At 37.4% G+C, this 72,089-nt stretch overlaps 4 protein-coding genes, 1 non-coding gene and 1 pseudogene across 5 annotated transcripts; 4 read left to right on the top strand and 2 right to left on the bottom strand.

Moving 5' to 3' along the window:
* The first annotated feature begins 19,075 nt into the window (after window positions 1-19,075).
* Window positions 19,076-19,672, top strand: LOC114386025. Its single transcript, XM_028346037.1, has one exon. It carries the CDS (start codon window positions 19,076-19,078, stop codon window positions 19,670-19,672), a length of 597 nt encoding a protein of 198 aa, XP_028201838.1.
* Window positions 19,673-31,489: 11,817 nt separating this feature from the next.
* On the top strand, window positions 31,490-31,596 carry LOC114388854. Its single transcript, XR_003661644.1, has one exon. It is a non-coding gene; the product is annotated as a small nucleolar RNA R71 (small nucleolar RNA).
* Window positions 31,597-49,542: 17,946 nt separating this feature from the next.
* On the bottom strand, window positions 49,543-54,049 carry LOC114387406. Its single transcript, XM_028347594.1, has 6 exons — window positions 53,827-54,049; window positions 53,572-53,739; window positions 53,393-53,497; window positions 53,222-53,294; window positions 53,037-53,132; window positions 49,543-52,940 (listed from the first exon to the last, which is right to left on the bottom strand). Exons 2-6 carry the CDS (start codon window positions 53,733-53,735, stop codon window positions 52,863-52,865), a joined length of 516 nt encoding a protein of 171 aa, XP_028203395.1. The 5' UTR covers window positions 53,736-53,739; window positions 53,827-54,049; the 3' UTR covers window positions 49,543-52,862.
* LOC114386024 (transcription factor VOZ1-like) lies at window positions 49,685-50,823 on the top strand. The gene is made up of 2 exons (XM_028346036.1): window positions 49,685-50,120; window positions 50,333-50,823. The coding sequence occupies exons 1-2, from the start codon at window positions 49,685-49,687 to the stop codon at window positions 50,821-50,823; spliced, it is 927 nt and encodes a 308-aa protein (XP_028201837.1).
* Window positions 54,050-61,681: 7,632 nt separating the features above from the next.
* Window positions 61,682-63,609, top strand: LOC114386699 (annotated as a pseudogene).
* Window positions 63,610-67,806: 4,197 nt separating this feature from the next.
* LOC114386698 (cytochrome P450 82A2-like) lies at window positions 67,807-70,879 on the bottom strand. Its single transcript, XM_028346736.1, has 2 exons — window positions 69,921-70,879; window positions 67,807-68,617 (listed from the first exon to the last, which is right to left on the bottom strand). The coding sequence occupies exons 1-2, from the start codon at window positions 70,854-70,856 to the stop codon at window positions 67,988-67,990; spliced, it is 1,566 nt and encodes a 521-aa protein (XP_028202537.1). The 5' UTR covers window positions 70,857-70,879; the 3' UTR covers window positions 67,807-67,987.
* Between the last annotated feature and the right edge of the window lie 1,210 nt (window positions 70,880-72,089).

The raw sequence follows: 72,089 nt of genomic DNA, 5'->3' as shown, positions 1-72,089 counted from the left end.
AAGTCCAACAGGGTCCTGAGGTTTCCAGCTCTGATTATGAGCCTTCGTCAGTTCTACAGAGTGCTCGTCGCCCCCAGCAGGGTCATTAGGCCTCTATTAACAGGGCTTTCATTGAGAAGTATTGTGCCCCTAGGCAGGCGCAGGGTGAGGCATCACAGTAGCGAGCAACAGACGCACCGCCACCACCTCCAGAGTTCACCTCAGCTCATCCACAAAAAGGCTGGAGCATTGCCTACGACACATGGCCGACCAGCAAGCGACCAAGTCCAAAGCCAAAGGTAAGCAAAAATACTAGGCCCATGACCGATAAGTCATCACGCGCCTGGCTCAAGACGTTAAAGAAGCGCTACTAGGAGGAAACCTAGAATTGGCTACGAAGAAGCTCCTTGCGAAGTGGTCCAGGAAGGGCACCATTGAAGAGGATTCCAGTGTGGCCCCACAAGCTGACACAGGCTTTGACAAACACCGATTTCAGAGTGTGGAACATCAATAGCATTTCGAGGCCATCAAAGGACGGTCATTCCTCAGACAGAGACAGGGGCAGCTGAGGGATGATGAATTTTTGCACTTCCTTGGAGGAGGCGGAGCCATACAACTGGGATCGCCAAACTTGTGATTTATCCTTCATTATTTCTTTCAGTTCTTCTATTATTTTGTTATTTCCCTTGTGATCTGACATTATCTGCTTCCAATTATTATGTCCATTGTGATTAAATTGAACATGCAGTTATCTGCCGCATTGCGAGTAATTTATCGCTTTGGGCATATGGTCGTACTTACTTTACGATGATTTGTCTGAAACACAAAAAAAAAGTGTAGGTCTTGTGCACTTTCGTTTGCACACCTTTTTCAAAAAGATGTGATCTTGTGCATCAGTCGTGCCCAGGTTACAAGTTGTTTTTAATCTTTTGAAAAAAAAAAATCAAAAACAAACAAGAACAAAAAATATATCTTTCGGCTAAAAAGTCAACACGCTTTTGAAAAGAAATAACTTCCATCTTTTCTTTGAAAAAGATTCACCGATCAAAACAAAGGGTTTTGTTGAAAAAATGTGTATACATCTAAAGGGTGAATGCTGTGAAAATTTTTCCCGAACACCCAAAATGGACTCTGATGAATGCATGAATTGATAAAAGAACATGTGTTGGAAACACTGGGTTGACTTAAATAGGGAAAATGAATCTTGAGCCCTAGTGTCACATGACCATAAAAAATTGATGCTTGAGTGTCGGGTGCATGCATGACTAGTTTTGCATAAAATTTCCTAATCATCATTGTTGCATGTGTGTCATGGAAATAATGTGGGACATCCCCTTTATCCCTGAACCGCTGGTCAAACCAACACCTTGACATACATCGTGTCCAGCCGTTCTACAAGCCTTGGGCCAAAATCCCAACTCACCATAAACCTTTACCCGGGGTAAGAAAGTCCATCCTCGCCCTCGGAAGAAAACAAAAAAATAACAAAAGAAAAAGAGAAAAAAGAAAGTTCCCAGTCAAAGATCGGAAGAAAACAAAGAAAAAAGAAAATCCCCGATCAAAGATCGGAAGAAAATGAAAGAATTATACATAAGGGTCTTCGAACCAAACAATATCTGAACAATACAAAATTATCATAAGCAAACAAGAAAAGAAAGGAAACCACGACTTGAAGTGGTCCTTTCCCTTTGATTACCAACCAATATCCTGTGAGCTGGTGACTTTCTCGCTCCGCACTAAACAAAAACAGAAAAAGGGAAAGGTCAAAACACTCGGATCCAAATTTCCCACCAAAAACACCATTCCCGAAATAGTCCTATTGATCCATGATCATGCATGTAATCTTTGATTTGATAGGAAATGATTTGCAAAACAAGTCATGACATATCTATGGTTCGGAATTAGGATAAAACACTTACCTATGTGAGACTGATACACTTTGAGTGATTTTCTTCTATTTTGTTGGACCTAGTGTTTCCTCTAAATGGTTGTTTAGAAACGAAACACTAACATCCAAAATCTCATTTATGGTTATGAGAAAATTTCATCAGCATACTCTCCTTCCCCAATAGACACATTGTTTTTCACCAAAAATTATATGTTGCTTTGATCAGTTGGAGGTTCTGTTTCTTTACTAAAGCATGTTCACATTTTAGTGAAAGAACACCGAGACTATTTTAGTCTCATAGTTATCAAGAACTACGTAGGTTTGAGTTCCTCATCACAAATTGAGGATACGTAGGAGCAAAAGCCCCACTTTTGTTGACCACCCCACCTTTTGTTATCGTGACCTGTGAGTCCGGTGGCACGCGGAGACTCCCGATGGTTATCCGTGCACACTTTTTGCTATCGTGACCTGTGAGTGCTGTGGCACATGGAGACACCTGATGGTTATCCGCGCACACTTTTTGCTATCCTGTGACCCAAGAGTCCGATGGCACGCAGACACACCTTATGGTTATCCGCACCTTTTGTCAGCTAGAGGCAAGCGAGTCCGTTGACACGCAGAGACCAATGTGGTCATCTGCACCCTTCCCGGACATGTCAGCGTCTGCCGGCCGAGACCATGAAAAAGTCTCATTTCTACCGTCAGACTCAAGGGTCCGGTAGCACGTAGAGACTAACGTCGTCATCTGCACCTTTCCCGGAGATGTCGGCGTCTTCCGACCGAGACCGCAAAAAAGTCTCATTTTCTACCGTCAGACTCAAGGGCCGGTAGCACGCAGAGACTAACGTCGTCATCTGCACCTTTCCCGGAGATGTCAGCGTCTTCCGACCGAGACCGCGAAAATGTCTAATTTTCTACCGTCAGACTCAAGGGTCCTGTAGCACGTAGAGACTAACGTCGTCATCTGCACCTTTCCCGGAGATGTCAACGTCTTCTGGCCTAGACCGCGAAAAAGTCTCATTTCTACCGTCAGACTCAAGGGTCCGATAGCATGCAGAGACCAACGTGGTCATCTGCACCTTTCCCGGAGATGTCACCGTCTTCCAGCCGAGACCGCAAAAAAGTCCTTTTTCTACCGTCAGACTCAAGGGTCTATAGATACCTCGTGGTTATCTGCACCTTCGTCGGCTAGAGGTGAACAAGTCCGATAATATCGGGATGATGATGGTCGTCCAATTTTGATTATTTTGAAGATTTTTGCAGGTTTTACCTTTGTCATCTAGAGACATGCAAGTTTGACGACGTGCAAGACTCTTCTCTGCTAAACAGAGACGATCAAGTTCGATAGCATGAGGAAACACCATGGCTATCCAGTTTTATCACTTTCAAGGAACTGAGGTTTTTACTGGTGCTCCTAATTCCTTTTCTGCTCTTTTTGATTAATAGGTTCCGCTGGTTGCGCTATTGATCGGTCGAGTGAGGTTTAGCTCAAATGAAATTTTATTGCCCTTTTATCTCCAACAAAAGATAAGTAAAGAGAGACAACTTTCATACCCTAATTTTGTCCAGGGACACTTGCGATCGGCTTTCGAACCTTGTTTGTTCCCTTCGGGACCCTCAAAACAAGCATTGTTGCGTAATCCGTAAAGTTTTGCAACATTCTGGAAGTCAAAACAAGCATTGTTGTGTAATGCGTAAAGTTTTGAAACATTACGAAAGGAAAAGCCCATCATCGTGGAACCCGTAAAGTTTCAGGAGGTTTCGGAAAGAAATCGGCAGAAAAACACAAAAGGATGTGTATTTAGTAAAATGGGGGTGCAAATAGCAATTTTCAAATCTGGGCCCATCTAAAGGATTCTGGACCTTTTCTTTCTTCCTGGCTAAGCAAATCCACGTTTTGTTGAAAAATGGTTTTCAGAGCTTCTAGGACTTTCGTAATGCTTCCGTAAAATTCCCGAAAACCTTGGGTAAACATATTTCACTTAATATTGGTGAAAGGGAAGAGAAAAAAAGAGGAAAATCAAGTCCTATATGCTTCTGTAAGACTTTTGGGACTTCCGTAATGCTTTTGTAAAATTTTTGAAAACCTTGGGTAAGCATATTCCACTTAATATTGGTGAAAAGGAAGAGAAAAAAGAGGAAAATCAAGTCCTATATGCTTCCGTAAGGTTTCCTTACCTTTTCTGTAAATTATGAAAAATGGGGGTGAACTTATCAAGATGGGGTGCAAATAGAAATTTTCAAATTTTCAAATCTAGGCCCTTCAAGACCAATTTGAAAGCTGAGTTGCTTTAGGAGGAAGCAACCTAGCTCACGTTGCCGAGCTGAGCTGGCCTGGGCGAGCTGGGTGGCAACCTCCTCCCCCTTTTCCTATAAATAGGCAAAGGGGGGTTGTTCGAAAGGGTCCCTAACCTCCTTGGCTATGCATGTCAGCTATTTTTGGTGAAAAACATGTTTTCCGTGAAGAAAATCCAAGACGAGGTACTTCCATAACACTTCTGAGACGTTTCCGTGAGCAATTTCATGAAGATTTTCTGCCGTTCTTCGTGCGTTCTTTGTTCTTCAACTGGTAAGTTTTCGAATCTTAGACTTTCAATTCATTTCTTGTTTTGTTGTCTTTCATCTTCATTTCCTTCACTTTCGATTTTCTTTTCTTCTATTTTTAACGAGCTAATCATTTAAGCCGTTATCTCGCCTAATAAATGATAAAATGAATTTTAACCAATCATTTGCATTGTAATCTCGTTTAATCACTGTTAAAGTAAAATTTAACTGATCGTTCACACTGTAACCTTGGTTAAACCAAGAAAAAGTAAAATAATAATAAAATAATCAAAATATCTTGGAAAAAAATAATAATAAAATAATAAAAAAAAATCAATAGGAGATTTTTCTTTGAAAGTTTCCTTGAATAAATTGACTAATAACCAAAGTGAAACTAAGGCTAAAATCAACTCACAAACCAAGCTTTGTCTGTAAAAACTCACTTAAAACCGTTTTAAGGTCCAACGCCTTAACCGATTCTCTTTACTTTTATCGGATAACACGGACCGTTCAAAAGCATAAAATCAAGACATAACTTTACCGCTTTTGTAAGAACTACGTAGGAGCAAAAGCCCCACTTTTGTCGACCACCCCAAGAGATCGTTAATGGTCCAATGCCTTAACTTTTCTCTCCTTTCAAAAACCAAGAGATCGTTAATGGTCCAACGCCTTAACGTTTCTCTCCTTTCAAAAACCAAGAAATCATTAATGATCCAACGTCTTAACATTTCTCTCCTTTCAAAATCAAAAGATCGTTTAAAGGTCCAATGCCTTAAATAACTTTTGTTCGGTTAAAATACATCTTGCGAAAAAAGATAAAAACAACTTAACCAGCGTTTAGTTCTGAAAGAACTACGTAGGTATGATTTTCTCATCACAATTGAGGAATACGTAGGAGCGAGGGAAACACCCTTGTCGACCACAAAAAGATAAAAAATACAAAAAGGCCCATAAAAAGCTAAAAAAACATAAAAAAGGGAAAAATACATAATTTTGAAGTCATATTTGCACACTTGATTGAAGGCTGTCGTCCCTTGTGATGGACGCGTGGGGTGCTAATATCTTCCCCGTGCGTAAAAACAACTCCCGAACCTTTCACGATTAAAGTTCGTAGACCACACATTTTGGTTTTTCTGACGTTTTTCTCGAATAAATGTTGGTGGAAACTCCGCGCGCCTTTCTCCCTTGGAAGACGCACCCATGAGCCCTCGCATCGCCCTCCTGCCGAAGGGTTGGTTGTGACACCTGGATGTAGGTGAATTAGAAGATGATGACTCAGAAAAGTGAGCCTTTTCAAGGATTGATGCTACTGTTTTGTCGTGCAAAAGCTTTCTTTTTCTCTCTACGTTGTTTCTTTTGAAGGTTGCTTCAATTTCTAAATCCAATGGAACCAATTCACCTACAGAAGATCTACGCATGCAAACACTAATAGGAAAAGCAATTAACCAATTCAAGAAGAAAATAAATTCTGAACTAAACAAATATTAACAAAAACAAAAATTAATAAATCAAAGAATAATGAATTAATGCCTTCAAACTAAACTAAACTTTCCAGATGGAAAAAGTTCCCCGGCAATGGCGCCAAAATACTTGATTCACTCTCCTGGATACTACTTGTTTGTGTGGATGTGAAATCTACCGACAAGTGCACCGGGTCGTCAAGTAAATAATTAAAACGGTGTGAACCGAGTATCGAACTCAGGAAACTTGTTCATTTGGTAAAGGTTTGTTCAATAAGCAGGCATTTGCAAACAGAAATCATGATTGTGAATGAAATTAAAAGTATGTTCTATTCTAATTATAAAGCAATAAATGTGAGCAAGTAAGTGTGAAAATAGATATCTAAAGGCATTGGGTCCTCTTACTGAGCAAATTGATGCAATTAAGGATGTTTCTCTAATCAAGGATATCTAAACACCGATGTCTCATGAGTTTAGCCTAATTCTAATTAAACTTCGTTTGCAGATGTCTCTTGTTGAACTTAGCTTAATTGAACAGCTTTATGATCACAGCATAACAAAAACTAAATTACTGCACTCCGTGTCCAGACATACGGTAACCTAATCCTGCTCTATCAAGTTCTAAGGAGACAATACATCTTTCAATGCTAAAGCCCCTAACAGTACACACATATGGGTGATCAAGCCATAAGCATGCAATAATAATAAAGTACTGATAGAAACAATGAACACATAAAACAACCTTAATTAGACGGGGAAAAAGTTTACATCAATTACTCAGCAAGAATCCCCAACTGAGGGTTTAGCCTTCCATAGCAAGGAAGCTCCTTTTACAATGAAGAAGAGGAATTAGGAGGAATTTCTTGCTTACAAAGGAGTGGGGATGTCTCCTCCACCTCTAGGAACCTCACAATCACTCAAAAACTCACAAATCTTCCTAAAAGATCAAAACTTGGATCCTTTGCTATGTTCTTTGCCTCTGTATATTTAACTCTTCAAGCTTTGACGGCTATTCATCGCTCTCTCCAAAACTCCTTTCATTCTCGCATGTTAGGCTTTAAAAAAGGGCTCACTGACCTTGGCGTCGCGCTCAGCGCCAAACTCATGCTAAGCCTGGAAGGTGACAAACGACTCACTGAGCGAGCTAATGACATGCTGAGCGCGTGCCTGTGTGACAGATTCCCTTCCAGATTCCTCCTATCCGCTAAGCGCGTTGATGCCTCGCTTAGCAGATGACACTTGCTAAGCACATTAAGCTCGCTTAGCGAGACATCAACTTTAGCACTTGTTCAAAATAACTCCTTTTTGCCTGAAATTGAAGAGAAATTGACATTAATTCCATACACAAGGCTTCTACTGAGCACAGATAAAAACAAAGAAAAATTTATTTACAATCCTACAAAAAGAACCATAAATTGGGGAAAATATATACCTTTTGTAAAAGTTTTCTATACAAAAGTTAGTCGTATAAGACGACTAACAGTATACAAGAGGAATTCATCAACAACTTCAAGCAAACTTGGTGGAGTATATTTGGAAACGTTACTGTCACAACAACAATGAAATTTGATTTTTCTTTTGCATTAATGTGTTGTATTTTTTATCATCAAATTTATGTATTTTTCATTTGTTTAACATTTAGTTATAAATAAATATTAAATTTAGGCTCATTTTCCTATTTCTTAATATTTATAAATTTTTTTCTTCCATGTTTCATTAAAATTAATTACTTAATTAATTATATTTAATTTAATAAATATTTAAAAGTGAGGTCCATTTGGGACTTACAAAAAATTATCTAGGATCCCAAAATGAAATCTATCACTAAAGAAAATAAAATAAAAGATATCTTCAATCCTACGTGGTGCACTATGGGATCCACTAAAAAGTGGTCTAAGATCACAGTTTCAGATTTACCATTAAAATTACTCTTAGGAAGCTCATTTTTAAACCAACAGTCCAAAATAACTGAGACTAATTGAGGGGTCAGAAGTTTCTACACTAAGTTAAATGTTTTGTACTAAAAAACACTTTAGCAGTCAGAAATTGAAGATGACATCTTTTAGTTTGGGTGTTTAGGCATTAAAAAGAAGCAAAACATACTATTTTGAAGCAGGAATCACGAAGCTTGCTGTAGAAAAGCTTCTGTGTTGCCCTACCAAAGGGCCTTTTGTTACTCTTTATCGGAATGATTGGGTAAAACTCACTGGAAAGTCTTTTATGCTTTGCAATGTTTGTGTATGTTAATCACTTCATTTGACTTTTCTGAAAACAGAAACATGTGAGGTACTTTCTGGCTTTTGGAACAACTTGAAGCACACACTTGGGAAAACATGGAGTTTGTTCGACGAAGAAGGAAATAGAAATATGGCATGGATAGAGATTGACAAAAACCAACCTAGGATCATTTATGGTTGGTCCTATTTGAGGAATTTTTATGGATTCACTAGTGATTAGTCTATGGTGTTTCATTACATCAGTCACCACATGTTTCAACTAACTATTTTGAACCTAGAAGATTGCACTTCTGAAGCTGCTACAACATTTAGTCGCAAAAGCATTGAGGTGAAGTTTGTCAGCACTATTGGTAGCAGTTGGCTGAAACAATGTCCAAAAGGTGGCAATGAAGACAAAATGACTTTTGAAAAGGGTGAACCCAAACAAGGTCTCCAAAAAGAGGAACATAGTGTATTCTTTGATAAATGCAAAGACATGTCATTATTGCATGAAAAAAGGTTATACATCATACAAATGCTATGTTATAAGATTTGATGTTCCAAGAGAAAAATGTATCCTAATTCCAAAAGATTTATTTGTGAAGATTAATCCGATTGGACCCAACTTAAGTTAGGTACCACCTCTCTCTAATTGATTTTGTCTTGTAGGTGTGCCTAAAAGCAAGGGACTCACTATGGTACTTGGACAATGGCTGCTTTAGGCACATGATGGGTGACAAGTCCAAACTCTTTGACTTTGTGTCAAAAGATGGAGGATACGTCACTTCTAGAGACAATAATAAAGGAAAAATAACGGGAGAAGGGAATATTGGAAATCAGTACAAAACTCAAATAAAGAATGTTCTATATTGTCATACCCTAATTTCATCTGGGGACCATTGTTGATTGCTTCAGAAGGCTTAGCACCCATCACCATGGAATCCGTAAAGTTCCGTGAGGTTTCAGAAAGAAAACAGCCAAAAAAACACAAAAATGAGGGGTGAACTTATCAAACTGGGGGTGTAAATAACCATTTTCAAATCTGGGCCCATCTAGAAGACTCTGGACTTTTTCTTGCTTCAGGTGGAAGCAACCTAGCTCGCCAAGGCGAGCTAGGCGGCAACCACCTCCCCCATTTTGTTGAAAAATAGCATCCATGGCTTCTGTAATGGTTCTGTAACATTTTTGAAACCCTGAGTAAGCATATTTCACTTAAGATTGGTGAAAGGAGAGAGAAAAAAGAAAAAAATCAAGTCCGATATGCTTTCGCAATGCTTCCATAACTTTTCCGTAAAATACGAAAAGGGGGGCGAACTTAGCAATTTGGGGGTACATTAGGAAACTTCTTGAGAAAGCCTGGGCAACCTAAGCTCGCCTGGGCGAGCTGGGCGGCAACCTCCTCCCCATTTTTTGCTATTTAAAGAGCATTGGAGGATGAGGGAAGGATCCCAACACCCTAGAAACTCAGGAATCACTTAAAATTAGTGAGGAGAAGAAGAAAAAGGAGAAAAATCCAAGCCGAAGTGCTTCCGTAATGCTTTCAAGTCATTCCCGTGAGCGATTCCATGGAAGTTCTTCACCGTTCTTCGTTCGTTCTTCGGTCTTCAACCGGTAAGTTCTCAAAATTGAATCTTTCAATTCATTCTATGCACCCTCAGTTGTCCATTCTTGTTTTGTATGCTTTAGTTTTCATTTTGCTTACTTTTCGTACCCACTTTTTCTGTTTTTAACGAGCTTTAACCGATCGTTTAAGTCGTTATCTCGCCTAATAAATGATAAAATGAATTTCAATCGATCATTTGTGTTGTAATATCGTTTAATCACTGTTAAAGCAAAATCTAACTGATTGTTCACACTGTAACCTCGGTTAAATAAAAAAAGGCAAAATAATAAAAAAATAATCAAAATATCTTGATAATAATAATAATAATAATAAAATAATCAAAATATCTTGAAAATAATAATAATAAAATAATCAAAAAATCAATCGTACATTTTTCTTTTGAAAGTTTCCTTGAATGAATTGACTAATAATCGAAGTGAAACTAAGGCTAAAATCAACTCACAAATCAAGCTTTGTCCGCAAAAGTCACTTAAAACGGTTTTAAGGTCCAACGCCTTAATACGGTCCTCATTGCTTTTATCGGTTAACATTGACCGTTCAAAAGCATAAAATCAACACATAACTTTACCGCTTTTGCAAGAACTACGTAGGTCTTAGTTCCTCACCACAAATTGAGGATACGTAGGAGCAAAAGCCCCGCTTTTGTCGACCACCCCTTTTCAAAAAAACAAGAGATTGTTAATGGTCGAATGCCTTAATGTTTCTCTTCTTTCACAACCAAGAGATCGTTAATGGTCCAATGCCTTAACATTTCTCTCCTTTCAAAAGAATCATAAGATCATTTAATGGTCCAACGCCTTAAACGACTTTTGTTCGGTTAAAATCAATCTTGCTGAAAAAGATCAAAACAACTTATCCAACATTCAGTTATTATGAAAGAACTACATAGGTCTAATTTCCTCATCGCAATTGAGGAATACGCAGGAGTGAGGGAAACACCCTTGTCGACCACAAAAAGATAAAAAATACAAAAGACCCATAAAAAGCTAAAAAACATAAAAAAGGGAAAATACATAAAAACATAAAAAAAAGGGAAAATATGTAGTTTTGAAGTCATATTTGCACACTTGATTGAAGGTTGTTGTCCCTTGTGACAGACGCGTGGGGTGTTAATACCTTCCCCGTGCGTAAAAATAACTCCCAAACCTTTCACGATTAAAGTTCGTAGACCATACATTTCGGTTTTTCTGGTGTTTTCCTCGAATAAACGTTGGTGGCGACTCCGCGTGCCTTCCTCCCTTGGAAGACACACCTATGAGCCCCGCGTTGCCCTCCCACCGATGGGTAGGTTGCAACATATATGTGGATGGACTAAAGCACAAGCTCCTAAGCATTAGTCAACTATGAGACAAAGGCTTCAAAATTGAATTCAACAAGAATTGTTGTCTTATAAGTGAAGCTATGTCTGGTGAGATTGTCCATATTGGCAAGAGAATAAGTAATATCTATATGCTAAACATTGAACATGCATCATTTCATGAGCAAAGTTGTTTGGTAAGTAAGATAAATGATTCTTGGTTGTGGCATCGTAGGGAACACATAAACATGCATCATCTTTATCATTTGGTTAGGAAAGACTTAGTAATTGGTCTCCCAAAACTCAAGTTTAAGAAAAATAAACTGTGTGAAGCTTGTAAAAAAAGGGAAGTAGGTTAAAAACTTCTTTCTAAGAAAAAACTTTGTTTCTACTTCAAAACCCCTTGAACTACTTCACATTGATTAATTTGGTCCCTCTAGAACTATGAGTTTGGCTGAGCAATAGTGGATGATTACTCAAGGTTCACATGGACTTTCTTTTAGAAAACAAAAAATGAAGCTTTTGATGATTTTTGCAAACTTGCCAAGTTGATTCAAAATGAAAAAGGTCTCAACACTGTTTCACTTAGAAGTGATCATGGAGGTGAATTTCAAAATGGGTCTTTTGAAAGCTTTTGTGAAAAAAATGGAATTCACCACAATTTTTCTGCCCTAAGAACACCTCAACTGAATGGTGTTGTGGAGAGAAAAATGAATCCCTTGAATAAGGTACAAGAACCCTTCTAAATGAAACAAGGTTGCCTAAGTACTTTTGGGCTGATGTTGTACATACTATTTGTTACACCTTAAATAGAGTACTTATTAGACCTATTTTGAGGAAAACTCCTTATGAACTATACAAAGGAAGAAAACCGAATATTCTCACCCGAGTATTTTTGGTTGCTAGTGTTTTGCTTTAAACAATGGTAAATACTTTCTTGGCAAATTTGATGCAAAGGCTGATGCAGGATTTTAGGAAAAGGATTCTGCTCTTGAAGATGACATCAAGGCTAAAGAACTTGAACAAAGAAAAGAAATCTCTACGAAAATGGATAAAGAAGTGCGAGAAGCATAATTGCAACCCGAGAGGGAATTGCGTTAAGCATGAATTATCGCGTTTAGCGCAAGAGGAATTGTGCCCAGCTCGAATTGTTGCGCTTAGCGCAAATCCCTACCCGAGAGGGGTTTTTGCATAGCGTAAAAAGTCGCCCTTAGCTCCAAAAGGGCATTCTTGCTTAGCGAGATGAGCTCACTAAGCGAGATTTTCAGATTATAATCCCTCTCAAGACTCTATCCAAACCACCCTAGAAACTCCTCCTCCACCATCCACAACCATCGGTGGCCACCACGAGCCGCCGTTGCTTACCGCTGTACCACCACACGGAGAGGAACGTTTTAATTGGAGCTGAATCCTCAATACCTCAAGGATTTGGTGGAGAACTGTTAGTCGTCTTATACGACTAACTTTTGTATAAAAAACATTTTCCAAAACATGTATAGTTCCCCAATTTATGGTTATTTCGTAGTAATTTGTAAATAAATCTTGTTTTATTGTTAAAGCTATCTCTAGAATACTTTCCATTGGAATTAATGATAAAATCTATTCAATTTCAAGTTAAATGAGGCTAAATCTTGAAGTTCTAAAAGTGGTAGTTGCGCTCAGCTCACCATTTGGGCTCAACGCGCATCCATCGCTAAGCGCAACTTCAGCGTGCTTAGCGCGACAGAAAAATCTGGCAGAGCATAAATGTCAAGGTCGCGCGCTAAGCACGAGATCCAATCGCTAAGCGCGACGTTTGTCTTTAGCCAGGCTCAGCGCACGACAGGCACTAAGCCCAAATCCACTTACTCGAGCTAAGCGCGAGGGTGGCGCTAAGCGTGACTTCACGAATTCAGAGCCTATTTAAAGCTTGTCTTGTGCAGAATTAGGGTATAAATGATTTTGAGAGAATACCAGAGCACACCACAGTGCCTATTTTGAGAAAAAAAGCTCTGGAGGCAGCAAGGGGAGCAACTTTTGCAAAGAGACCTAGGTTTTGTAATTAGAGAGAGATTAGTGGGTGACAGAGTGATTGTGAGATGCTGAGAAGAGGAGGATGGATCCCTCTTCTTGTGTAAGGTAAAATTATTCTCTACTCTTAATCTCATTTGTGTTAGGGTTTTTCTGTATGGTTGGCTAAAATCTCTTGTTTGGAATTTCTAAGGAACAACTGATGTAATTACTTCAATAACTAATTGATTGCCTTTTCTGTGTTCAATGCTTCTTTCAATGCTTAATTTCTGCATGCTCTTGGTCTGATCACCCATTTGTATGTTTAGTTAGGTGACTTTAGCATTAGGAAATATACTGTTGCCTTAGAACTTGATAGAAGCAGGATTGAAACTTAGTCTTAAATGAGGGATCTACGGATTAAGTTTTGGTTTTCTTGATATGTTGTGATGATAATGCTGTTTAATCTAAACCTAGTCCAACAAGAGGGATCTGAGGACGAAGTTGATGTAAGCTCCGTTGGAGCTTGTAGGCCTAGGATCTTCTTCATCAATGGATTCCTTTGCTTCTTGGAAGATGAATGGTAGTGGAATCGAGAAGGAAGAGAGAGAGGAGATGCCACTTCAAGGAGAAGATGAGTCTAGAAGAAGCTCACTACCATAGGAGGCCATGGATAAGAGCTTGGAGGAAGAAGGAGATGAATAAAGGGAGAGGAAAAGAAGAGCACAAAATTTTGTGCTCTAAAAGAGCTATGAAATTTGAAGTTTAATTTTCAAATGATCAAAGTTTAAAAAATGCACACACATGACCTCTATTTATAACCTAAGTGTCACACAAAATTGGAGGGAAATTTGAATTTCAATTCAAATTTCACTTGAATTTGAAATTGAATTTGTGGAGCCAAATTTTGGAGCCAAAATTTCACTAATTATGATTAGTGAATTTCAGTTATGGTTCAGCCCACTAATGCAAGATCAATTCCAAGATTCTCCACTAAGTGTGCTTAGGTGTCATGAGGCATGTAAAGTATGAAGGACATGCACAAAGTGTGACTATATGATGTGGCAATGGGGTGTAGTAAGCAAATGCTCACCTCCCCCTCAAAAGTTTAATTGGATTGGGCTTCTACCAATTCAATTAAATTTATTTCCTAGCACACACATCAAATATTCACTTAGTGCATGTGAAATTACAAAACTACCCCTAATACAAAAACTAGTCTTGGTACCCTAAAATACAAGGGCTGAAAAATCCTATATTTCTAGGGTACCCTACCTACATTATGGATCCCTAAATACAAGGACCAAATATAATTACATCATAATCTAATATGTACAAAGATAATTGGACCCAACCTTGGCCCATGGGTTCAGAAATCTACACTAAGGTTCATGAGAACCCTAGGGCCTTCTTCAGCAGCTCTAGTCCAATCCTCTTGGAGCCTCTTGCTCATGGCTCTAGTGACTGGTCCCTTCCTAGGGAGGATTGCATCAGAAGTTTAGGTTAAATTAGTCTAAACTTACGTAAGTTGTTTAAGATGAGCCTAGTCCAACAAGGGGGATCTGAGGATGAAGCTTGAGTTAAGCTAGCCTAATGAGGGATCGAGGTTTAGTACTTTAGGCTACAACATAGAACACAAAAGCATAATTGATTAGAGAAATATCCTTATATGCATCAGCTTGTTTGCTAGAAAGACCCAACACTTTTTCCTACTGCTGTCAATTTTACTTACTTGCATTTTTACTGTTTTTAGCCTAGACTTGGTTTAATTCTGTTCTAAACCATCAATTATCAATGTTTCTTTCAACAATGCCTTATTTCTGAATTTAACCCTGTTTAATACTAGTTCACTGAGTTCGATACTCGAATTCATCCGTTTTAATTTTAAATACTTGAGGATCCGGTGCGCTTTCCGGTGTTTCATTTCCCTTGAATACAATTGTTGAGAATTGGAGAAAAAGGAACCATATGGGAAAATGGACAAAGTATTTATGGCGCCGTTGCCAGGGAACTAGATTCATTAGAAGAGTTCAGTTCAGTTGTACGACATTGATTTTTATCATTCTCTTTTTGATTCATTGATTCTTTTGTGTATATTGTTGTTACTGTAAATTCATTGTTCTTTTGAACTGGATAATTGTTGTTCTGTTTTCTTGTATGCAAAGAAGATCTACTGCAGGTGATTTAATCCCCATTGATTTGGAGATTAACGCCACTTGTAGAAGGCATAATTCAGAGAGAATCATAAATTTTTTTGCAGGATTTAGAAGCAGCGGCAACTCCAGAAGAAGAACCTCAATCTTTTGAGGCATCTTCTAGTTTTCCTATTGCAGGGCATTCTCATATAGAACTTGTTGAAGACCCAATCATGGCTGAAGAGCCAAGGAGAGTAACCTTGGAGGATTATTCAAGTTCTACTGTGCCATAATTTTTCACCAATATCGCATAGCCAGAAGTTCAAGCTCAGACAATTACTTATCCTCCCTCTTTGATATAGCTGATTCAAAATAATTTGTTCCATGGTCTACCCAATGAAGACCCCTGTGCTCACTTGGCCACCTAGATAAAGATATGCAATACTATCAGGCTGGCGAGTGTGCCTACAAATGCAATCAGGTTGAGTCTGTTCTCATTTTCTTTAGCTGGAGAAGCTAAGAGATGGCTTCATTCTTTTAAAGGAAACAGTTTGAAGTCATGGGATAAAGTAGTGGAAAAGTTCTTGAAGAAGTACTTCCCTGAATCGAAGACTACAGAAGGCAAAGCTGCCATCTCTTCCTTCCACCAGTTTCCTGATGAATCGTTGAGTGAGGCACTTGAAAGATTCAAAGGTTTATTGCGGAAGACTCCCACTCATGGTTTTTTAGAACCAATAAAGCTCAACATATTCATAGATGGGTTGAGACCACAATCTAAGCAGCTCTTGGATGCTTTAGCTGGGAGTAAGATCAAAATGAAGACCCCTAAGGAAGCAATGGACTTAAATGAAAGCATGGCTGCTAGTGACATTTCCATTCTGAGAGATCGAGCCCGCATTCCTACTAAGAGGAGCTTATTGGAGCTAACCTCACAGGATGCTCTGTTGGCACAAAACAAGTTGCTATCCAAGCAACCAGAGGCATTAATAGAAACACTCAGTAAGTTGCCAACTCAGCTTCATTCTGCACAAACTTCACATTCTTCTATTTTGCAGGTTGCAGGATGTACAATTTGCGGTGGAGCTCATGAATTTTGATGTTCTATCCCTAATGAAGAGAAAATTGCACATGAGGTTAATTATATGGGGAATCAGCCCTGAGGCAATTTCAATACAAGTGGATTTCCAGGATTTCAGAACACCAGCAGTATCAACATTAGAGACAGTGGCAAAATCACCCTAGTAACCAATTCAACAGAGACCAGGGTGGTTCATCTACAAGGCCACAATAGTAGATGCCAAGTCTCTATGACCGAACCACAAAGCTGGAAGAGACTCTAGCTCAATTCATGCAAGTGTCAATGTCTAACCAAAAAAGCACGGAGTCTGCAATTAAGAATCTAGAAGTTCAGGTGGGCCAGCTTGCAAAGTAGTTAGCTAAAAGACCATCCAGCAGCTTTACAGCAAACACAGAGAAAAATCCTAAGGAAGAGTGTAAAGTTGTGATGACTAGAAGTAGAATGGCGATTCAAGATGAGGAAGGAAGAGCTAATCAAAAGGTAGAGGGATTTAAACAACAATTGGTTGATCAGTCGGCACTGGAACCAGTTGATGATTTAGTAGAACTTGAAGAAATTGTTGAGGAAGCAGAAGGTGATGAAGAAGAAGAGTCACCGATAAAAGAGAGTGAAATAGGAATAAATATGAAGGTAGAACAAGAAAAAAAACAAAAAGAAAAAGAAGAAATAGAAAAAGAAAAAAAATCAGAAAAATGAAAAACAAAAAGAGAAGGTTGTTGAGATTGAGAAGAAGAAGGGCAAGAGTGAGGCCAACATAGAAAAGAAGAAAAAGGCTACTCCTATTGAAGGTAAGGAGGTACCTTATCCATTGGTACCCTCCCGGAAAGATAAAGAGCGTCATTTGGCCAAATTTCTTGATATCTTCAAGAAATTGGAAATTACTTTGCCTTTTGGAGAAGCACTCCAACAAATGCCACTCTATGCCAAATTTTTGAAGGATATGCTAACCAAGAAGAATCGGTACATCCATAGTGACAGAATTGTTGTGGAAGGTAACTGTAGTGCTGTCATTCAATGCATTCTTCCCCCCAAGCACAAAGATCCTGGAGTTGTCACGATACCGTGTTCTATCGGTGAGGTAGTTGTAGGCAAAGCTCTCATAGATTTGGGAGCTAGTATCAGTTTAATGCCTCTCTCTATGTGCCGGCGACTTAGAGAGCTAGAAATAATGCCCACACGCATAACCCTCTAGTTAGCTGACCGCTCCATCACAAGGCCATATGGAGTCATTGAAGATGTTTTGGTGAAGGTTAAGCACCTTATATTTCCAACTGATTTCGTTGTCATAGATATAGAAGAGGATGTTGAAATTCCTCTTATTCTTGGCCGCCCACTTATGTCTACTGCGATGGGTAGTTATAGCACATTCATTGTTCTTTTGACTAACATAGTAGTTATAGCACATTCATTGTTCTTTTGAACTGGATAACTGCTATTCTGTTTTCTTGTATGCAAAGAAGATCTACTGTAGGTGATTTGATCCCCATTGATTTGGAGACTAACGCCACTTGTAGAAGGCGTAATCAAGAGAGAGTTAGAAATTTTTTGCAGGATTTAGAAGCAGCAGCAATTCCAGAGGAAGAACCTCAATCTTCTAAGGCATCTTCTAGTTTTCCTATTGCAGGACATTCTCATTTAGATCCTATCGAAGACCACATTATGGCTGAAGAGCCAAGAAGAGTCACCCTAGAAGATTATTCAAGTTCTAATGTGCCACAATTTTTCACCAGCATTGCTCAACCAGAAGTTCAAGCACAAACCATTACATATCCACCATCATTGATTCAGCTAATTCAGAATAATTTGTTTCATGGATTACCGAATGAAGACCCATATGCACACTTAGCCACCTACATAGAAATATGCAATACTATTAGGTTGGCTGGAGTGCCTGAAGATGCAATCCGATTGAGCTTGTTTTCGTTTTCTTTATCGGGAGAAGCTAAGAGGTGGCTTCATTCATTCAAAGGCAATAGTCTTAAGACATGGGATGAGGTTGTGGAGAAATTTCTCAAGAAATATTTTCCTGAGTCTAAGACTGCAGAAGGCAAAGCCGCCATCTCTTCTTTTCACCAATTTCCTGATGAATCTTTGAGTGAGGCCTTGGAAAGATTCCGTGGTTTATTGAGAAAGACTCCCACTCATGGATTCTCAGAACCGATACAGCACAAAATTTTTATAAATGGGTTAAGATTGCAGTCCAAGCAGCTATTGGATGCTTCTGCAGGTGGGAAAATCAAATTGAAGACCCCTGAATAAGCCATGGATCTCATTGAAAATATGGCTGCAAGTGACATTGCTATTTTGAGAGATAGAGCTCACATTCCTACTAAAAAGAGTTTATTGGAGCTAACCTCCCAAGATGCATTGTTTGCACAAAATAAGTTGTTGTCTAAGCAACTTGAGGCATTGACTAAAACACTAAGTAAGCTGTCAACTCAAATTCACTCTGCACATACTTCACATGCTTCTATTTTGCAGGTTGTAAGATGTACAATCGTGGGGGAGCTCATGAATCTGGATGTTGTAGATGATAAGGAAGAAGAGACACCAATAAAAGAGAAAGAAAAAGAAAGAATAAAAGAAGAAGAAAAAGAAAAAGAAAAAAAGTTGAAAAATGAAAAACAAAAAGAGAAAGTTGTTGATGATGAGATGAGGAGAGGCAAGAGTGAGGCAAACACTGAAAAGAAGAAGGATACTACTCCAAATGAAGGCAAGGAAGTACCTTATCCTTTGGTACCTTCCCAGAAAGAGAAAGAAAGACATTTGACCAGATTTCTTGATATCTTCAAGAAACTGGAAATTACTTTATCCTTTGGAGAAGCACTTCAACAAATGCACCTCTATGCCAAATTTTTAAAAGATATGCTGACAAAGAAGAACTGGTACATCCATAGTGATAGAATTGTGGTGGAAGGCAATTGCAGTGTTGTGATTCAACGCATTCTTCCACCTAAGCACAAAGATCCTGGAGTTGTCACGATACTGTGTTCCATTGGTGAGGTTGTTGTAGGAAAAGCTCCCATAGACCTGGGAGCTAATATCAACTTAATGCCTCTCTCCATATGCCGACGACTTGGAGATATAGAAATAATACCTACGCGCATGACTCTCCAGTTAGCTGATCGCTCCATCACAAGACCGTATGGAGTGATTGAAGATGTTTTGGTGAAGGTGAAGCACCTTATATTTCCAGCTGATTTTGTGGTGATAGACATAGAAGAGGATGTTGATATTCCTCTCATTCTTGGTCGCCCATTCATGTCTACTGCAAGATGTGTAGTAGATATGGGAAAGAAGATGTTGCAAATGGGCATAGAAGATCAGAAAATCAGCTTTGATCTATTTCATGAAGATAAAGAGCCACCTGACCGAAATGTCTGTTTTAAAGTTTATGTGATGGAGGAAAGAATACCTGAGAAGAAGGTCCTTGAAGTTGGAACTTTATTGGATCCTGGATAACAGGATGATGCGTCAAGCTAGTGACGTTAAAGAAGTGCTTACTGGGAGGCAACCCAGCTTTTCTTTCCCTTCTCTATCTTCATTTTTATTTCTTGCATGTAGTTAGGACATCTTGCTTGTGATTGTGATTTATTTCAGCTTGTGTAGTAATGAACAAAAAGGGTTTTTAAATTATGTATGAAGAGATAAGTAGAAAATGACTTAGAAAAATTTTCAGATTGCTTATCTGCTAAGCGCCATCGCTTCACGCGCTAAGCTAAGCTTGCTCGCGCTAAGCTCAAAGACCGTTGTTTGATTGGCTGAATGGTTCAGCTAAGCACACATCGCTGGGCTAAGCCCAACATCTTCACTGTAAGTTGCACCTTAAGCAGTGGGCTTAGCATGGATGATGCGCTAAGCGCCACTTCCTCTCTGTGAAAATTCATTATAGTTGCACTAAGCGCGTCATCCTACGCTAAGCCCCAGATTCATTCTGTAAGTTGAGCTTTCAAGCTGGGCTTAGCAGGAAAGGATGCGCTAAGTGCCAACATCGTTCTGTTTTGAAATCATTGGAAGTGCGCTTAGCACATGTAGTGGTGCTAAGCCTGAATCACTCACTGTAAGTTGAAGCTTGATGTTACGCTAAGCCTCGCATCTCAGGCTAAGCACATATTGCAGAAAGAATTTTGGTGTTGCAGAAAGCGCTAAGCGCAGCCTGCCGCGCTAAGCCCTAAATGCTTACGGGATTTTACAACTTCAAGTTGGGCTTAGCACGAGGCTAGGCTAAGCGCTAGTGTTTTAAACTCAAATGTCATATTGGCATGCTAAGAGCAGCTGCGCGCTAAGCACCTCATACATATTTCAGTTTTTAAAATTCAAAGGTAGAGGCACTTGGGTTGCTACCTTTGCACCCAAACCTCTGCATCCTCTCATCTTTGAGCATTCTTTTACTTTCTGCTATGTTTTTACTGCTTCTCTGCATCATCTTTGCTTCATTTCAAAGACAATCCAAGTAAGTTAGCACATTTCTATTTTTACTTTTCATGCTTCAAACCTTAGGATAGTTGATTTATGGTTTTCGTTACTAGTATTGTTGTTAAGTTAAGTTACTTAGTTTTAGGGTTAGGTATTTTAGGACTTTAGGTAGTTTAGAAGCCCATTAGGGGCAATATGGCTGAAAGGGGTGAAAACCCCTGTGTGTATCTCTGGGAATTTCGACGAACACGCTAAGCGCACTTGTTGCACTTAGCCTGTTCATCGTAACTGTTAAATTTTTTAGGATTTCTGATGATCGCACTAAGCGGACCATGTCGCGCTAAGCGCGTTCATCATGGCTGTTGAACCAAAACGATGCAGACGCTAAGCGCGCCTGTGCACTAAGTGTCAATAGTATACTAAGATACTCACAGTAGTTCAGGCGCTAAGCCCAGCTTGCTGAGCTAAGCGCCACTTAGGTTTTGTTTCTTTACCTTTGTAATAAGGCTAAGCGCCTTTGTGCACTAAGCCCTTGTTGCGTGTCGAGCTAAGCACCCTACTGCGCTAAGCTCAACTCCCTCATTGTCTTTTAAGTTTTTGTAGTCAGGCTAAGCGCACTTTGTGCGCTAAGCCTGAATGTCTTTATGTTGAGGTTGAGCTAAGCTCCACTCCTCTACTGTTTTGAAAATTGTAGACTTAGGCTAAGCGCAGCTGGGCGCTGCGCTAAGTGCCCAGACAAAATTTCAGTTTTATTTTTCTATTTTTGTGAAAATAACTTGTACTAATCTCGTGTCTTTTGTCTTATATTTTGCAAATGGCATCACAGAAAAAAAAGTCCCTTGCTTTTTCATCTTCTCAGATCAGATATGATAGACACAAATTTTCTTCCCCTGAAGCATGGGATCGTTACACAAACAATATCTTCGACAGAAAGATCATACCTGAAAGGAATGTGCAATTGTCGTTCAATGACTTTGAGGAATTTCAAAGGGAGTTAAACAGGAGGAACTGGCATAAGAAGATCGCAAATTTGGTAGAGGGAAATATAGATGTGGCACTTGTAAAGGAGTTTTAGGCAAAAGCTTATGATCCTGAAGCCAAGTCACCAAAATAGGTTAAAGTTAAGGGGCAATGGATTCCATTTGACTCAGCTGCCCTCAACTCTTTTTTGGAAACACCAATGGTTATAGAGTAAGGAGAAAGTCTTCCAGCATATGCAAGATTTTTTTTGCTAAGGCCAAATCAGCAAGAGTTAGCAGCCTGCTGTTAGACAAGTGGCCTCAGATATCTTAAGAAGGGGGGGTTGAATTAAGATATCCCAAACTACTTCCCCAATTAAAAATTTATTTCACTTTCTTTTCAAGTTATAGATTCCCTTAACAATGAACTTCTTAAATATTAATTCAAATAAAACAATTTGAATATGAATGTAAAGCAATAATAAACAAAGGAGATTAAGGGAAGAGAAAGTGCAAACTCAGATTTATACTGGTTCGGCCACACCCTTGTGCCTACGTCCAGTCCCCAAGCAACCCCCTTGAGAGTTCCACAATCTTGTAAATTCCTTTTACAAGTTCTAAACACACAAGGACAATCCTTCCTTTGTGTTTAGAATTCCTTTACAACAAGAGACCCACGGTCTCTTAATCCCTTAGAGAATGAGTAGAAGAAGAAGAATGAATCTCTCTAGAAAGAGATGGATTTTACAGATTGAGCGCTCAAATAATTCCTTAATGAATTGCAATTGAATTGGCCAAGGAATCTTTAAGAGGATAAAACAATTTTGCTCTTTTAGAGAATTAACACTTGTTGTTCTGAAAAACTCTGACAAAATCGTGTCTCAAGTCACACATATATAGGCCTATGATAGCCATTCAATAACCACATAAAAAGATGTGACTGTTGAGAATGTTTTCTGAAAAACTCCTCTGGTAATCGATTACAATAAGTGTGTAATCGATTACACTCTTTAAAATTTGAATTAAAACGTTCAGAAACTGCTGGTAATCGATTACCATATATGTGTAATCGATTACACAGTGCAAATTTTGAATTCAAATTTTAATAGCTGTTGTAAATCAGTTTTGGCCACTGGTAATCGATTACATCCTCTGGTAATCGATTACCAGAGAGTAAATTTGTTGATAAAGACTTTTTTTAACTTAAAATTCTTGGCCAAACCTTTTGCGATTTCAATAGGAATTCCCTTCCTATTTAATATCCTTTCTAAAACTCTATAGACTGTCTTGATTATCCATCTTGAATATCTCTAATTGCTTTGTCTTGAGTAAATCTTTGAGAAGCATATGATTCATGTAATCCTTTGGCATCATCAAAACTTTCAGCTTGATCCTTTGTCTACACCTGCTTGTGTATCCCAGGCAAGGGATTTGAATTGAATTCAAACGAACTACCTTTGAAGATTTTAAGGAAAAACTTGACTACTCTTGCTCAAACTTGGAGTGTCTTTTCTTTTTCTAACTTGGCCCCCACCTCTCATACTTTTGACATCAATTTAGATAGGGCCAAGTTAGTATATGCACTCATACAGAAGATGGATATGAATCTTGGATCCTTCATTTCTAGTCAGATTAAACTCATGGCCCAACACGACTCCTCAAGGCTCGGCTTTCCTGCCCTAATCACTGCTTTATGTAAAGCCCGGGGAGTCCACTCTGATCCCTTGACCCATGAGAGATTAAGTCCTACCATTAATTTGACATATATTAAGAAAAACTGCTGGAACCTAGATGACCTCTCAGTTACTTTCAAATGGCCCCGCAAGGCCAGGGGGAAGAGGTCTGAGGCTCCCCCATCTTCTGAGGTTCCTCATTCCTCATCTCCAACACCAATTCCATCTGTCCCATCTGCATCCACATCTGTTTTCCCAGCTCCTATATCTGTAAGACCATCAGATTTTATTTTTACACCACAGATGTTGCACTCCATGCTTAGAGCATCCACAGGGGGCAGTCCATTATCATGCAAAGCCTTCAGGGCTTGGGCTTGCCCTCCATTATGAGCATGGGGGATTTTGATGCTCAGGTGGCCTAGCCAAGAGACCAACCCTCTTCTTCTAGAGGGGGTGGGGCATCTGCAGCCCAGGAGCCTAATATTGAGGAGCCACCAGCACCAGCACCAGTAGCAGAGGGGGAGGATGAGCTCACCCCACATGAGCCCTTTTATTTTGATGCAGATACACACATGGCTCAAGAAGAGGGTACCCCCACAGATCAGATTGATCGAGGCCGTACCCGAATCAAATAAACATGAAAATGCAGTAACTAGGAAGTGATCCTAGGTCGTTTCCCAACGAGCAGTGACAAACCAAATGTTCATAATATACTTGCAGTAACAGTAACGATTGGGGGGGGTTTGGTTGTTTGGTAATTAAAGAGCAGAACAAGTAAACTGGAATACGAAACTACTAATATTAAAAACGGGTTGTTTCCTCTGATTCAGAAGCCATTCTCTTATCCTGGTTTATGGAGAATTCTTCCCTAACAGTCAACCACTTAATCCAACCCTATTTCAATTTACTAAGCGAAAATCAACTTAGGGTTTTCAATACGTGATTAGGCACCACATACACCAGTTAGCCCTTCGTCCATTAAGCATGAACGCAAGTTAGGCTCAGAGGCAATTAATCGAACATGAAGCGTGCACTGATTAATGTTCACGAAATTGGGATAACTGGTGAAGGGAAAACTGCCAGGAAACCACATTACAAGCGAAACCTCAAAGAGAGTTGGGCTTCGTCCTCAAAAGGAAACAACACCAGAAAATCTAGCCTTCCATGGATTCAAACAGAAAACGCAAATGAAACATTAAACAGAAACGTAAATGAACAGAATCGTAAATGAACAGAAACGTAAATGAAAATAGAAGAAGAAGGAAGAACGAAACTGTAATTAGAAGCAGAAAACGTAAAATTGCATTACGTGAACAGTAGCATCAAGCAGAAAAACGAAAACCCTAAAACAAAAGCTCTGAATAATGAATAGCATAACAGAATACCCTGCACGAATCCCAAGGCAGCTATTTAAAAAGAGTCACTCAAAGTCACTCGGCCCTATTACAATACTCCGGCCCAAAACGAAATAAACACTGAACAACATAAAATAAAATTGCGAAATTTCCTAATTAGAAATTAACTAAGGTAAGCGTTGCTTTATTTGCCCTCTTCAAGTCCACAACCAAAATCCGGATTAAGCCCAATGTTTCATTAATTCCTGAAATTAGATTAAAAACATCAAATTAGCTAAATGAGCCCAAATAATAAAACTGCCTAATTAATTGACAATTAAGACCAATCAATAATTAAAATGGTGCAAAAAGGGTTTAGAAAATAGAAGAAAATGATGGCACATCAAAACCCCCCATACTTAGCCTTTTGCACTCCTGGGCAAAATGAAACAAAGAACAAAATCCAAGGATATCAAAGGGAGACAAACAAAAACATTCACATATTTCTCAATGAACATCAAGGAATGAAAGGAATGGGTAACATCTAACATAAGGAGATCCAAAAAGTCAAGACATTCATGAAAATCATCCAAGCAACCCAATCATGGCAAAATAGTTAATCAGCTCAAGAATGAAAAGTGATAAAGCCTCACAAGATATACACTCTATCTCTCAAGTGTCTAGGCTACTATTTACCCTCAAAGCACCCATGAAAGCAAACACCACATAAACTTGGCAAGATTCTAAAATTGACAATCAACCCATAAACACAAGCACATGAGGATCAAAAGGTCTTTTAAGGTTGTAATGGGGCCAAGGACAAGGTATGGAAAAATATGGAATAAGTGGCTAAATCCCAAAGGGATAGAGGAGCAATGGGGAATAAGTGCATATTAAGAAAAAATAAGAAAATAAAAAGAAGATAAAATTTAAACATGAAGAGTAGAACCAAGAGTTTCATCATTCTTATGCCATTTAAGATCTTATTCACTCAACTTTATTGCTTTTCTTTTTTTTTTTCGAAATTTTATTTTTTTCGAATTTTTTTTTTTTTTACTCTATAGCCTTTGAGAAACAACATTTCATTCAGCATGTCCAACATTTAACCAATATACAATGTACATCAAGTATGGCCCAAAATACATCATGAAGCATAGCCAACAAAACAAATTGTCCAATGAAACAAAAAACCCCCACACTTATTCCCAAAACAATTCCAAAGCTCCAAAATTCCTTAAGGATATGGTGATATCATGGTTTTTCACTTAAGGCTTGTAGTGAGCTTCAAAACAAGGAAAGGGAAACAAGGCTCAAAAGGGCTATCAAAGGAATTAATTCAAGGTAAGTCCATTTGGCTAGAAGCTTATAAGAACAAAATTGCCTCAATCATTTTCAAATATGCATGTGAATTAGGACGCATCAACAAGAATCAAGCCAAGGCTATTGTGCAAGCAATCAATGGGGCAAAACACACCAAATGATTATGATGATGGATGGCTCAAATTCTCACAAAGGTAAACTCATCACTTTCAAATTGAGCTTTCAAAACTATCATGACATGTAGAGAAGAATCAAGGATTTCAAGTCACAAAATGTCAAGAACTTTTATTTTCAAAACAATTACCCATTTCTTGAACATCCTATAATTCAAAGAAAAACATGCAAATCCGTACGTGCACACAAAATTGACCCAAAATATTAAGCTAAAAATCCGACGAAACTAACAAAATTAACAAATTAACACAACTAACAAATTAACAAAACCAACAAAACTAGCAAAACCAAAGAACACTCCCCCCCCCCCATACTTAAACAACACATTGTCCTCAATGTAGCACAATTAAAAGATTAAAAACAATTAAATCATCAAAAAGAATCGGACAAGTGTAATAAAAGCAAGGAAGGAGATAGGAAAAGAAAAACTCCCTAAGTCATGGTGGAGGAAGAGTAGGGTGGAGTAAGGAAGTCTCTTCCACCACTACATCCACTAAAGAAGGGTTCGTGAGGAATGGCTTAAGTCAATGTCCGTTGACCTTGAAGCTCTTGTTTGTGGAGTCGCTTTTGATCTCAACTGTACCATAAGGAAAAACATTAGTAACAACAAAAGGACCAATCCACTTAGACCTCAACTTACCACTCATGAGTCCAAGCCTAGAATTATACAATAATACTTTTTGCCCAACCACGAAGTCTTTTTTAACTATCATGCTATCATGGAACTTCTTGGTCTTTTCTTTGTAGAACTTGGCGTTCTCGTAGGCTTCTAGGCGGATTTCATCTAACTCACTCAGTTGCAACTTTCTTTCCTCACCAGCTTGGTCCATAGAGAAGTTGCAAGTCTTCACTGCCCAGTAAGCTTTGTGCTCAATTTCCACTGGAAGATGACATGCCTTTCCAAAGACAACCTGATAAGGATACATTCCTATGGGTGCTTTGTAGGCAGTCCGATGTGCCCAGAGAGCATCATCAAGCCTGGTACTCCAATCTTTCCTGCTTGGCTACACAATCTTCTCTAAAATTCGCTTGATTTCTCGGTTAGAAATTTCTTCATGTCCATTGGTCTGGGGGTGGTATGGTGTGGATACCCTGTGTACCACCCCGTACTTTTTAAGCAGGGCATGCATTGTCCTGTTGCAAAAATGGGTTCCTTGATCACTAACAATTGCTTTAGGTACTCCAAACCTGCAAAACAGATTAGACCTGACAAAGTCTGCGACAACTTTAGCATCATTAGTTCTAGTGGGCTTGGCTTCCACCTATTTTGAAACATAGTCAACTGCAAGGAGAATGTAAACATAACCAAAAGAGACAGGAAAAGGACCCATGAAATCTATACCCCAGACATCAAACACCTCACAGAATAGCATAGGTTGCTGAGGCATTTGTTGTCGCCATGTAAGTGTATTTCCTGCTCTCTGACACTGCTCACAAGTGCTGCAGATCTTCCACGCATCTTTAAAGATGGTGGGCCAATAAAAACCACAATCAAGCACTTTGCGAGCTGTCCTTTGAACACCCAGATGACCTCCCGGTGCGGAAGAATGACAGAACTGCAGGACTGAGTCAGTCTCATGATCTGGAATGCACCGTCTAATGACCTGATCACTGCACAATTTCCACAAGTAGGGGTCATCCCAAATAAAATGCTTAGCATCACTTTTAATTTTATCCTTTTGGGCCTTAGATGCTAAGGGAGGAAAAACAGAGGCAACTAAATAATTGACAATGTTAGCAAACCAGGGAGTAGAAAGAGAGTTAGAAATACTATACAATATATACAAATGATCATCCGGGAAATCATCCCGAATAGGTGAATCTGCATCAAAGACACGTTCGATCCGACTCAGATGATCAGCAACTAGATTTTGTGCTCCACTCCTATCACGGATCTCCAAGTCAAACTCTTGGAGCCAGAGCATCCATCGGATCAACCTAGGCTTAGAATCAGCCTTCTTCAACAAGTACTTTAGAGCTGCATGGTCAGTATAAACAATAATGCGAGTACCAAGCAAATAAGATCGAAATTTTTCAAGAGCAAAAACTATGGCTATAAGCTCTTTCTCAGTAGTAGTATAATTTGCTTGGGCAGCATCTAAAGTCCTAGAAGCATAATATATCACCCTGGGCAATTTATCAATTTTCTGAGCAAGGACAGCCCCCAATGCATAATTTGATGCATCACACATAAGCTCAAAAGGGGCTGTCCAATCGGGTGCCTGGATGATGGGGGTGGTAGTCAACGCTCTTTTGAGGCAATCAAAAGCCTCTTTGCATCTGTCATTAAAGTCAAACTCCACCTCCTTTCGCAACAAGTTGGACAGTGGAAGGGCTACTTTGCTAAAATCCCTTATAAAGCGCCTGTAGAATCCTGCATGACCAAGAAAAGATCGCACCTCTCGCACACAAGAGGGGTAAGGCAATTGTGAAATAACAGAAATTTTTGCAGGATCTACTTCAATACCCTTATTGGAAATAATGTGGCCTAAAACTATACCTTGCTCAACCATAAAATGACATTTTTCAAAATTTAGAACAAGGTTAGTTTCAATGCATCTATTCAAAACTTTTTCCAAACTATTCAAACAACCATCAAAAGAGGATCCATATACAGTGAAATCATCCATAAACACCTCTATGCAATTTTCTAAAAAATCACTGAAAATACTAATCATGCACCGCTGGAAGGTACCAGGGGCATTGCACAGGCCGAAAGGCATCCTCCTATAAGCAAAAGTGCCGAAGGGGCAGGTGAATGTGGTCTTTTCCTAATCCTCAAGAGCAATAGTAATTTGCATATAACCAGAAAAACCATCAAGGAAACAGTAGTGAGATTTACCTGCCAGGCGTTCAAGCATCTGGTCAATGAATGGCAAGGGAAAATGGTCCTTTTTGGTAACCTGGTTCAGCCTCCTATAGTCAATGCAGACTCTCCAACTGTTCTGCACCCGAGTAGGAATCAGCTCCTCCTTCTTATTTCTGATCACTGTGAGGCCAGTCTTCTTCGGGACTACCTGGACGGGACTCACCCATTGGCTATCGGAGATAGGATAAATTATTCCAGCTTGCAAAAGCTTGGTTATCTCCTTCTTCACTACATCAAGAATCACCGGGTTGAGTCTTATCTGTGGTTGTCTTACTGGTTTAGCTCCATCCTCTAAATTTATTCGATGCATACATGTGGATGGGCTAATACCAGGAATGTCCGCCAGGGTCCAGCCTATAGCCTTCTTATGCTTCTTGAGAACTGACAACAACTTCTCCTCTTGCTCATCAGCAAGGGAGGAAGATATAATCACTGGAAAACTCTTGCTATCATCCAAGTAAGCGTATTTTAAATTTGATGGCAGAGGCTTCAATTCTGGTGTGGTCGGCTGGACAGTGGTAGAAGGAGATGGTTTCTCAGCCTTTACCTCATAAAGAAAGTCAGAGGTATGTGTACTTCCTGAAACATGGTTAGTCCTATCTGACTCTATAAAATCAATCTCGAGAGGTAAAACACCACCACCATACATGCAATCAATATCACTCTCAGATTCACTCTCAGCTTCAAATTCAGACATATGATCAAGTACAATTTCAGACTCAATGCATGAAGAGTGAGAGGCATGCAGATTAGAATAAAGATCAGTCATGTATTCATCAACAACATGGTCAATTATTTCAGCACGAAATACAGAAAGATCTTCAGATGGGTATTTCATAGCATCCAGAATATTAAAATGAACAGTTATGTCACCAAATTCCATAGACAGTGTGCCTGCATAAACATCTATCTTAGTTCTAGCAGTTTTCATAAAGGGTCTGCCTAGAATGATGGGAACTGATCCTTGAGAAAATCCATCTTCCATATTCAAGATATAAAAATCAACAGGGAAAATCAGTTCACCAACTCTAACTAAGACATCTTCTATGAAACCAACAGGATAGGCAACACTTCTATTAGCTAAATGAATTACCACATCAGTTGACTGCAAGGGACCTAGAGATAGAGAATTAAAAATCGACAGAGGCATAACACTAACAGAGGCTCCTAAATCTAGCATGGCATTGTCAAACTTACTATTCCCTATAATACAAGGTATGCTGAATGTACCTGGATCTTTGCATTTTTCAAGAATTTGAGGAACAGATTTACCAATCAATGCGGAGACATTTCTGCCCATGCTAATTCGTTCACTTCCTTTAAGCTTCCGCTTATTAGTGCACAGCTCCTTCAAGAATTTGGCATATCTTGGAATTTGCTTTATTGCATCCAACAGAGGTATGTTTACCTCTACTTTTCTAAACGTTTCCAAGATCTCTTTCTCTGCCTCTTCCATTTTTTTGTTGGAAACTGCTCTTGGAGGGAATGGAAGAGGAGGAATGTGCTGCTTCTGCAAATCAGAATTACCTGTGGAAGAAGATTCACCTGCACAGAAATTGTTAGGTAAATTTTTGTCATCACCTTTTTATGGAATAGAGTGAAGTTTGGCAGGTTCATTTGCAGATGAGGAAGGTGCTACGGGTTGAGGTCCTTGACATTGCTTTCCCGACCTCAATGAAATGGCACTGACATTTTTGGGATTTTGGACAGCTTGAGAAGGCAGCTTGTCAGAATTCTGGGACTGTTGTTGATTCAATTGGGTAGCCAATTGTCCCATCTGATTGGTTAAGCTCTGAATGGAGGCTCTGGTCTCTTGCTGAAACTGCATGTTCTGCATAGTCATTTGCCTCACAAGTTCTTCGAGGGAAGGTTGTGGAGGGGCCTCAACTGTTGGCTGTTTCTGGGGTTGTTGTTGTTGTTGGATTGGTGGAGGAATGTATGGTCTGCTTGGGCCAGCAGCATTTTGGAAGGAAGGAGCAGGCTGTTGTTGTTGTTGCTGAGGGCCGGACCATCTGAGGTTAGGGTGATTCCTCCATCCAGGGTTATATCTGTTGCTGGAGAGGTCATAATTGTTCTGCTGTGGTTGATTTTGCTGCTGAGGTTGAGGAGGTCTATTGTAAATATTTGCAGCATAAGCTTCAGGCTGCTCAATTGCTCCAGGTTGCTGCATGGAAGGGCAAAGGTCTGTATGGTGGTCAGCAGAGGAGCACAAACCACAAACCCTTGCGACAGGTACAGATTTCTGATTCAAGGCCAGCTGGGTTACCAAGTTAACCAATGCATCCAGTTTGCCTTCAAGTTTCTTAGTTTCAGATGATGCAGATGGGTTTGTAGCTACCTCATGCACTCCTCTAATGACTATGGCATCATTTCTGGCGCTAAACTGCTGGGAGTTGGAGGCCATCTTTTCAATTAAATTTCTGGCTTCAGCAGGAGTCATGTCTCCAAGGGCTCCACCACTGGCAGCATCTATCATACTTCTCTCCATATTACTGAGTCCTTCATAAAAATATTGGAGAAGAAGTTGTTCTGAAATCTGATGGTGGGGGCAACTGGCACATAGTTTCTTAAATCTCTCCCAGTACTCATACAGACTCTCTCCACTGAGTTGTCTAATACCTGAGATATCCTTCCTGATGGCTGTGGTCCTGGAAGCGGGGAAAAATTTTTCTAAGAATACTCTCTTAAGGTCATCCCAGCTCGTGATGGACCTTGGAGCAAGGTAATACAGCCAGTCCTTTGCCACTCCCTCTAATGAATGAGGAAAAGCCTTCAGAAATATGTGATCCTCTTGGACATCTAGGGGTTTCATGGTGGAGTAGACAATGTGAAATTCTTTCAAATGTTTGTGCGGGTCTTCACCTGCAAGGCATTGAAACTTTGGAAGCAAATGAATCAGTCCAGTTTTAAGAACATATGGGACATCCTCATCAGGGTATTGGATGCACAAGCTTTCGTAGGTGAAATCAGGTGCATCCATTTCCCTTAGAGTCCTCTCACGAGGTGGAGGTTGTGCCATGTTCTCAGAATGTGCAAAATCAGAATGCTCAGAATCAGAATGCTCAAAATTATAATGCTCAAGATCAGGATGTTCAAAATCACCAATAACAGAATGCACAGATTCACCAGTTATGGAATGCTCAGAATGATCAAAAGGTATAAAATGATGCCTAACTAATCTATGAAATGTCCTATCTATCTCAGGATCAAAGGGTTGTAAGTCAAATGGATTGCCTCTAGTCATACACTACATTCAGCATGCACACAACTAGTTGCCTTGTCATGTAAATAAAGGTGTAGGTTTGAACTACAGCTACCTGCAAATGATATCCAAATGACTTGAAATTTTGTGAGCAACCCTATAAAATGATGAGAAGATAGCACAAAAAATTTCAGACAAAAATTCAAAGTCTAACTATGAAAGCTAAAAATGGTAGGTTAAGAAAAATAAGTGAATAAAACTTGAAAAATAAAAAACTTTTGACAGAATTGCTTTTTTTTTGGATGATGGAGACCTCAGCCGGCCATAGGCCGGCTACCACGGCGTAGGAAATTTTTTTCTACCCCAAATGCATATATAATAATTGCGATTCTGATAACCGGAGCAAAAGTTATGGCCGTTTGAAGTTTTGACAAACACAATTTGCTAGTTTTTTGGAACTTTCAAATCTGACCAAACTAAAGGCTCTAGCTATTTTTCTCACAAAATATAGATTAAAAGAAGTTACCAAAAAAAAATTCAGCCAAAAATAACAACCCTAGCTACTAAAACAAAAAATCTCAAATAATTCAACATGGGTGGTCGCTAAAATCTGTCTCTAATTGATTTCTACTACTACTCTGTTTTTGCCGCAAGCACAATCTTCACAGCAAAACACCCGAGACTGAAACAGGGGAAACGCTTAATGGAAAAACTGAAACAGAATACCAGGACACTAAACAACACTAACACACATACTAACACAATACTAACAATTAAGCATAAAACACGAAAGGATTAAACACACAACACTAGCTAGCTATTATGAACCTTTGGACACTGCTCCCCGGCAACGGCGCCAAATTTGATCGAGGCCGTACCCGAATCAAATAAACATGAAAATGCAGTAACTAGGAAGTGATCCTAGGTCGTTTCCCAACGAGCAGTGACAAACCAAATGTTCATAATATACTTGCAGTAACAGTAACGATTGGGGGGGGGGTTTGGTTGTTTGGTAATTAAAGAGCAGAACAAGTAAACTGGAATACGAAACTACTAATATTAAAAACGGGTTGTTTCCTCTGATTCAGAAGCCATTCTCTTATCCTGGTTTATGGAGAATTCGTCCCTAACAGTCAACCACTTAATCCAACCCTATTTCAATTTACTAAGCGAAAATCAACTTAGGGTTTTCAATACGTGATTAGGCACCACATACACCAGTTAGCCCTTCGTCCATTAAGCATGAACGCAAGTTAGGCTCAGAGGCAATTAATCGAACATGAAGCATGCACTGATTAATGTTCACGAAATTGGGATAACTGGTGAAGGGAAAACTGCCAGGAAACCACATTACAAGCGAAACCTCAAAGAGAGTTGGGCTTCGTCCTCAAAAGGAAACAACACCAGAAAATCTAGCCTTCCATGGATTCAAACAGAAAACGCAAATGAAACATTAAACAGAAACGTAAATGAACAGAATCGTAAATGAACAGAAACGTAAATGAAAATAGAAGAAGAAGCAAGAACGAAACTGTAATTAGAAGCAGAAAACGTAAAATTGCATTACGTGAACAGTAGCATCAAGCAGAAAAACGAAAACCCTAAAACAAAAGCTCTGAATAATGAATAGCATAACAGAATACCCTGCACGAATCCCAAGGCAGCTATTTAAAAAGAGTCACTCAAAGTCACTCGGTCCTATTACAATACTCCGGCCCAAAACGAAATAAACACTGAACAACATAAAATAAAATTGCGAAATTTCCTAATTAGAAATTAACTAAGGTAAGCGCTGCTTTATTTGGCCTCTTCAAGTCCACAACCAAAATCCGGATTAAGCCCAATGTTTCATTAATTCCTGAAATTAGATTAAAAACATCAAATTAGCTAAATGAGCCCAAATAATAAAACTGCCTAATTAATTGACAATTAAGACCAATCAATAATTAAAATGGTGCAAAAAGGGTTTAAAAAATAGAAGAAAATGATGGCACATCACAGATACCTGAGCCATCCTCTACACCTGCTCTTGAGGAGACCCATCCATCTACACCAGTTGTGGAGCCTGAGTAGCCTATTCAGGATTCATCAGCAACTCCAACACTAGATTTGAATGAAGACCAGCCACAAGAGGAGCAGGACGTTTAACTTTTTGCATTCTGAACACTTTAGTTTATTTTTAGTTATTTTATGATTTATGTCATTTAAATTTCAACTTTTATGTTTCAGTTCTTTAAATTTCAGTATTTAAATTTTAGTAGTGTAGTTGTTTGTTTGCTTGTACAAAAAACTTGATTGAACAGTGAATTGGTTGAACTTTGTATGCAGTGGCTTGTTTGGTATGAAATGAGTGTTTGAAAATGATTTGATTGAGCAAATGTATGAATTGAATGGATTGGGATGATTAGATGATTATTTCGATCAAGTTTGCAGTCTTTAGAAGAGAATGGGCATGTGATTGGAAGTATGTCTAAAAATGTTAGTTGGTTGTCAGATTGATTGTGAAGGAATACATTAACTGTATCCCGGTGAGAGTGTGATCCTTAAATTTAGAGAGAAACGACTATCATTATTATTGATTTTTGCGTGAATCTCTGAAGTATGGACTGGATGCATGAATTTGAGGATGATGAAGGCCATGTTTGATTGTGAATAGCCACTTAGCCAAAAAGTTGACCATATGTTAGAATGAATTATCCCTTGCACCTAGTTTGAGCTTAATGAATTTATTGATTGATTGAACCTGGAGCCTATTCAGTTGTATCTTCTGCTACCTTATTTTAGGTTGTAGGAGAGCATCATCCACAGAAGCTGGGTTCAAAGAAAATTTGTCCCAAATTTGGGGGAGGCACTGGGTAAGAATAGAAATGGTCAAAGAAAATCGTATACACACATTGTTTATGTAAATAATGTTTTCTATGTTAAAAAAAAACTATAAGTACAAATGAAATTAATAAGTGTTTATGCTGCAAAATAATGAATGAAAGCTAAGTGCCTAAATAAAGGGCTAGTATGGGGCAGGAATGAATGAAAGAGGTGAAGGTTTATTTATGGATGAATGCTCTCCTAGAACCTAAGCTTTTGAATCCTAGAAAAACCATGATTTGTTGGAAGCCTAACCCCATTACAAGCCTAGAAAGTCCTTCGGATTCAATTTTGTGTGTTCATTGTTGTATGGTATGAGATGAAATGCAAAGGTTGGAACTTGTTTTGGTTGTTTATGATGGAATAAGCCTAAAACACTTGAGCTTAAGTGAAACAATGACTGTGAGGTTTTGGTTGAGGATCCTTCCTTGATTTCTGTCATGCTTACTAGCTTATGTTGGATCAAGTGGCCTCGGAATAATTAAGAAGGGGGGGTTGAATTATTTATTAACAAACCTTTACTAATTAAAAATCTATCCTTCTTAATATTACCAAAAGTAAAAGCAATAATTAAAGTGCACAGCGGAAATTAGAAGAGTATGGAAGAAGAAGACAAACACAAGAGATTTATACTGGTTCGGCAACAACCCGTGCCTACATCCAGTCCTCAAGCGACATGCGATCCTTGAGATTTCTTTTCAACCTTGTAAAATCCTTTACAAGCAAAGATCCACAAGGGATGTGCACTCCCTTGTTCTCTTTGAACAACCTAGTGGATGTACCCTCCACTAGAACAAATCCACAAGAGATGTACCATCTCTTGTTCTCTGTCACAACAACCCAAGTAGATGTACCCTTTACTTGTACCACAAAGGATGTACCCTCCAATGTGTTAAGACAAAGTTCTTAGGCGGTTAGTCCTTCGAAACTTTGTGAAGGGGAAAACAAAAGAATTCTCAGGCGGTTAGTCCTTTGAAATATTTTGTTTATGGGAAAGGGAAGAATCAAAAGAATTCTCAGAATGTGTCGTTTTGAATTCTTTGACAAGGAAGAAGGGAGACACAAAAGAATTCAGGCGGTTAGTCCTTCGTTCTTTTGGAAAAGGGAGAAGAGAGACACAAAAAGAATTTAGGCAGTTATTCCTTGGCAAATTCTTTTTGGCAAAGAGAGAAGGGAATGAAAACGATGAATAGCACAAGTTTTTGAACAAAGAACTTTTCTTGGAAGAAAAAGTTTTGAACAAAAACTTTTAGAAAGAAAGATGAAGAGAAGATGAAACCAGAAAGTTATGAAAGAAATGAAAGAAGATGTTGAAAGATAGATTGAAAGATAGAATGATTGAAAGAGATGATAGATATGAATTTTTTTTGTTTCATGCCAAGGTCACATATTTATAGTTTCTTGATGACTCAAGTCAAAACTTGTAACTCTTGGAAATTCCGTTAAAAACTAATCACTTAAAAAGATATGACTTTTGAAAGAATCTTCAAAAACAAGTCACTTGAAGAAATGTGACTTTTGGAAATGAATTTTTCGAAAACAGTCACTGGTAATTGATTACCATAAAGGTGTAATCGATTACACATCAACAGATGTGACTCTTCATTTTGAATTTTGAAAATCTCAACGTTTTAAAACCACTTTTAATCGATTACTATAATCTGGTAGTCGATTACCAGAGAGTAAAACTCTTTGGTAATGATTTTGTGAAAACTTCTTGTGTTACTCAATGTTTTGAAAAACTTTTTAATACTTATCTTGATTAAGTCTTGTCTTGATTCTTGAATCTTTGAGTCTTGAATCTAGATCTTGATTATTCTTGAATCTTGAATCCTGAATCTTCTTGATGAAAATTTTTCTTGAATCTTTCTCTTGATTCTTGAATTGTTCTTGACTCAATCTTGAAATCATTCTCATGGGCTTTTTGTCATCATCTTTGTTATCATCAAAACACCTTGAATCAATCTTGATTCATCATCATGAAGCAATGAAATTTGCTTCTACAATCTCCCCCTTTTTGATGATGACAACTCTAAAATCAAGAAACACAAACACACATTTTTCCTAGTCGATCACTCACTTAAATTCTCCGCCTTTTTTTTTGAGTTTATGCTTCACTTGAAATTAAGTTAATTACTTATGTGAGTTCTTGATTTAATCCCTATTTCTCTCCCTCTTTGGCATCAACAAAAAGCCAAAGTGTGTAACAAGTATAAGACAAACATATACTATTAATCATTCACAAGGCATACATTGAAGAATATAAACCAATCATGAAGCAAGAAACATGAATAGATCAAATATATAAAAACCACATAGTCATATAACATAATTCATAATTGTTCAATCAAACCATGCAAATAAAGAAATACTAAATTGTTCAAATGTCATAATAATATAGATCATTTAGATAAGTCACTAGCATCTAGTAGTCCTAATTCTCTTCTAATAGTGTAGAAAGAATCTTTGTTTAGTGGTTTTGTGATGATGTCTGCAAGTTGATTTTTTGTATCTACAAATTCTAAGACAACATCACCTTTTAAGACATGATCTCTAATAAAATGATGCCTAATTTCTATATGCTTGGTTCTAGAGTGAAGGACTGGATTTTTAGATATGTTTATGGAACTTGTGTTATCACATTTTATGGGAATGTGATCTAATACAATTCCATAATCAGATAGTTGTTGTTTCATCCATAGAACCTGTGCACAACAACTACCAGCAGAAATGTATTCTGCTTCTGTTATGGACAATGCTACACTATTTTGCTTCTTGCTATTCCAAGAAACAAGAGCAGAACCTATGAATTGACATGTTCCACTAGTGCTTTTCCTATCTGTTTTTGATCCAGCAAAATTTGAATCTGAGTAGCCTACTAAATTGCATAAAGAATTCTTAGGGTACCATAATCCTAAGTTAACTGTTCCTAATAGATATCTTATGATTCTTTTTACTGCCATTAGATGTGAGTACCTTGGATTTGATTGAAATCTTGCACACATACATACACTAAACATAATATCTGGCCTACTTGCAGATAAGTAGAGTAGAGATCCAATCATACCTCTGTATTGCTTTGCATCAACAGGTTGACCGAATTCATCTTTGTCAAGATAACAACTTGTAATCATAGGAGTAGCCAAGTGTTTTGAGTTTTCCATTCCAAATCTCTTTATGAGTTCCTTGCAATACTTTGCTTGGTTGACAAAGATCCCATCATTTGTTTGTTTCATTTGTTGTGCTAAGCCTGAACTACTCTTTGTAAGTTGAAGCTTGATTACGCGCTAAGCCTCATATCTCAGGCTAAGCGCATTTTGCAGAAAATTTTGTGTTTCAGAAAGCGCTAAGCGTAGCCTACTGCACTAATCCCCAGATCCTTTCTGCAATTTGAAACTTCAAGTTGGGCTTAGCGCGAGTTTAGGCTAAGCACTTGGGATTTTAAACTCAAACATCACGTGGGCAGGCTAAGCGCAGCTGTGCGCTAAGCGCACCATACGAATTTCAGTTTTAAAAAACAAAAGGCTGAGGCACTTTGGGTGATACCCAAAGTTACCTCTACCTCTGGTACTGCGTTTTCTTGCTTCCAAATCATACATTGCATCTGCTTGCCTCATTTCCTTGCATAGACATAATCTAAGTAAGTTCTCTTGCATTGTTCGTTTGCATTTTTTAATTCTCAAACCATAGGATAGATGATTTTGGGTTTTCTTAGTTGTAGGTTGTTAGGGTTAAGGTTTCTAGCTTTAGAGTTAGTCATTTTAGGATTTTAGGTAACTTAGAATCCCATTAAGGGCAATGTGGCTGAAAGGGGTGAAGACCCCTGTGTTTCTGTTGGAAATCGCAATGAACGCGCTAAGCGCACCTGCTGCGCATAGCCTGTTCATCACAACTGTTAAATTTTTGGATTTGCAGATGATCGCGCTAAGCAGACCATGTCGTGCTAAGGGCGTTCATCCCTGCTAATGAACGAAAATGATGAACCCGCTAAGCGCGTTTGTGCGCTAAGTGGGACTAATGTTTCAAACATTAAGATTTTTGAAATTTTTGTTCAGCACTAAGCCTGGTCTGTCAGGCTAAGCGCCACTATGCTTCTGTTAGTCAATCCTTTGAATAAGGCTAAGCGTGCCCAGTGCGCTAAGCCTGAGTGTCATTCTAGTGAGGCTGAGCTAAGCACGCCATGCTGCGCTAAGCCCAGACCCTCTTCTGTTTTGAAAAATTGTAGACTTAGGCTAAGCCCAACATGTTGCGCTAAGCCTAATCTACAAAAAAATATTTTATGTGTCTTCAGGCTAAGCGCGAGTCTGCGGCGCTTAGCCCATGAGCAAAATTTTATACGACACACTAAGCCCAGCCTTCTACGCTAAGCGCCTAGTCAAAATTTTAGTTTTATTTTTCTGTTTTTGTTGAAAATAACCTGTGACAATCTTTTGTTGTTTGATCTTATGTTTTCAAATGGCTTCCAAGAAGAGAAAGTCCTTTGCTTCTTCATCTTCTCACATCAAGATTCCATTCACAAGAAACCTAGGAAAGATATAATGATATTGTGGTACCTAGGAAGCTGCTGCCAGAGAGAAATGTGGTAGTATACCACACTGAATTTGATGAACTTAAGGAGGAACTCGAGAGAAGGAAATGGGATGAAGAGTTGACAAGCTTCACTGAAAGTAGTATTGATGTAGCTATCATCAAGGAATTCTATGCAAACCTCTACGACCCAGAAGACAAGTCACCTAAGCAGGTGAGGGTTAGAGGTCATTTGATCAAATTTGATGAAAATACTTTGAACACATTCCTGAAGACCCTTGTAATTCTGGAAGAGGGGGAGAATCTCTGTGCTTATTCCCGGTTTTCACTCCTGAGGCCTGATCCTCAGGAGTTGGCTGCTAAGCTATGCATCCTAGGAAGGGGATTCGAGTTAAATGTTGATGGTTTTCCTTTGAAGATCCTAAGAAAGAACATGACCACTCTCGCTCAGACCTAGAGCGTTCTTTCCTTCTCTAACTTGGTTCCTACCTCCCACACATCTGATGTCACACTAAACAGGGTCAAGTTAATCTATGGAATAATTATGAAGATGGACATGATTGTGGATTACCTCATCTCCCACCATATTTCTCTTATTGCCCAGCATGACTCCTCTAGGCTTGGATTTCCGGCCTTAATCACAACTTTGTGTAATGCTAGAAGAGTCACATCTGACTCCAGATCTCTTGAGAGCCTTAGCCTTGCCATTAACTTGGCGTACATTAAGAAGAATTGTTGGAATCTAGATGATCCAACAGTAACATTCAAAGGGCCTAGGAAGACCAGGGGCAAGAGATCATAGGCCCCTACTACTTCAACAGCACTAGAGACAGCCGCACCATCTTCATCCACTCCTCCAACACCTTCTTCTTCTACTCCATCTACTCAAATACAACTTCTAGCTCCTTCATCATTTGGACCCTCAGGTTTTTCGTTTACACCAGAGATGCTTCATTCTATGCTCTAGAGCTTACACAGAGGGCAGGTCATTATCATGCAGAGTCTCCAGAGCTCAAGCCTACCATCTATTATGAGCACAGATAAGTTCCTTACACGGGTGGCTTGGCCGAGAGTCCAGCCTTCTCCTTCTAGAGGGGGTGGGACCTCTATAGCCAAGAGCCTGACGCTGCAAAGGAGTAGATACCAGTGGAGGAGGATGAGCCTACTCCTCCTGAGCCCTTTGAATTTGTTTCTGACTCGGTGGTGGCTCAGGAGGAAGTACCTTCACTAGAGCCTATTCCAAAGCCATCTCTGATGCAATCCTACCCCGCAAGGGCATTGGATAGAAGACTCCAGGTAGATTGTGCCAAAGATCCAAGGGAAGGCCCTAGGATTCTCATGAGCCTTAGGGTAGATTTCAAGCCCATGGGCTAAGTATGAGCCCGCTTATCTTTATAAATATTAGAATAGGTTTTTCCTTCGTTTGGGCCTTGTATTTTGGCCATTCTAGTAGTATAAGGTTTTAGTCTTGTATTTTGAGGCATTTTGAGTAGTCTTTGTAGTAGGGATTTTTTTTTATATTTTCATGTATTTTTTCATGGGAGTGAGCTTAGCTATTATAGGGGGTGTGTAGCTAAGCTCTAGCTTCTCATCTCAAGGAAGTGAACTTAGCTATTAGAGAGGTGTGTGTAGCTAAGCTCTAGCTTCTTTAGGAATCTTCTTAAGGAAGCTTCTCAAGGAGGTGAGCTTAGTTATGAGAAGGGTGTGTGTAGCTAAGCTCTAGCTTCTCAAGGAAGTTTTCTCAAAGAAGCTTCTCAAGAAAGTTTTCTCAAGAAATCTTTTCAAGGAAGCTACCTAGTCTATAAATAGAAGCATGTGTAACACTTGTTGTAACTTTGATGAATGAGAGTCTTGTGAGACATAACTCAAAGTTCAACTTCTCTCCCTTTTTCTTCCTTCAATTTCGTGCTCCCCCCTCTCTCTTTCTCTCCCTCTTTCTTTTCCTCCATTGAAGCCTCCTCTCCAAGCTTCTTATCCAAGGCTCATCTTGGTGGTGAAGCTCCTTCTTCCATGGCTTATTCCCTAGTGGATGGCGCCTCCTCTCACCTCTTCTCCATTGTCTTCCACTGCATCTCCATGGTGGAAAACCACCATTAAAGGACCTCATTGAAGCTCAAAGATCCAGCCTCCATAGAAACCCCACAAGCAAGCTTCCATCAAGTGGTAATCAGAGCACAAGAGCTTCAAGTAGGTGCTCCTTAAACCTCCATTAATTTTTTGCTTTACCTTCTCTTCCAATGTTTTTCTTCATTTTTCTCCATGTATCTCCTCACATGTCTTGTGATAAATGTTGTTAACATGATTCTTTAGAGTTTCCACCGATTAAACTTGCTATAGAAGCTAGATTTTATTCTCTATGGTTCAAATTTCTTGTTCTTGTTCTTGAACCATGAATTGTGTTGAGTTTAGGTTCCTTTGAGTTTTGTCTTGTTATTTTTTGTGGATGAAACCTAAACCATAAAATTCTTACAAAAATATTAAAGTATAAGAAAACCTCAAAAATCTAGAGTGACTTGTTCACCTATTGTAGTTTTGTCATAGAAGTCATGTCTAGTCATGAAACTTGTCACATAAGATTTCTTATGTTGTGCTGAATTTTATTTTCTTGTTTCTTTGTCTAACTCATTTTCTCATGTGTATGAAATTATTTTAGCCTATTATTTGATTTGAGTCAAATCTTTCATGTTAATTAGTCCTTAACATGTTGATGCAAAATTCTTAGAGAGTCTTTGATTGTGAACCTTTTCTTGAACTTTTAGGTTTCCTTATGATTGTGTCTATTGTGAATTTGAGTTTTGGTGATTGAATTGCTGGCTGAAATGTTGATCCTAAGTGAATATTGAACTCCTAAAACTGTGGTAAACAATCCTGGTGAGTTCAACATACATAGGAAGGTGGAAAGTAAGCCCAAGGCAATCAATATACCATGCTTAAAAAACAAAATCGCTGGTGCTGGCAGCTTGGACATACAAACTTGTAAAAATTACTGAGAATTGGTTACTTCGAATTTTGAGCTGAAATTTTTACTGGATTTTCTAGACATCTGGAAAAAAGTTATAAAAAAATAAAAAAGTGATTTGGATAAAAGGAAAAAATACGAAAAATCACACAATTTGGCAGGAAAATCAGTATCCAGGAAAAAAATGAAAGGGAAGTGTGCTTGTTGTTTTGGCTCAAAATTTATTCTATAATTGGTGCCTATGTTATACCAATCTTAGTTCCAAAATTTCAATTGAAAATTAGTGTGAAGACAAGTGCCAAAGCTAGAGGTTTTTTGAGTCTTTTTTTTCAGTTTTTTTACTCTACTCTAGAGCCATTCTAAGTTTCTCTTTGAGTACTAGCTTGCTTCTATGTCCTTTTCATTGCTTTAATTGTTGAATAATCCTTGAAAAATTGTCTTGTTAAAACTCCATTGGTTTAGCTTTCATTTCATTTTTTTTTTGTCTTTGGTTATTGCTTGTCTCTTTGTTTCCTTGTTTGTGGGTTGCCATATAGGGAATTGGAAGGAGGATTGGTGCCATCCCTTGAAGAATTTGAGTCAAGAAGTAAGGGGCCAACCACTTTAAGAGCTATTGGACTAAGAAGTACTCCAAATTGAGTGAATAACCAAAGAGAGAACAACCACCAAAATTGAGGACATTTTGTAATTTTTTAATTTGCAATTTACTTACCTTCATTGCTTTCAAGTTTTGTATCAAAAAGGCCTTTCATTGGAAGTGTGTTGGGAGCCTCCAATAAGGTTACCAAACTTCCATTTGTGTGTAATAATTTTAGGCAATTTTTCCTTAGGATAGTGAGTGTTTTGTTGCGAACCTTGAATGTGGTCATCCAAACACTCTTAGGATTCACCTAGTTTACTTTTCTTGCTTACTTTCATAGCTTATTTCCTTTACCTTCCATTGTCAAACCGCCTAGATAGCTTGCATTTTACCAATTAGTTTTTTCCCTTATCTTTCACACCTCTTTTAGTGTTTATTTTGGCTAGTTTCAACCATAGTTTCTTTTACCTTTTGTTTTCAAACCTCCAACAAGAAAGAACCACAACTTAGGAACCAACATGAGTCATCATTCATCTAGTGTTAATGGCAAGGGTACTAGTCATAAAGACCCTTTATCTAGAATCTTAGATGAGTTGAGTTCCCTCAAGTTATGGAAAGAAAAACAAGAGACAAAAGAAAAAGGGAAAAAAAGAGTTGAAGAAATAAGTCAAGGTGAAGGAAAGAAAATAAGAGAGGAAGAAAGAAGAAAAATAATGAAAGAAATGAAAAGAGAAAAACATGCCTCCTATAGTAGTCATAACTCTTGCAAGAGCCTAAGTGAAGAACTTCGTGACTATTACAAAGGAAGGCATAGGTCACATCTTAGACCTCACTCCCATAGAAGAGAAAAGGAAAGAAAGCCTCAAGTGGCTAACATTAACCTCTCATACTTCCATGGGAAGGACAATGTAGAGGATAACTTAGATTGGAAAACAAGGGTAGAGCAACAACTTAAAAAGAAGTCTACTTCAAAATCTTATGGCTCTCACTCTTATCCAAAGAAAGACCAAGGTCAAGGCATCTTAGGGGTGACACCTTCTAAGCCCAAAGATGATAAGGGGAAGACAATAGAAAAGCAAGCCCCTAAGGCTAGTATGCAAGAGAAAACTAGCTCTATAAAGTGCTTTAAATGTCTTGGAAGAGGACACATTACTTCTCAATGCCCCACCACAAAAACCATGATTATGAGGGTGCAAGACATTTATAGTAGCCAAGATGAGGCTACTACTTCACCTTCCTCTAGTGAAAGTGAAGAAGCAAAAGGGGAAGAATCTAGTGAAGAAATCTACCCCCAAGAAGATGGACAACCATTAGTGGTTAAAGAGAAGTGTAAGGAGGTAAGTGTCTCCTCCAAGAAGTTAGCTAAGAAGGAAACTCATTTTACAATAAAGACAAACATTAAAGAAACTTTCCCTCTTAGACAACCTCCACATTTTCTCTTTTGTAAAAAGACACTTGTTAGCACTGCCACACCTCTTGGGCTTGAGGTTATTCCTCAAGTAAAGGAGTTGTTGGATGAGGGTTTGGTTCGTAAGAGCTTAAATCCTTGTGCTTTGTTGGTGCCCAAAATAGGTATTATTAGGCACCAAATCCCTACAATAAGTGATATGATGAATGTGTTGAGTGTTGCAACCCTCTTTTGTAAAATCAATCATGCACCCAACGTCTTCATGATTGATGTACATAGGGACTCATTAGGTAGGTTTGTTCTCATTTTTGGTTTTAATACAAACTTAGGTGGTCATATGGGACACCTTAGGTTTGTCGTATTTTTTTGTAGGAATAATCAACATAAAAATACAGAAAAAGGTACGCTTTATTGCATTACTTTCCTTAATTTTTTAAATAGTGATCAAGGGGTTCCCACGGACCCTAAGAGAATAAAGGTCATTCCTGATTGGCCCCCTCCACCAAGTATAAGGGAAATCTGGGGCTTCCATGACTTAACAAACTTTTACAAAAGGTTTGTCCCATATTTTTCTATACTTGTAGCACCACTCATTAAGTTGGTGAGGAACCATGTTCCCTCATGGGAAGATGTCCATGAAAGGGGTTTTCAGACCTTACCTTACTTCAACATACCAAACACTACTAATACATATGTTTTTGTTCTTTTTACAGGTGTCGATGGAAGGAGCCCAGAGTATGAAGAACCTCGGGATTTGAGGTCAAATCCTTTCCAAGGTGGAGGGAATGATGCAATCCTACCCCGCAAGGGCATTGGATAGAAGACTCCAGGTAGATTGTGCCAAAGATCCAAGGAAAGGCCCTAGGGTTCTCATGAGCCTTAGGGTAGATTTCGAGCCCATGGGCTAAGTATGAGCCCGCTTATCTTTGTAAATATTAGAATAGGTTTTTCCTTCGTTTGGGCCTTGTATTTTGGTCATTCTAGTAGTATAGGGTTTTAGTCTTGTATTTCGAGGCATTTTGAGTAGTCTTTGTAGTAGGGATTTTTTTTTTGTATTTTCATGTATTTTTTCATGGGAGTGAGCTTAGCTATTATAGGGGGTGTGTAGCTAAGCTCTAGCTTCTCATCTCAAGGAGGTGGACTTAGCTATTAGAGAGGTATGTGTAGCTAAGCTCTAGCTTCTTTAGGAATCTTCTTAAGGAATCTTCTCAAGGAGGTGAGCTTAGTTATGAGAGGGGTGTGTGTAGCTAAGCTCTAGCTTCTCAAGGAAGTTTTCTCAAAGAAGCTTCTCAAGGAAGTTTTCTCAAGAAATATTTTCAAGGAAGCTACCTAGTCTATAAATAGAAGCATGTGTAACACTTGTTGTAACTTTGATGAATGAGAGTTTTGTGAGACATAACTCAAAGTTCAACTTCTCTCCCTTTTTCTTCCTTCAATTCCGTGCTCCCCCCTCTCTCTTTCTCTCCCTCTTTCTTTTCCTCCATTGAAGCCTCCTCTCCAAGCTTCTTATCCAAGGCTCATCTTGGTGGTGAAGCTCCTTCTTCCATGGCTTATTCCCTAGTGGATGGCGCCTCCTCTCACCTCTTCTCCTTTGTCTTCCGCTGCATCTCCATGGTGGAAAACCACCATTAAAGGACCTCATTGAAGCTCAAAGATCCAGCCTCCATAGAAGCCCCACAAGCAAGCTTCCATCAATCTCCTGCACCTGTTCCTGAGGACACTATGCTAGCTGAGGATACCCAACCATCTGCACCAGTATTGGACCATGAGTAGCTCACCATTCAGGATTCATCAGCAGCTCTAGTACTGGATCTGAATGAGGATCAGCCACAGGAGGATCAAGACATTTAAATTTTGTTTTGTTTTTAATTTTTCAAATTATGAACACTTTAGTTTATCAGTATTTAGTTTGCTTTTGAGTTTGATTTATGTTTCAGTTGTTTTGATTTTAATCATTTAGTTTGCTTGTATAAAAAGCTTGTTTGAACAATGAATTGGTTGAATTTGATTTAGTGGTCGTTTGTTATGAATTGAGTGTTTGTGAGTGAATTGATTGAGCAAATGTATGTATTAAGTGGATTGGAATGGTTAGATGTTTGTTTTGGTCAAGCTTGCAGTCATTAGAAGAGAATGAGCATGTGATTGGAAGTATGACTGAAAATGTTAGTCAGTTTGTCAGATTGATTGTGAAGGAATGCATTAACCGTATCCCGGTGAGAGTGTGATCCTTAAATTTTGAGAGAAACAGCTATCATTTAGTACTGATTTTTGCATGAATCTCTGAAGTATGGACTGAATGCATGAAATTGAGGATGATAAAGGCCATGTTTGATTGTGATAGCCACTTAGCCAAAAAGCTGACCATGTGCTTGAATAATTTATCCCTTGCACCGAGTTTGAGCTGAATGAATTATTGATTGATTGAACCTTGAGCCTATACAGTGTTATTTCCTGCTACCTTGTCTAAGGTTGTAGGAGAGCATCATCCACAGGAAGCTTGGTTCAAAGCAAATTTGTCCCTAATTTGGGGAAGTAATTATCAAGGTAAATTTGTTCTAAATTTGGGGGAGATATTGGGTAAGAATTGAAATGGTCAAAGTAAATAGCATACACAGACTATTTCTGTATATACACATACTATTTCTGTATATATGTGTTAAAAAAACTGTAAATATGGATCAATCTAATAAGGGTGTATGTTGTAATTCCATGAATGAAAGTTGAGTGCCTAAATCAAGGCAAGTATGGGGTAGGAATGAATTAAAAGTAATGCTATCTATGGATGAATGCTCTCCTAGAACCTAAGTTTTTTTGTATTTTTTTATCTTTTTGTGGTCGACAAGGGTGTTTCCCTTGCTCCTATGTATTCCTCAATTGTGATAAAGAAATCAGACCTACGTAGTTCTTTGAGAACTGAACGTTGGTTAAGTTGTTTTTATCCTTTTTTGCAAGATAAATTTTATTTGAACAAAGGTCATTTAAGGTGTTGGACCATTAAACGGTCTTTTGATTTTGAAAGGAGAGAAACGTTAAGGTGTTGGACCATTAACGATCTCTTGTTTTTGAAAGGAGAGAAACGTTAAGGTGTTGGACCATTAACGATCTCTTGTTTTTGAAAGGAGAGAAACATTAAGGTGTTGGACCATTAACGATCTCTTGGGGTGGTCGACAAAAGCGGGGCTTTTGCTCCTATGTATCCTCAACTGCGATGAGGAAATCAGACCTACGTAGTTCTTGCAAAAGCGGTAAAGTTATGTGTTGATTTTATGCTTTTGAACGGTCCATGTTAACCGATAAAAGCAAAAAGGACTGTTTAAGGCGTTGGACCTTAAAACGGTTTTGTAGTGATTTTTGCGGACAAAGCTTGATTTGTGAGTTGATTTTAGCTCTAGTTTCACTTTGGTTATTAGCCAATTGATCCAAGGAAACTTCCAAAGAAAAACGTCCGATTGATTTTTTTTATTATTTTATTCAAAGATATTTTGATTATTTTATTATTATTTTTCAAGATATTTTGATTATTTTATTATTATTTTACCTTTTTTGGTTTAACCTAGGTTACAGCGTGAACAATCGGTTAGATTTTGTTTTAACAGTGATTAAACGAGATTACAACGTAAATGATCGGTTGAAATTCATTTTATCATTTATTAGGCGAGAAAACGACTTAAATAAACGGTAAAAACGCGTTAAAGACGAAAGAAAAGAAAACCGAAAATGAACGAAATGAAGATGCAAGCTAAAAAAACAAGAAATGAATTGAAAGTCTCGGATTCGAAAACTACCCGTTGAAGAACGAAGAACGAACGAAGAACGGATGAAGAACGATGAAGAACGACGGAAAAACTTCACGGATTCGCCCACGGAAACGTCTCGAAAGCGTTACAGAAGCACCTCGGCTCGGATTTTCTTCACGGAAATATTTTTTTTCACCCAAAGCAGCTGAAATGCATAGCCAAGGGGATGAGGGATCTTTGGAACAGCCCCTTTTCGCCTATTTAAAGGGAAAAAGGGGGAGGAGGTTGCCGCCCAGCTCACCCAGGCGAGTTGGGTTGCTTCCTCCAGAAGCAACCCTGCTTCGAAAATATTCTGGAAGGGCCCAAATTCGAAAATTTGAAAACTGCTATTTGCACCCCCCCCCCTTTCTTTCATAATTTTACAGAAAAGTTATGGAAGCTTTACAGAAGCATATAGGACTTGAATTTCTTCTTTTTTCTCTTCCTTCTCACCCATATTAAGTGAAATATGTTTATTTAGGGTTTTAAGAATTTTACGGAAGTATTATGGAAGCTTTAAGCAAGCATATAGGATTTCCCTCTTTTTTCTCTTCTCTTTCACCAATATTAAGTGAAATAGGCTTACTCAAAGTTTTAGGAATTTTAAGGAAGCATTACGAAAGCCTCGGAAGCTCCGGAAACCATTTTCCAACAAAACGTGGAGGATCTTGATAAGTTCACCCCCCCCCCTTTGCTAAATGCACTCATTTTTATTTACACACTCCATTTTGCTAAATACACTCCCCTTTGCCCTTTTTTTGCTGATTCTTTTTCCATAACATTACGGAACTTTACGAATTACATAACGATATTTGTTTTCTTTTCGCAATGTCACGAAACTTTACGGATTATGCAACCATCCCCTCTTTGACTTTTGGAATGTTACGGAACTTTACGGATTGTGCAATAATGCTTCCTTTCGACTCCCGACATGTCGCGGAACTTCATAGATTGCCTAACGATGGGTGTCACGTTCCTCGAAGCGGTCATGCGAAGGTTGCATCCCACCAAACAGATGGTCCCCGGACGAAATTAGGGTATGACAGCACTTGAGTGGTTTGTTGTTCTGAAAATGCAAATATTTTTACCATGAATTCTTTTTCTGAATTTTCTCAAAAAATAAAATTAAAAAAACAACAAAGCTAATGTGCAATGTATGCAGAAAGAGAATATGTATAAGTAGAAAGTTTTAGTCTGTTTAATCATATATGCGCTTTATTGATTAATCTTTTATTTCCTCGCTTTTCTTAAAGAGATAATATTTGGCACTTGGTATCTTGCAGAAGCATTTTAATGATAACCAACCACTAGGTCATACTTTTGAAGGATGTGCTTCATCTCTGTACAACAATGCTTATAATAGCTCATATATGACATAGTTAGATTATCATCCATTCACTTTAAATCAAGATATGGGTCACAACTCTAATTTGTTGGGTCAGTTTGATTTATATCATGACCTCAGACACAACACAGAAATGAAGAACAACTCAGAATCAACTCAATTTAGTTTAGAAGGTTTTGATTGTAGCCAATTCTTTGAAGCTGATGACAATGTGCAACATGGAGAGAATATTATACCTAACATTCTTCCAAATATCTGCCCTCCACCTTCTGCTTTCTTAGCCCCAGAATGTGCCCTATGGGACTATTTCAGACTTGCTCAAGGGGTGGAATGGTGCCAGAACTACTGTAGTAGTTGTCATGAGCTGTTGGCAAATAACGAGGGTCTTCCTGGCATGACCCCAATTTTGCGACCTTGGGGAATTGGTGTAAAAGATGGTCCTTTGTTTACTGCTGTTCTTGCTAAGACGCAGGGAAAGGAAGTGGGCATCCCTAGTTGTGAAGGTGCTGCTTCAACTAAATCCCCCTAGAATGCTCCAGGTGAGTACACAAGGAGTTTATTAATTTTGTTGTGTTTCACTATTTAATTATATTCATTAAAGCTTTGCAAACTCTAGCAAGAGACTTGTCTATTGAATGCGTTGTAGAAGAAATTGTTCTATCTGTGCTTATTACTTTTTATCTTAATTAAACTGTTAGCATTTTTTTGGTTGCAGAGTTCTTTGATCTTTCTTTTCTTGAGGGTGAAACTGTTAGGGAGTGGCTCTTCTTTAACAAGCCTAGAAGGGCATTTGAAAGTTTAAATAGAAAACAGAGATCACTTCTGGATTACAGTGGGCATGGTTGGCATGAATCAATGAAGCAGGTAATGAAGGAACATGGGGGACAAAAGAGGTCCTATTACATGGACCCCCAACCTCTTAGTTATCTCGAGTGGCATTTGTATGAGTATGAGATCAACAACCAGGATTGTTGTGCATTATACATACTAGAATTAAAGCTGGTGGACAAAAAGAAAAGTCCTAAAGGAAAAGTGACCAAGGAATCTCTTACTGATTTGCAGAACAAGATGGGACAACTTACTGCTACTGTTCCATCTACTGATGATGACAACCAGTCAAGGGAAAAACAAATGCCAAATATGAGAATGATGAATCTCCCAACAAGTAAATTAATACTCCGTTGCGCGATTTTACCATATTACTGACCAACATGTACATATTTGAAGATGGTTCACAGCTTGTGGAAATTTCTGACTTTCCTTAAACAAGGTAAAAAGGCTAATAGAATTTTGCTTGTGGTAGAAGGTGTTCATGGTCTTATGCTTAATTCATCTATATTCTACTTTTCTGATTGATCAGTGGGAGTTTCCTTTGTTGGCTACTTTGCTATCACCCAAATTTCTGACATATTCTTAAAATTTAGTAGCTTTATCCAGCTTAGCTAGTGGAGAGTCCTCTAAAATTTAGTAGCTTTTTCCATAAAACTTATGCCAATGATTATCAGCTCTGTCTAGAAATAGACTAGTTCTATTTTGACCCATTTAACAATATGCAATTAAGCCCCTACAAGTCTGGATAAACAAGTAAGGATAGAGAAAAAGACATACCGACACCATAGTACTGAAAAAAATAGAGGAAAAATAAAAAGAAAATAATATTGTTGCAGTCATAAGAAAAAAGTGATGTTATTACCTTGTACCCAGGCATAACACTATATCTGCCTGTTTGCAATGCTTCTCAGCAGGATTGATCTCCTTTGTAGGCAATGCATGGTGTACATAGAAGGACATAAACTGATTTGCAGGGGAACACGGATAGTCAGTGTCCCTTAATGGTTAGGTATGGTAAGGACAATAACGCTCAATGCAAAGAATGAACTAGACCCCAGAATAATATCTTTTCTAAGGTTAAGCAAGCTTCAACTAGTTGTGATAGTTACACTTCCAATTACAATTGAGGTTTCAGATACATCTCTAAATGTATCTTATTTAAGCAATAATTGTCATAGATGTCCATGAGGGAGAGAAGATGTACCTTGTAGTGAAGTGCCTCAAAACCTTTGAGTAAAAATTCCTAACTACGTAAATAAGTAAATATCCATGAAACTAAATGAAAATTTACATCATAATAGATTATTAGTTAAGTAAGGGCAAAAGGTTAGTCTACAAAATGACAAGCATGCTTACACTTACACACAGCTGTAGTTTTCATTATTTCATTATTTCCTCTATTCTTTCTTATTTTTGAGTTGAATGGGGTGGAAAGAATCTCTAAATGCTACAGTAGTGATTAAGCAAGAAGCAAACCTTTCTTATTCCTTTACCACCACCACCCCAAGATGCACTTCCGCTGCTTGAGCAATCAATGATGAACCAAATTTATCTCCCAATGCAGCCATAGATATAGCAGGAGGTTCAACAAATACAATTCCTTTTGGTCTGAATCATTTGCATGCCTACCCAATCACTCAACATGAAAAGAAACATGTTGCTCCCAACTAGCTAAAAACACACACAGAACCTATAAACACTAAATAGACACAAGACAAATAGATAAAATAGTTTCATGAAACCAGAACCAAAATCAACAACCTAATAAGCCAAACATGAGTCGACAACAAAAACTAAATATGAAACGCACACAGACACAGTCATCTACTACTATATAGCAAGGCATAACACTATATCTGCCTGTTTGCAAGGGTAGAGGGTTAGTCAACAGAATGACAATCATGTTTACACACAGCTGTAGTTTTTATTATTTCATGTACTAACTCTAGAAATTACCAAATAAATTATTCACCTTTTCAATCGACGGTTTTCTATTAGCCACTTTGAGGGCCAAATCAGCAACAACTTTGGCAACAGCTTCATCAATAATTAGTTGAAAATCATCAAATGGTACCTACTACAAAGAAAGAGTACATCAAGTGTATCTTGGAAAAAAGACTGCTGAGGTGAAAAAACTAAACCATGATGAGAAATGCCAAGGACAACAAACCTGTTTCTAACTTCTATTTCTTCTACATTGTGCATGGCAAAAACAAAAATGAAAAAACATGGTGACAGACCTATATAACACTATGATTCCCAGGACTTTGAAGAGTGTTTATATTTTGATTGCCAAATATTAATCATTACAGCAGCAAAACTGTTTATAAAACTTAAAACAAACACATCAAAAACACAAACTGCATGTCCGCATGTCATCTAATTACTGATTTTTACAATTGATGCTTCTAAGTTTAAAAAAAATATTCGACCCATTTTTTATGTAATCCTGTGATCATCTTCGTGTCTAGTAGCGTGCCATCACCGAACCACTACACATTGTGACAAACAAACAAATTATCATTTCCAATTAAAAAGAAAGAAAATATGAGCATTTTCCGTCAATGTTTTGGGAATAGACAATTTACCAGACTCCAATCAGTCTTCAACTCCCCGGTAATTATGTTCCACATCCAATGCATCACATAATACCCACACTCATAGCCTCCTCGTTGAATGTGACTCTACATGAAATGAGAAAAATAATTGAATGTTTGTATTAACAAGTTTAAGAACATTTTCATTTGCAAACATGGTTTGAACTGGGACTAACCTTAACTTCAATCCACTGGGGTGTAGTTTGAGGAAATTTTCCGTCATCAGTCGTCTTTAATGCCTTAAATGCACTGCATTGGAAGATTAATATCATTTACATATACATAATGTCACAATGTATGTTTCGATGTAAAATAAATGTTGAACGACTTCAAATATATTACTTAACTTGTTAATTGAAATTTCGATATGAACATCAGGCCTTTTCCGCATCGAACAAAACCATACCACCTGATTGTTTGTAGGATACAAAATAACCAGTTGCCAATGGGCCCTGCAATTGATGCAACAGATACACTTAATGAATGCAAAATTCATTGCATGATAGCCTAAATATATTTTACTTACTGATTCAGATAAGCTCCTAAGTACACTTGTCGTTGAGATTCCTTAAGCCATTTTCCAATATTTTCTTCACATTGCCCACGTATGTCCTTTGCGTTGTGTATTGATTGAGGCTCAAGGAATCCATATACCGATACATGACCCAAGGTACTACTCCACTCATCCATATACCTAATTTTGAGATTTGGTCAAATTACTCAACAAGAGGTATATGACAAAGCAATAAGGATTGAAAAGTCACAAATGAAATTTACTTACTTGGTCCACAACTGGAGTATGGCTATGTTCAACCATTTGTCCCCTGTTGTTATTTGGTTCACATTGGCATATGTTAAGAACAACTTTGAATCTAGATTTGGAATACCAAATTTACTACCATCCCACACAAATTGAACATGATTGTCATAAATGTCAACCAGACACTTAATCAACTCATGCAAGGGCTCCTGCACAACAACATCTTTGACCCCGTCAACAGCTTCGACGACTTACTTTGGACTAATGGCTGAATCCTTTATGATGCAAACAAATATGAATTACACAAATGTTACTAAGATTTGTAAATACATGTAAAAAAGTATTTGTGACAAAAAATTAAGGATACTACCTCATCTAATACCAGTTTTACAAGAGGTGTTGGCCATGCAATGAATGTGTTAAGGGCCTACCTGACATACTTAATTTCGGATGTGGGGCACGGGACTTCAGCTTCACCGTCAATTACTTTGTCAATGCTAACCCTTACGACATCATTTGCATACACCACACAATGTATGGTAGAGGCTCCCTGATATATTTTTCCCAACGCCACTAGCTTGGTAGAATCTTGACGTTCGACATACAACCCCATAGTCGGTGTGATATGCACAACTTGTTCTTCCCCAGATGGGTTGACAGCAATTTCAGCATTGCTCTCCTTAGTTCTCACACGTGCACCTAACACATTTATATCCACGTGAGTAGGTGCTGCGACCTGCGATCCCTTTTGTGACATCTCAATAATAATGGTGTACTTCAACTCCTTTTTCCATGTCTCTAGACTTCGCTTTTTTCTTCTTCAAACTCATTCTTAACTTGTTCCCTAATGCTTCCTATTATCTCAGCCATCTATTCTTGGGAGATGGAGATGGATGACGAAGTGGAGCCACGTGATGTCCTCCCATAGTATTGACTAATTGTCACCCCCGAACCCGCCGCACAAACACGACCTCCATGATCTGGTCTCTCTATGGCGGTGTTAAGTATGTCATCACGACCTTGGGGGACAAACGAATCTTGTGACATTTGTTATTCTAACGAGTCCTACATGAAACAAAAAATTCACATCGTTCAAGTTAGTATAATCGTTGACAACATCAAATTAATAGTAATTATAAGTCAAACACAAATAACCAATGAAGCAAAAATTTAAATAATTGTAATTAAAATTTAACTAGCAACTAACAGTTTTATCAGATATTTCTTGTGCCGCCTGAGATGTCATCTGCCCATATGGCTTAGTGCGTGTCATCTTCCACTTGACGTGTCTTTTAATGGGAGATGGGGGGTCATTAATTACTTGTGCATCGTCATTCATCATTGCATCACATTTTCTTTTCTTTATTTTCTCGTCTAACAACTTCTTTTCTAGCAAATCATATCCGCCACGGGAAAGTAAATGCGGACACTCATTGAATTTTTGGATTTCCTGCATCTTCTTTATGATTCCCTGTGGAGTACCATATAGTTGTCGTATGAATAAAATTTAATTGCCTTTATAATTACAAGAGACTATAAAAATTAAAAAACATTAACATCTAACCTGCCAGTTAGGCGTTTTGCAGGTTGCCGCAAATTCCTGCCATGCTTGTGGATCTAGGCCATATTTGAGTGAAGGATATTCTTGTTGTTCCCCCTCAAAATTACTATACACAAATTTTATGGTGAGGGGTGATTTAAACTGCCTCCATCTAGTGGCGACACTGGACATAAGCTTCTTCTTTGCATTAAGGGCTTTTGGGATATCAAATTTCGCCTACAGGACAATTTGTTTACTAATATATGCATACTTTAAAACATTTAAAGCTTTTTAACAATATAGTTATAGATAACGAAACTTACCAAAATGTCATTCCGTACAAGCTCCTTCAGGGAGTCTGGTACATCCATCCAACTATTATGTACAATTGGAATTTTTTCTCTAGCTACGACCCTTAGATAGCTGTGGAATATTTCTTTATTTGGGCCCGATGCTCGTCCAGTTGCATCGTCAACGTTCACAACTGGTCTAGGCTAATCCAACGTTCTGAAAGTCAACCTCGTTAGACGTGTCAATCGTCTAGTATTCCTAGACGCCGCCTCTGAATGCACATTTGACTGCAGAGGGGATGCTGGTGGAGTTCCCATGATCCTGTAAAAAAAACTAAAATGTTAACAGTAATCACAAACAAAGACCATATTGAAATAAAAATTGAAACATGAACAATAATAAATTTGCCAACATAAAAGGAAAGAGGATTTTACATTAGTTCCCATGGTCCTTCATCATGATCATTGCGATTTGCGTGTACGGCATCCACACACTCTGATTCATTGATATAAGGCATTTTGGTGGAAAAAGGTGGTGTTTCACAAATGTCAACTGTGCAATGATCGAGTGAGTCATTTAAACCGCTTTGTCTGCCTTGTAGAACCACTGAATATCTTGAATCGCAAGGATCTTGGACGTAAAACAGTTGTCTTGCTTGTTGTGCCATAATGAAAGGTTCATCCACATAAGCCACCTTATTTAGGTCTACTAAGGTAAATCCAAATTCGTCTTGACGAACACCGGTATTGGCATTGACCCACTTACACTTAAAAAAAATGGTCTAAATTCAATATAGCCAAGCTCCCAAATTTCTTGAATTACTCCAAAGTAACGCATGGTTGCTCGAATTGGATTGTTGTATGATGCACTAGAAAAGTGATCGGAGTCGGCATCAACACTCACAACACTGTTTTGCATTGTGCTTTTGTCATCTTCAGACTTGGTGTAGAAGGAATAATTGTTGATATCATACCCTTTCCAAGTTGCTACAATAAGATTTGGACCAACATCCAACAACCTTAACATTTTCAAAGCACCGTCAACGGAAAATATTGTTTCCCTGAACCAGTTAATGAAATTTTTAATATGCTCTTGCAAAATCCTCATCATGTTCATTTTTGGGTTCATTTCAGTCATTTTTTTTGTGAGCATCTATGTATGGAATGACCTCAGTTGAGTTGTTAATACATACAAATGCGCTTGTGAGACCTCGTGTCGAGTCATTGTCACAACATTGAATCCTCGTGTACCCTTACCCCCTATTGTTTGACCATGACGAGTTTCAGGAAGGCCCACCGCTTTACCACCTTCAATATACTGGGAGCAAAACTCGATACACTCTTCAGCAACATACCTTTCGATAATCGAAGCTTCTGGTTGGTGTTGATTCTTTGTATACCCTTTTAACACTTTCATGTAACGCTCAATTGGATACATCCACCATAAGAAAATAGGACCACACAGTCGGATCTCCCTTACTAGATGAACGATTAAATGAACCATTATGTCGAAAAATGATGGAGGGAAATACATTTCCATTTGACAAAGGACAATGGCAGCCTCGTTCTCCAATTCATCTAATGTTGCTGGGTCAATCACTTTGCTACATATAGCATTAAACACAAAGCATAGATGTGTTATGGCAACCCGAACTTTGTCAGGCAAGATTCCCTGAATCGCTACAGGTAATAGTTGTTGCATTAGTACATGACAATCATGGGATTTCAAGCCAACCAATTTCAAATCCTTGACGAACACAAGGCTCTAGATATTTGAAGAGTATCCTTGTGGAACTTTTAGCATGCGCAAACAACGACAAAAACTCCTCTTCTCGTTTGTTGACATTGTGTGACATGCTGGGGGTAGATACATTCGGGAACCTTGTGAGATTGGATGCAACTGCTCTCGTATACCCATTTCGACCAAGTCCTGACGAGACTTCAAACCATCCTTTGTTTTTCCTTTAATGTTAAGGAGGGTGTCAATTAAACTATCACAAACATTTTTCTCCACATGCATGACGTCTATACAATGTCTAACATGAAGATCAGACCAGTATGGAAGATCAAAGAATATGGACCTTTTCTTCCATATGTTTGTCTCAGTTCCATATTTCTTTTGTGTCTTTCCGAAGATAGTTATGATGTCCTTCACATGATCATAAACTTGTTTTCCATCTAATGATTTCAGCGCACTTTCAATTTCCTGAGATCCATTAAAAGATTTCTTCAATCGTCAATATGGATGATACTGGTTCAAAAATCTTCAGTGCCTTGTGTATACTGTCTTCTTGCCATGTTTTAGTTGTAAGAATGTAGTATTTTTCTCACATATAGGAGATACGTGATGGCCTTTCACACTATAACCACTTAAATTGTCATATGCTGGATAGTCATTTAAGGTACAGAAAACCATTGCACGCAAACTAAACGTCTGCTGCAGATTAGCATCCCAGACATCAACCCTGTCTTCCCATAATGTTGTCAACTCTTCAATTAACGAAGCCAGATACACGTCAATATCATTCCCTGGCTGTCTTGGACCTGAATCATCATGCAAAGCATTATGTATTTTCGCTTCATGCACAACCAAGGAGGGAGGTTGTAAATCATAAGCAAAACAGGCCATGAACTGTGATTCATGCTTAAATTACCAAATGGATTCATTCCATCTAAAGCAACAGCAACCCTGATATTTCTTGGCTCATTCCCAAAATCAGGATACAAATGATCAAATTCTTCCCATTGTGGACTATCAGCTGGATGCCAGAGCAATCCATCATTTTTTCTGCCTTCTACATGCCACCTCAAGTGTTTTGCATCATCTCCATTAGCAAACAAACGCTTAAACCTTGGTATTATTGGAAGATACCAACAGACCTTTGTTGGTCTACTGTTGTTCGAGGTTGCATCATGACTGAATTCCAAAAGTCACATTTCTTAAAGTGACTTGTTTCTGAAGATTCTTTCAAAAGTCATATCTTTTTAAGTGATTAGTTTTAAAGGAATTGCCAAGAGTTACAAGTTTTGACTTGAGTCATCAAGAAACTATAAATGTGACCTTGGCATGAAACAAAATAATTCATATCTATCATCTCTTTCAATCATTCTATCTTTCAATCTATCTTTCAACATCTTCTTTCATTTCTTTCAGAACTTTCTGGTTTCATCTTCTCTTCATCTTTCTAAAAGTTTTTTTTCAAAACTTTGTCTTCCAAGAAAAGTTCTTTGTTCAAAAACTTGTGTTATTCATCTTTTTCATTCCCTTCTCCCTTTGCCAAAAAGAATTCGCCAAGGACTAACCGCCTGAATTCTTTTTGTGTCTCTCTTCTCCCTTTTCCAAAAGAATGAAGGACTAACCGCCTGAATTCTTTTGTGTCTCCCTTCTCCCTTGTCAAAGAATTCAAAACGACACAGTCTGAGTTGCAGCATGGCAGCATCATCAAAAACCTCAACTTCAAATAGGAATCATCAAATTGCCGTTAGTGCTTACCTGACCAGTATGAAGGTACCAGAAACTCTGAAGAATGGAAAAGAGACAAAGAAAGAAGCTTTGATGAAAATGGTGAAAAAGAAAAGTCTATAGAATCCTTCCTTCACTCCAATGACTTCAAAGCATTGATATCACTTTGCACACTAAGGATGACTGATGAGAGTAAAACCAACCTAGGGATGATATGGAGGCAGATCAGTTGCTCCTATATTAGAGCATCACAAAAACATGTACGGACATACACAAGTTTTGGATGTCGGGACACACAAATCAATTTCAAAATTTAACTAACTACATTTCTTATCACATTAAAATCAAAATACCAACCTAAGGGTCCCGAGGAGAACAAACACATACAGCTATAGCTACAACAATATTGTGAGCATCCTGACCAACAAATTTTATCTGCAAGCTAGTTAGCACCAAAATGAATGTCTATTATTGTTAACAAATGATCAATATCTGCATAACATTCAATAAAGAAGTGGAACCTTCGAATACTCTTATATTCAGATGTACAACACTAGAGTGAATTGAGGAAGAAAGCTATTGTGAAAATCGTTGGCTGGGAAGCCCAGAAGACGTAAATCAGAACTATAATTTCAATAATAATTATGTCAACATAACTATGTGAAAAAACTATAATAAACATATATATATATATATATATATATATATAGAGAGAGAGAGAGAGAGAGAGAGAGACAGAGACAGAGACAGAATTAAGAATCACTCCCATTGCCAAGAAGTAGGTTACCGAAGTTTCCTAATAGCCCCAAAATTAAATGAAAAAAACAAAAATAAGAATATTATATGAGTGGTACGACTATAAGGAATATCATGAGACATGTTAAAAAGCCCTTGTACATAATAATCTATAATCTACTTGTTCAAACTTTCTTTATCATGCTACAATTATAGAGTTAGAGTAGATTGCAGTAAACCAAATGACCAATTCCTACTTGCTAGCAGTATCACAAACTAGAAAATAGTTCAACACAATCAATGCCATGCAAGCACAACAAACATTGTTTTAGTCCCTATTGCTTCTTCTAGTGTGCATACCTTATTAGAAGAGAAAAACAAAGTTATCTGTGAAGTGGAGAATTCTAGGGATGAAGAACAAAAGAGTAAAAAGGCAATGGAGAGCTTAGGTTCTGCATTACATGAAGTATCTGCAAAAGCTAGAGAAGCCAAAGAAAATCTACTTCACAGCCAACCTGAAAGTGAAAGTTATGATGCCCAGATTGAAGACTTAAAGTTTGTCTTAAAAGCTACTAATGAAAAATACAATTCCATGCTTGATGAGGCTGAGTGGGAGCAGAGAGAGGTTCAACTAGTCAGCTGCATAAAAGATTCTTTAAGATCCCGAAGGAGGATATATTCTTCCAACACAAAGAAAAAGCAAATCCACTATTAAATAATTATGGCTTTTTATTTTGTGTGCGGGTCCTAAGCTTTATTTAGGCGGCTATGCTTTCTCGTAGAAGAAATTCTCCTGGACCAAGCTAGAATTTTCTCTTTTGCTAATATTGTGTTCAATCAAGAAAATTCTGTAAAATTTCTGCCTTTGCAAAGCTCAATATAGCACATATACTCTGCACAATAAATTGACCACATTACCAATACCTTTTCCAGCATTTTTCAGAAGTTTGATTAGAATTAAGCTTCCCCTTCCCATTAATTTCAAACCCCATCATAAAAATCATATATATATATAGTGTGTTTGGAAAAACCCCATTAAGTTTGATTAGAATTAAGCTTCTCCTGATGTTTATCTTTTTTTGACATTTTTATCTGTAATTTTTATTAAGTAACTGCCACATAGTTATCTAGTGTGTTTGGAAAAACCTTCCAACCCATGTGAATGTACGTTCAACACAAAAAACACCAAGAAATCCTTCTTTAAACGTGCGTTGAAACTGTCCAAAAAGAAAATGTACGTTGAACCTCCACTAGTATTTCTAAACATTGGCTTAACTGTTCACTGTCGTATTATATTTTACCTCATTTTTTTTTCTCTCTCTCTCTCTTCTTCTTGACTTTTATTTTATTGTATATACAACATATATACTAAAATATAAATATTTCGTTTTGGTGTACATTTTTTTTTAATATGTTATCTCTTTTTTATTATGTAACTAGCACAGCATTAACTGTTCACTCATGTTTTATTTAATCTCCTTCATTTTCCTCTCTTGTTTTCATTTTATTTATAAAAAGACATTACGTGCGTGCATGCCTCTCCTTTCCCCTAGTATCATATATAAATAAATTATATCATATTGTTTTATTAATTAATTATACAATTGTTTAGGCAATTAATTTAAGCAATTGTTTAGGCAATCTAAACAAAACATATTATTGTAAATTCACTTTTCAATAAACATATTCCAACATGAAACTGAGTTTACCATCATCAATGATTAAATTGCTCTTTTGACAACTAATTAATCCAAAACACATCTGAATTTTTAGAAAATTCCCACTTTTCCCTTATTTCTTAGCTTTTTGAAGGATTTTGCAACTATATATATTTGCCTTTCCTGTCATCAGAAAAACACATTTCGGCATGCAGTTGGTTTTCTCACCTATCATATATACCATAGCAAGGGAAAGGTACATTTACATATTTACTTGTTATATGATATAATGAAAAAAAGAAATAAAAATATCAGATAATTAGATTTAATAATTTACTCTTGATTATGGAAGCATTATTTTTATTTAGCATTTACTTGAGTCTTAATTGATGCAATCCTACCCCCAAAGGGTATTGGATAGAAGACTCCAAGAGGCTTGGGTTAGAGCTACTAAAGAAGGCCCTAGGGTTCTCATGAACCTTAGGATAGATTTTTGAGCCCATGGGTCAAGGTTAGATCCACTCTTCTTTGTAAATATTAGAATAAGTTTTTCCTTCGTTTAGGTCTTGTATTTTGGCCATTCTAGTAGTATAGGGTTTTAGCCTTGTATTTCGAGGCATTTTGAGTAATCTTTGTAGTAGGGATTTTTTTTGTTTTTTCATGTATTTTGTCATGGGGGTGAGCTTAGCTATTATAGGGGGTGTGTAGCTAAGCTCTAGCTTCTCATCTCAAGGAGGTGAGCTTAGCTATTAGAAAGGTGTGTGTAGCTAAGCTCTAGCTTCTTTAGGAATCTTCTCAAGGAAGCTTCTCAAGGAGGTGAGCTTAGTTATGAGAGGGGTGTGTGTAGCTAAGCTCTAGCTTGCCAAGGAAGTTTTCTCAAAGAAGTTTCTCAAGGAAGTTTTCTCAAGAAAGCTTCTAAAGGAAGCAACCTAGTCTATAAATAGAAGCATGTGTAACACTTATTGAAACTTTGATGAATGAGAGTCTTGTGAGACACAACTCAAAGTTCAACTTCTCTCCCTTTTTCTTTCTTCAATTTTGTGCTCCCCCCTCTCTCTTTCTCTCCCTCTTTCTTTTCCTCCATTGAAGCATCCTCTCCAAGCTTCTTATCCAAGGCTCATCTTGGTGGTGAAGCTCCTTCTTCCATGGCTTATTCCTTAGTGGATGGCGCCTCCTCTCACCTTTTCTCCTTTCTCTTCCGCTGCATCTCCATAGTGGAAAATCACCATTAAAGGACCTCATTGAAGCTCAAAGATCCAGCCTCCATAGAAGCCCCACAAGCAAGCTTCCATCATTAATGACTTCTAGTCAACTTATATCTAAGTTTAATATGCTTCTCAATGTCTAATCTCTTCTTTAGGTATCATTATTAAAAATATATGTAGTTGTACTGATTCTATTTTCTAGCCATACTTGTAACTTGATGTAATTTGGTTGAACGACATAAGAAAATGAAATTTAATAAGCCATATATGCATGCAATTACAGATCTAACATGGAAGTATATATATATATATATTTGTTAATTTGGTTGAAGCAGGTAGGTAGGAGAGATCGATCAGTTACTATGAACGTTGAAAGCAAGAGGAAAGATGAACAAGAGGTGAAAGGGTGGAGAAAAGCTTTAAAAAGTGTAGGGAATTGGCTGGCACATAAGGATAAGGATGAATGGTTGAAGGACATGAGGGGAATGTTGAGTTTGTTGTCTACGGTGATCGCAACAATGACCTTTCAAAGTGCTTTAAATCCACCAGGTGGAGTTAGACCCGGAAACGAGAGTGGAGTTGTTCAATGTCCAGTAAACAAAGCAGATAATAATCCATGTCCTGGAGAATCTATCCTAGTTGTTGTTTACCCTAATGAATATGGAAAATTCCTCATTTGGAACACAACATCTTTCATTTCATCTTTAGCAGTGTGTCTCTTACTTGTAGGTGGGTTCCCTCTCAAACACAGATTCTTCACTTAGCTTTTGTCAATAGGGATGTGCATCACCATCTCCAGCCTTACTCTTAATTGTTTGATAAAGTTATTTATATTTGGATTTCACTGCTAGGACTCATCGCATTTGTCCTTTGCCTACGCCTAATTGTTTGAATTGTCTTTGCCTACAGGTAAACCATGAAATCCAATATCCCATGCCATACTTTTAGAACTCAAGAGGTGTGATTTCAATAGGAAACGATAATGTAACTCATGCTATTCTCTCTATTCCATGCTTGATGAGGCTGAGTGGGAGCAGAGAGAGGTTCAACTAGTCAGCTGCATGAAGAAAAATGAAGAAGAGAAGGTGTCCTTGGAAAAAGAAATAAAAATATTGCTTTATTTGCTTAAAGAAACTGAGCAAGAAGCTAATGCCAAAAGGGAGGAAAAAGCTCAGTTGAAGGAAAAACTAAAGGAAGTTGCAGCTGAGGCAATCCAAATGCAGGAAGCTCTTAAGGAAACAACTGCTCACAACATGAAATTAAAGGAGAACTTATTGGATAAAGAAAATTAGTTGCAGTGTATGTTTCAAGAAAATGATGAACTCCGAACCAGTAATAGTGGCATTTGTCTACGGCTTAACATTTTTGTCCTTCTTACATCCATATTTTAAAGGATAGAATGCGACATGTAGGGAAGCTAATATGTAGCAATTGGGGAGGTACAATGGATTCTGAACCTAAACGATGGAGACTATTATGGAGTTATCAGGGGATGGTAGTTGTTTCAGCAAGAGCAACAAGGTTGCCTATATATTCTTCATTTGCCAAAGAAGGAAATCTCGGTGACCTATTTGCTAAAGGAGAGGCATTTTCAACTCTCTTTAATGTTATTGGAATTGGAGTTGGGATTCAATTAGCATCTACCATCCGTGCATCAATGCAGGGAAAGGTAAAGTGTTTTTATTTGTTTGTTCCTGGGCTATAGTGTTCAATTAAATTTTCAGGTTAGGCCCCCTAATGGAAGTCATGCAAACAATGTTAGTTACACACTATAAAAAACAATTTGAAAATTAAGAAACATTTTTTCTCAAGCATGGAACAATTTTTCCAAAGCTTTAAAATCACTGTATATGTAGCAATAAATCAAGGGTCAAATATATAATTTGTAATAACTCATACTGTCTAATAATTTCCTTAATTTTAATATATCTATCTTAAATAAAAAAAATAAAACAAAAAGGGAGTAGTGCAATTTGTTAAACAGCTCTCTACTCATAGTGATACCTCTATTGATTTTAGATTCATGTAACTTCACTTTCAGATTTGTGACATGAGGGGACATATATAATGTTGTCATGTTTGACCATGTTTTCTGTCAAAAACAAGAAGGCCAACCATGTTTTCTGTACCTCTCTCTTATGAATTTGTCTTTTTGTATTAGGTCCCCCTCCAATCCTTTTTCCACTATAGGTATCAACCAAAAAAAAAAAACACAATCTCAAAATATATTTCTTTCCTTGTCTCTCCTCTGTCTCTGTCTCTCTCTGTATACCCTCATATTCATATTAATTTTAAGCAAACCCCACAAACCATCATCATCATTATTTACCATTCCCGCCCCATGAAGTGTATAACAATATACTAGGACAAGCATTTCCAAAACAATGCATAAACAAACATTATATGAAGTGAATATTTGGTAGATAATTTCCTACCGCTGGTTCAAAATTGTTAGACCGTTAGTATCATGTAATAAAGAAATATCTTCAATTACACACAACACCTGAATGGAATTGTGAAATTAAAAGCAACTATTAAAAAGAGAAAGGAAAATATGGTAAACAATTGAAGCAAAAAATATATGGAAAAACAATTGTCAAAGAATCAAAGGAAAGAGATGAAGTTTCTAACAAATAAATGGAAGTAATGAATCTTGTGTTCCCTGTTCTCTTATAGCAAAATACTACAGCAGCAATGGACATACACTTTGTGTTTTTCATTATTTCCCCAAATAAGACATACAACTTAATAGAATATCCTTAATATAAAAGTTTCTTATTTTAAACTAATATTATAATCCTACAAGAGACAGTTAACTACAGCAACCAGCAGGTAGTTCTCAAAATCTAAAAACTTACCTTTGGGTTGCATCCTACGGCAAAACCAATGGCTGTGCTAAGTAACCCATCAATACCACTAGCCCCCCTGTTAGCAGCTACCCTCGCCAATCAGGTTAATTGGTAGGTCTGAGTTTAACAGCTTCAAGGCAAAGTGAAAGCTAACTCTCTTAAAAGCTTAAATTATATCAAAGACCTTAATGTGAGGGCACCAAGGATGAAACTCTTTACAACTGGATCAACAAACTTTTATACCATGTGAACGACCAACTCTCTTAAAAGCTTAACTTATATGTTTTTATATGTAAACAAAACTCAAAGGGAACATCTACACCTTATTTTAACACACATTACATACAATAAGCTTTGAATGCACACTAATTAAACCTAATATTTTTTAACCTTATGAACTCTTAATTGCATTATTGCAATGCACACCATACACAAAGACTAATAAGCCAGAACAACATCCAACTTTTGTCAATACTAAGGATCACAGCTATATGATGTTGTCAGTCCCCTCATCAAACAGGTATAAGCCTAAGTTAAATAAAATTAAGTCCAAGGAATTAGTATTTTAACAAGTTCTCCAAGAGTCATATATGTTTGCACAGATTGTTGGTTGAATCTCATCAAAAGGGAAACTAGACTTTTAGTCTACAATAAAGATTAAATATTTCGTAGACAGAACAGATGCCTCGTTGCATTTACACAGTTCCATCATACTTCCAACCCTAATCGAGTTTCTTTCAAATGCAGCAAGCTATATGATTGCGCAAAGAACATGGGTGTAGATACAACCAAATTCAAGGAGGGGCACCACAAAGCCCTCTTACCTCAAAGACTATGTATAAGAAAGAAAGGGAGAAAGGAACATGACCTGGAAGCTGACCCACAACGGTGATGGAGCTGAATGGTCGACGACAGTGATGGAAAATGACCCACGACAGTGATGGAGAATGGTCGACGACAACGATGACACTGTTGGTGTGCTTCACGACAACAACCAACTTACAGAGACAAAGCTTAAGGGCGCAAAAGTACTCAGGTAGTGCAGGCTAGCTAAACTGTGAGAGTACGCGAGGGAAAGATTAAATTTACCAACATACAAAGACGGTGCTTATAAAACCCGTTGTTGGGTAATCCAGTTCAACAATGGTGCCTATTAAACGCGTCATTGTAATTGGAAGATGACGTCATTTTCGGTAAAAATGTTGAAATAAAGCGCATATTTACTAAAATGTCACCACCTGTTAAACAACGACGTTTTTTGGACCACCGTCCTTGAAAGCACGTCGTAGAATCAAGAGTTTGTAGTAGTGAGATCATGCTAATCCAAAAAGAATCGCGTATGTCTAAGGATTTCTCATGAGATTCCGCCAAACCACGGAGAGGGTGAGCCTTGTCATGACAGTAGCAGTGGCATTTGTTGGTTTTTGTTTGTATCTTCTTCTTCTTCAATTTTTACCTCTTTTGGGCCCTTGCTTAAGGGATATTGAATCCCATGCACAATCTTGACCTCCCTGTCTTCTATTGCTTTGGGACTAGGACTTTTGTCAATAATTGAATCATGTTTCACTACATGTAGATTAGATGGTCAATAATTGCTTTAGTCTACAATTTCCGTAATCACAAATTAAAATTGATTTCATTTTAACGATAAAAAACGCTTTTTACCCATTTCACACGAATATAAATTCACAAAATTAAATACGAAAAAGGTTGGCCTGGAATTTCTTGGATATTTAAAACAAACATTTTGGAGGAGGACCAACTAATTGATACCATAAAACATTGTTCATGGCTATGGAACAATGCAATCATGGAACTACAGCAGAAAACAACAGTGAGAGTGCTAGAAGTTTTAGCCCAAAACCACATTGATTCAGCAGCACAAAACCTAAAATGCTGTGTCAGTATTCCAAAATCAGACACGTGATTTATAAATAAATAAAAATGTTTGATTCTTTTGTACTTTCTATGTATCTTTTCATTCTTCGATATTCTCCAAAAACCACTAGATTCTCGGATCTTCGATATTCTCCAAAAAACACTAGATTCTCGGAAAAGTCCTTATATGTGTTCTGTTGTGTTTCTGTTTACGTTTGTTGTTGCCGAAATGTAACACCCTTGTTACATTCACTCAAAATTCAACATACAAAGTCTTACTTTAATTTTAAAAGAACTATTTATTAATCTAATTATGAAAACCGTGTAAATTTTTTTGCGCATGTGTAACATGTTGCAGAGAAATAATAAATAACAAATGAATATTGAAGAAAACACCATCAATCTCTTCCTTCATGATTATTCAAATGAGATTAAAGCAATAAAATACATAATTTTCGAATAGTTTACAAGGCAAACCAGGTTTGTTTTAAAACAGATTACATGTATAGTTTAACAATCAACAATACACACAGAAGGTTCACACAACTAACACATAATTAAATATTACATACTTTCATAACAACTAGGAGATAGACGTGGTTTAATAAGAATTTCAAGTGAAGTGGCTTTAGAGTTGGTTACTCCAAAGACTTCAGTCATATCAAGAGGTTCAGTTGATGGATTTAAGACTTCAAAGGAATGCAAAAAACTAGCAAGTGTCAAATGAACTGTTTGAAGGCCTAAGTTTACTCCAGGACAAATCCTCCTACCACTTCCAAATGGTAATAGCTGAAAATGTTGACCCTTCATGTCAATATCTTTATCAGTGGTAAGAAACCTTTCTGGTTTAAACTCTAATGGATTTGACCAAACATTATGATCTGTGTGGATCTTGGAAAGATTTGTAATTAGACGAGTTCCCTTTTTTACAGTGTAGCCACCTATAGTGCAATCCTCTTCAAACTCACGAGGTCTTGAGAGAGGACCTGGAGGGTACAATCTTAAAGTTTCTTTGACTACAGCTTGAAGATATGTTAACTTACTTAAATCAGACTCACATATGTATCTCTCTTTTCCAACTTGGATGTCTAGTTCGGCTTTAAGTTTTTCTAGTACACTTGGATTATTCAATATCAAACTTGTTGCCCATACAAGAGTCGTAATGCTTGCCTCGGTTGCTGCTTGAATTATTGTCTGTAAATCAAATACGTAATCCAAATGAATGTGTAATTAGTGGGGGTTTGTAAATTAAGAAATGAAGAAAATGAATAGGATATTTGCATCATTGTATTTATGATTTTTTATTTTTTTAATGCTTTTTGAAGGTGTAAAAATATTTTATTGAAGTGATAAATTACCAATCCTGGCACAAGACGTGTTATTGATTGGTTACATGCATGAAGATATATACACCACGCCAAATAGAAAAAAGGAGATTAAATGAAAGACTCTATGTGCTTTGAATACATTAACTCCAAATACAGTACAGGACTACAATGTAAACCATAAATCCACATGATCTTCAATTGATGATATAAATGCATACTGCAATGCACACTTTTGCTGCACTACATATTAGATACATATACATCATTGATTATGGAATAAATTGGCTCTCGAACAACAAATTAATCAATTATGAAACAAAATAATCAACTATTTTAACTCCGCTATATTTTGAGATTTGGCACAAATGTGCAAATAATAGATCAATGCAAAAAATAATCTATTATCTTGATCAAACTAAAACCCAAATAATTTTAAGATCAAAATAATTGATTTTCATGAGACAATAATAATAAATTATTATTAAATTATTATTGTTCTCGGCTGTAAATAACGAACTTCTAACCACCCAACAATGTCACTCTAATCCATATTCATTTTTGGAAGTTTCTTGAGAGAAAAGTGAGCTACGAAAATCGTTTTTAAGAGCAAAATAACAAGGTTTTTCATCTCTTTCAAAGTTTCATCATGGATCTCTCCCTTGTTTCGGTCATGCTCTATATTTGCATTGTTAGCACATATTAGAACCTAATTTCCAACTCCACAATATGTATAATGTAGAGTTTCAAGTCAAAACATAAGTTATATTTAATGTATAGTGGAAATTAAATTTTTATCACTAAGGTTTAAGTGGTTTAAATGCAAAGTGAAAGATTACATTTTATTAGATGAAATTTATTTAAATGAATACATTGAAAGTTATTTTTGTTTCAACTTTTAAAATAAATTATTTATTATAATTCATGATAATCTTCACTATAAATAGATAAAAGTATTAATGAAGAAGATACACATATAGAGAAAATGCATGTGAAAAGAGAGATTTTGAAATAAAGTCACTTTGTTGAAAGAGAAATATATTTATCCATTATATTTCTTATCCATCTTTTCAAAGTTTATCCATTTTTAAGACCAAAAAATTAATTAAAGTCTTGACCTGGTGCTGATTAATTAACATGGTAACAAGTAGATGAATGAAGAGTATGCATACCAATACAAAGGATTTGATGACGATATCAACATTCATGCCCTCAATAGTTTTTCCTTCAAGCAAGGAAAGCAACACGTTCATGAAGTCTTGAACGTTCTCACCCATTTTTCTTTTTTGTCGATGCTCCTCTAACCACTCACCAATAATCTCGTCCAATTCCTTCCCAGTTTCTCTCATATCCTTCTCATAGCCACCAAAGTCAAACCATCTCAGATAAGGAATGGTATCTCCCACCGTGAACGTGGCGGCGAGACGCACGAACTCATCCACAGCCTTCACGCATCTCTTTGCCTTCTCATCATCCGAAGTGGTAGCGCTGAAATAGCGCTTCCCACAGACCATCCGCAGAATCATGTTGAACACCAGAAGAGAGAACCATTGCTTCAACTCCACCAGGGCACAGCCGGACTCAACATTCTTATTGCTACGCCAAGCACCGAAGAGGTCCGTGATCGAATTTTGAACTTCAGAGACGCGAACATGGTGTAGTTGCTCTACTCGGGAAGGAGATAGGAACTCCGACATTAAAATCTTTCGCATTTGGCGCCAATAGGGACCGTAGGGTGCTACGAGTATCATGGATCGGTTGTAGCACAAGAGGTTAGCAGAGATAAGATTGGGGAGGGAGGAAACGGCGATGTCGTTTGTGGTATAGCATTCTTTAGCCATTTCCCAGTTGCTAACCACCACAGCATTTTTTGCACCAAGCTTGATGGAGAATATGGGTCCATACTTGTCAGCCAAGTCACCCAATGTTTTATGAGGTGTCTTTGAACCAAGCAACAATGGGAGGTGACCAATTATTGGCCACGCACCTGCAACTGTGGGAGGACCCTCTTCGCCACTCTTCGAGGAACGACGACACAAAAACAAGTATAAGAGGATCAGAGAAACAACACCAACTCCAATTGTTGTGGTGTTTAGAACTAAGTCCATTTTGACTTGTTTTTGTGTTGTTGCATGCAGATCCTCATCAGTTTAAATAGGAACTGCACCGTGCATCTGTGTGCCGTTGTACGACCTGACTAGATCGAGTAGAGATATTTAGATATTTTAATATTTTAGAATATATTCATTACTTGAATTAACTAAAAAATAAAATAATGTTGCTGAAATGATGAAATAATATAGCCAAATAAAATCTTGATATTTTAAGATATTTTTAATTTTTATATTACATATTTTCAATTTTTCTAATTTGTACTTATATTTTTTAATTATTAATTACAACCAAATTTATTAAATATATTTTTTGGATAATTCATTAAATTCTCTATAATATACATTGGCATTATTGAATAGCGTTTAAATAAAGTTTTCAACCTTCTAGAAAATATTTTTGAAAAATACTATAGAACTTTTTAAAATATTTTATCTTTTGAAATTAATATTTAAATTATTTAAATGATATTATATTAAAATTATTTTTTAGTTTTTAAAATTAAAATTTTTCAAATTTATTAATTTAAGAAATAAAATAATGTCACTAAAATTAGCAAATATGGAATTTTCAATTTTTTACAATTTTAATTTTAAATTTAATTTATATTTATTGAATTACGTATAGCTCAATTTTTAACCTTCTAAAAAAATATTGAAAAATAATATAGAAGTTTTGGAATATTTTATCTTTGTTAATTAATGCCTAAATTTATTTAATTAAAAACTATAAATAATAAAATATATATTTATAAATGATCTATTAAACTAACTATTCTAAATTAAAATAATTTTTTACACTTTTAAAATAAAAAATTTGAATTTTATTCATTAATGAAATAAAAGAATGTGAATAAATGAGCAAATAATATAGTTAAATATATTTTTGATATTTTAAAATTTTAATTTTGAATGAAATTGGTTTTATAAAATTAACTGTGATTAGAATTGATTTTGAAGTTAAGTTTTTATGTTTGAATATTTTATAATTGTGTGAGACATTTACATTAAAATAAATTTAGATTTTTATCAAATAACTTTTAATTTAGAAAGAGGCATCGATCATTAAAATTGAAAAAAAAAATGAAAATCATCAAACAAGTACATTTTTTTAAAGCTTATATTTTAAACTTTAACTTTAAAACAGTTTTTAAGTAAAAGACAAAAAGGTAAAATAAAATACAAGTCAACACTAGCGATTTTTGGTGCTGCACGCAAGACAAGTCATGA

Source organism: Glycine soja, chromosome 15, assembly GCF_004193775.1.
Source record: "Glycine soja cultivar W05 chromosome 15, ASM419377v2, whole genome shotgun sequence".
NCBI classification, from domain to species: Eukaryota; Viridiplantae; Streptophyta; class Magnoliopsida; order Fabales; family Fabaceae; genus Glycine; species Glycine soja.
Note: the sequence above shows the minus strand (reverse complement) of the source record. Positions and strands in the feature narration are given on the sequence as shown.

Coding starts and splice junctions, on each gene's coding strand:
- LOC114386025 (XM_028346037.1), top strand. CDS start 19,076: ATGCTGACAAAGAAGAACTGGTACATCCATAGTGATAGAATTGTGGTG.
- LOC114386024 (XM_028346036.1), top strand. CDS start 49,685: ATGGGTCACAACTCTAATTTGTTGGGTCAGTTTGATTTATATCATGAC. Junction 50,121..50,332: donor GGGCATCCCTAGTTGTGAAG/GTGCTGCTTCAA, acceptor TTTTGGTTGCAG/AGTTCTTTGATCTTTCTTTT.
- LOC114387406 (XM_028347594.1), bottom strand. CDS start 53,735: ATGGATGAGTGGAGTAGTACCTTGGGTCATGTATCGGTATATGGATTC. Junction 53,498..53,571: donor TTAGGAGCTTATCTGAATCA/GTAAGTAAAATA, acceptor CATCAATTGCAG/GGCCCATTGGCAACTGGTTA. Junction 53,295..53,392: donor ATCGAAATTTCAATTAACAA/GTTAAGTAATAT, acceptor CTTCCAATGCAG/TGCATTTAAGGCATTAAAGA.
- LOC114386698 (XM_028346736.1), bottom strand. CDS start 70,856: ATGGACTTAGTTCTAAACACCACAACAATTGGAGTTGGTGTTGTTTCT. Junction 68,618..69,920: donor TCATCAAATCCTTTGTATTG/GTATGCATACTC, acceptor TTTGATTTACAG/ACAATAATTCAAGCAGCAAC.